Source organism: Lutjanus erythropterus, chromosome 16, assembly GCF_056507025.1.
Source record: "Lutjanus erythropterus isolate fLutEry1 chromosome 16, fLutEry1.hap2, whole genome shotgun sequence".
NCBI lineage: Eukaryota > Metazoa > Chordata > Actinopteri > Lutjaniformes > Lutjanidae > Lutjanus > Lutjanus erythropterus.
In genome coordinates this window covers 4,440,328-4,494,712 of record NC_139332.1, presented here as the reverse complement: position 1 = coordinate 4,494,712, position 54,385 = coordinate 4,440,328, and the positions used below count along the sequence as shown (strand labels likewise).

The 54,385-nt window shown below is 40.2% G+C and overlaps 1 protein-coding gene across 2 annotated transcripts; it reads left to right on the top strand.

Annotated features, from left to right (window-relative positions):
* The first annotated feature begins 11,359 nt into the window (after window positions 1-11,359).
* eepd1 (endonuclease/exonuclease/phosphatase family domain containing 1) lies at window positions 11,360-54,038 on the top strand. Of its 2 annotated transcripts, none has more exons than XM_084739081.1 (8): window positions 11,360-11,574; window positions 11,704-12,617; window positions 37,845-37,896; window positions 49,087-49,197; window positions 49,523-49,657; window positions 49,958-50,096; window positions 52,119-52,313; window positions 53,574-54,038. In XM_084739081.1, exons 2-8 carry the CDS (start codon window positions 11,770-11,772, stop codon window positions 53,762-53,764), a joined length of 1,671 nt encoding a protein of 556 aa, XP_084595207.1. In that variant the 5' UTR covers window positions 11,360-11,574; window positions 11,704-11,769; the 3' UTR covers window positions 53,765-54,038. The 2 variants fall into 2 exon arrangements, with proteins under 2 accessions (XP_084595207.1, XP_084595206.1); XM_084739080.1 differs by having other exon boundaries at window positions 11,676-12,617.
* The last annotated feature ends 347 nt before the right edge of the window (window positions 54,039-54,385 follow it).

The following is a 54,385-nucleotide window of genomic DNA, read 5'->3' as shown; positions in this document are numbered from 1 at the left end:
TAACTGTTTTAATTTGCCCATTTCATGTTAACTGCAGCTCAAGCTCATGCAGAGTGTTTGCAGAATAAGTAAGTGTCTGTTTATGAAGAAATTATTAATAATAATGTAGAGGGAGTAGATGTTAATAACGGTAAACTTAAGCAAAAAGTTAATGGAGTTTGGTCGGCAGTGAGACAGACAGGTAGGCATTTAACTCAAAGTCCAGAGTGCATTTTCAGAGTGGTTGGCTTTTGTTTTCCAAATAATGGGCATAACTTAACTTTGACAGACAACTGACAGTGGTAAACAGCCAATCAGCTTACAGAGGAGGACTTGTTCTCGCTTGTTATTGTCAGTTTATGTTGCACATGTCATGTGCTATGGTAGCATTCCTGCAGCCAGCCAGGACTATGGCAAGCAGGGGGCGGGAGGAAACAACCATAGATCATATATTAAATAGGATTTCAACCAATTTAACATGTGGCTCCCATTTTTATTTGAACTGCAGTACTCATTGTTGCATGCGCAGATGCGACATATTGCTCCTTTAAATATCGAATTTCTGAGAATGAATAGTGTTAATGTTAACTGATTCAGGAAATTAGTTGATTTTGTGGCACATTTTTTTAAATACCAGACATTTTAGTCAAATATTCAAGTCCAACTAAACCCACAAGACACTAATGCTAAAGTCCAAGTAGAGTTGCAAGTCCTCTTTGATTTTGTTGAGTCTAAAGTCATCAGATTAGTGACTCAACTCTGACTCCAGTACTAACATGAATGAATTTGTAATAGTTGTAACCATGTTACACACATGCACCCATGTGTTCATGTTCATGCATTCACACACAACCTTCATAAACACTTGACCTCTGTGCCAGATTTCATGGCAAAAACTGTCTGCCAAAGGATATTGACATTTTTGTGAACTGACTGGCAGAGTGAGCTGTAGAGTTCCTGGTCCTGATTGAGTGTGATGTGACAATGCAACACACAGAGTACTTGGAGGGGTTCCTCACAGCTGGAAAAAAAATCTTAACTGAATGTGAATGGTGGTGAAATATCCTCACCGCAAAAGCAAAAAATATTTATTAATTTTTTTGGGAAAAAAAACTTGTTGCTGTTAGTATATAACAGTAAAGCACTTGGCTTCTTGTGTACTAAGTGCAAAAATGTTATGTAAAGATAAGTACATGACACATTCTCTTTACAGTCCTTTGCAGTCTGACATTGGAGTGAATGCAGTATGAGAAAGTCATGCAGATTGGGATCAGGATGTCCATATATCTAGCCATATCATGTAAGATAGAAGCCATTGATTGTCAGAAACAACTTTGTTTCAACAAAGAGAAAACCATAAATATGATCCTATGTTACTACAGAACAACTTTGAAGTCGTCTCTATGTTCTGAGATTTGCAACGAGACCTTAACGTTCACTTCCAGCAGGTGGCAGCATGAGACAGCACAGTCGTTCCTCTGTCTGACAGACTGGGAGGCTTCCCAGGCATTTGATCAGCCTTATCAGTGTCTCAATGAACTTTCACCATGATGACCTTGCTGTTTTGGTCTTGATGTACTTAAAACCCTAATAGTGCTTAGTTAAGGATTCACGGCCGTTGTGTGTTGTTGTAGCCTTTCACCTACTGAAAAGATCTTCCTTTCTAACCTCCTGCGTGCTGCAATTATGTTGATATAAGTTAGATTACAGGCCTTATCAGGAACACAGTGCACCTCAGTCCGAGAGTCACTGAGCTGATAGCTGCCAACCTGGCACTGATGACACTGAAGGTTTTAGTTTAGAGTAAGCTTGTTTTTCTTTATTGTGACGGTTTTAATTCTTTAAGGTGAAATAAGTTGGAAGGGTTGGCTGTGGAATTCTAAGACCACTATGGGCTCTTGTGGGGTTTCCATCAGTCATTCAGGAAGTTCTAGGGATTGCTGGGGCACTGAGGGTCATCTAGAGGACCTTTGAGATATTTAGGGGTTTCATCATAGGGGCACATGTGTATCAGGAGATTCCTGGAGGAGTTCTCTGAGTTCTTGTGGGAGTTTCAGAACCTCTTAATGTGCATGGTGCATTGTATAACTTCTTGAGGAGTTTCTAGGGATTCTTGAGGTGGTATCTGGGATTGCTGAGGAGATTCTAGAGGTCATGAAGTTAGTCTAAGGTCTAATGGTTCTTTTGAGGGTCTCGGAACAACCTAAGAATGCTCTGTGGTCTCGTTAGAGGATTTGAAGTGCACATAATTGGATTGGGGTTCTCGGGGTGCTTCCTGGGTAAAAGGGTATTCTTGAAGTGGCTCTTTGAGTTACTGTGGGACTTCCAGAGCCTTTCAAGGGAAGACACTCTTGACAGACTATAAGACTTGGGATTCCAGTGACTCTAGAGCAGGTTTCAGGGCTCATAAAGAGGGTTCTAGGGAGCTTGAGCGTCCTTGAGGTGATTGTTCAGGTCTTCGAAGGATCACAGAGGTAATGGGGGGTTCTTTGTGGAACCCCTTGAACTCCTGTGGGATTTCTAAGAGCTTGTGTGGCTCAAGAGGTTTATTAGTTCTTGTGGATGTGTGAGGTTATTAAAAAGACCCCATTACGTTAGTCCACGGGGTTTTAAAGCGGTTCTCTGGATTTATTTGAGGGAGTCAGGCCTCCTGGATTTGATGGCAGGATTCCAGGTGCACTTAAATTTGATGCAGCAAAGGCAAATACTGATTCTTTGGTGTCCCATCACAACGAGGATTTACTAAAGCCAGAAAACAGAGCCAAGGGGAGGTGCAGAACTCTAGTTTTCTCTCAGTCCACCTGAATTACTTTACGCTGAAAGGCTGTTATGGAATTTTTGCCCAGTGTTGCCGAAAATAAACTGCCCACCCCAGCTTTAATAGGATCACCGGGATTCTTGACAGGAATCTGTGTGAATATTGAGGCGTACTTGACATGGTTTTTGGTGTCCTTAAGGGGTCTCTAAGGAGTCTTGAAGGGATTCTAGGTCTGGGATTGAGAGGTCTTAGGGATCCTTAAAGAGGGTTCTAGGGTTTTTGACGAGGATTCTTGCGAGGTTACCACATGGGTAATACAGTATTCATGGAAGAGCTTTTTGAGTTCTTGTAGAAGTTCTAGTGCTTCTTAAGTGGGTTCTTGCATTCTTGAGAATTTCCAGGAATTATTAAGGAGATCTCAGAGGTTATTGACAATATTACAGCAATCCATAAAGAGCCTTGGTTTCTTCAATGACCATAAAAGATAACAGGGGTTCCAGCGAACCCCTTTCCAAATATACATAAAATAAGCTTAATAATATTTTTTCTAGACTGACATGGCCATAGTTTGCATAATTTCCTACAGTCATCATTAACCTTCCCATGAAAATTTGGAATTATGCCTTCCAAGATAAAATAGTTGACGGATGGACAAACAAAAGCCCAAAACTTTCTTTCCTTCTCACGTAATTTTTTGCATCAGTTTTTAAGACTTGTGGCAGCCACTTCATTAGTACACCAGCAGTCTGTGGACACATGTTCAATAGATAGTAGAAGCTACCCATCTTTTAATAGCCAACTGAAAGACTACAGCATGAGAACTAAACCTCACATAATACTGCATAATATCCTAAATGTTGCCTTACAAAAAGTGACTTATATTGCTGATCTTCAGCATCTTTTGTTATAGTTGTAGGGACTGGAATTTGTAACTGTGGTCAAAGCGTTCTGGGACACTGCCTGCTGAAAACTGTGGCATAGATTTCAGCAGGAAGAGTCCCAGGAATTGTGTTGCTAGGAAACAGTTTGTGTCCAGGTTTGCTTCCTGTCAACTGTTGACTTAAGCAAGCACTGCAACAGGAGATGAGGTCTTCCCACAGCCAATATATTGATCACTTCCATAATACTCTATCTAATCAATCAGCCTGTATCATATGCATATTAGATGGAGTCAACAGAATTTCAATTTTGAAAAATCAATATTGGCTCTGTTTATTGACGTAACCTTATATTTCTCTTTCTCTGTGGCTTATTCAAACAAAACCTGGACCCTTTGGACTCCCAGCTTTTGATTGGAGTGCAAAACACACACACACATGCACACACTGCTGTACCGCAGCATCACGCCACAGCCTTCTCAGTCTGACAGCTAATCTGCTTCGCCCTCTCCCCTTGCTGATTGGCTGGCTGTTCTCTTGGGTCAGCCAGGTGAAGACACCCTCAGCCAGTTACAGAGGTGTACATAGAAACCCCATGTGTCGGCCCACATGACAAGACAGCAACTGTTCATACATCTAATTCTGCGCATGGCCCCAAAAAGACAGGGACCAGCCCTGATTCTCCACACACCATACCTCCCTGTAGGAACATTGTGCCTTGCCTCCACCATTGCTGCCAAATCCCCCTTCTTATCAAGTGGATCAGAGGGGAATCCTCATTGGTTAATTGCTGTTCTGACATTGACCTGGTTCCCTGAGAGCTGTAGTGTTTCTGGGTTAGCTCCAGCCTGGAGCAAAATCACAAGACTGTAGCAAATGTGTTACTGACGCCATCAACACTCTCATACACTCTTTCATTCACTCCAGACAAAGCATGTTATGCAGGTAGCAAGGCCACAGCAAGGGGCACAGGAGAATATCTTCAGCTCTGTTACTAGTTTTTTGAAAACCACTACTGATATTTAGAATTGAATGCAGATGTTTAATCCAGTTTTCCTTCTCTAGAATATAATAATCCTGCTGCATAAATATTACAGCATCTGCTAGTGACAGTAATTACCAGGCCAAACTAAAAAAAAAATACATACTAACTGATCCTACAAAGATTAACAAGACAAAAATGATGTTTTGTAAGTACTCTCAGGTGTTTTTGATGCTATTTGAGAGGAGAGTATTTTCCTGAAAAACAATTAAAAGCTGTTGCTGACTCATCCCGCACTGGGGTTGTATACTAAATTTGTGTCCACTGAAACACTTTTTCACTTATGATGCCGCCAGCGCATGAAAGGATAATGCATCCATTCACCAGAGCAGACCCTCAATGTACAAAAGCACACTTTTATAACTTTATTCACTGATTTGGATGAAACTGGATCATATTTTATAGAGAAAATATTTTCTGGTTTTCCCTCTGATTTCCACCAGCTGCTCAGCTTTAACTCTCTGTGATTTAATTACAGAGTTTCCTGATGGACAGATAGCTGTAGCTTCTTACTTGTTGCTAAGGTAGCTAACCCACCCCACTGGGGTGTAATGCACATCACCACCATTGGATACTGTAAGTATTTTTGTAGGAAACACATCAGCAATAAGAGCTCTGCGAGCCGTTTGATGGGTACTTTAGGAGTTTGATCTGATAAGTCAGGGGGTCACTGAAGTTAATACATTTCATTCAGGGGATAGTTGTGAAGACATTTCACCCACAGCCACAAATGTCAACCTCATGGTGATGTTAGAGGAAAAATCAGGGTGTCACCAACACCACAAGAATTCAACTTTTTGGAAACCATAAAAGTTTATACGAATTTCATGACAATCCATCCAGTATTTGAGATATTTCAGTCAGTCTGGACCAAAGTGTTGAAGTGACCTGCTGTTTACACCTGGCACTAACACGTCTTGGATTATCCAATCACAAGTAGCGTCTAAATACAATATGTTGTTTCACACCTGACATTAGAATGCATCTCTACGAGTGACCACTTGTGATGGAATCTCACTTCCCCACTCTATGTAAATAAACATGTACATCATTTCCATGTGCAAAGACCAGTTGTGGTGTTGTTTTAACTGGTGGGAGGTAGCAATTACTGCCAGAAATTAAAAGAAGTCTGCAAAAACCTTGGTGCTCACCCTTATACTGACTTTTCAGCCCAAATGTAAATCAGACATTGTGTGTTGGGTGTACTCCATCCATGAAAATCCTTTTTACCTGTTGTTGTGACTTCTTCTTCTTGTTTTGCACTTTAGTATGACGCCATTGTCGTGCGAATGAGTATATACTTCCACTAACGCAGAGGACATCAGTTGAATGTGGTCCAGGACACATTTGTGTACACACTGCTAAAAGAATGTGGCCATACGCGGGCCTCTGAATGTGGTTTGAAGGATCAGATCTCACCTGTACTTAGAAATGACCACTTGTGATTGGATCACCCAAGACGCATGTTAATGCCAGGTGTGTACTGGTGACAAAGGAAAAGGCCTATAGGTCCATCCTCTGGAGGACCATGAATATCCACAGCAATCAGCTTAGTTTTGGATATCTTGTACACAGTTTTGATGGTTTGGCACTATAAAGCTGAATTCCCAGCAGATTCAGCCAGCATGAACGTGCTTAGTAAATCTTGTGGCAAACTGTTCATTGGATTATAAAATGTCTTGTGTATAATGGTAGCATTAGAGGAAAAGTAGGGGGTCTATAGTCAAAGTAGTGGACACTCAAAAAGGCTTTTGGGAGGAACATTTTTTAGTTTTAGTAAAAGTAAAGTTTTGCTAAAAGTGAAAATGTGGATCATGCTCATTTGTTTTTATGATCTTAAACCTCACATCCATTTATGCCACACATTCACACACCACACCTTGTGTTCTTTGTCTACTCACAAAGCAACAACATAGACAGAGGACAAACGAGGACACACTAGTGGGGACAGTAATGGAGAATACGAACGGATTGCACAACATCTGATCCCCTCTGGCCTCGGTCCACGGACTAACACAAGTCTTCACTTACTGGGTCAATTGTCAAGAACTCTGACTGCCAAGAACCAGAGGATTAGTGCTATTAGACAACAGGCATGGGAAGATACCATCAGAGAACATGAAGCCTGAGCCACCATCATGTTTTTCAAATTCATATCACTGTGAAATCTAAATCCTCCTTACTGATTTGGATGTGGATCCGACTGCAGAATCATTCCTCTCTTCCATTTGCCCTTTTTAGGGATGTTAATGCCTTCGGTTTGGAGTCCTTTCTTGGATTATTTATTGGATCGTTATCTGTGCCTGAGATCTTCTGCTTTATCCGTGTTACATAAGAGCCAAGGTCAAGAAGAGGTGGCCATGTCCAGTATTCATGCCATGGGGCATCCTGGCTGTAAATAGAGCTGTGATGTGAACAGTGGCTTATCCCTTCACTACCAGACGATCCTGGCATACAGCTGAGCCGACTGTCTGCACCAGAGATCCATGTCACTGGTTACTCATTTAACATTTCACACATTTGATTAAGTAAGCATAGTGTCATGTGATGCAATTTGCATTTGTAAGATATTGTGTTTCTTACATAACTGTCTGTGGAGAGAAACTATGAAACCTTTGATCCAAACAATTCTTCTAGACTCTCTTTGTGTAAAACTATGTGATCAAACACTTGTCAACTTAAATTAGTCCTTCTTTTGGTTTGGACTCCTTGAATCCCTCTCAAAAATCCACATGTATGTATCATGCACTGCTGGAAACTTACCAAGGGCCCAAGAACCCTAAGGACCCCTAAAAACCTTTTAAGACCTCTCTGTAAAACCACTTGAGACCCCCAGAGAAGCCCCTCAAGGATCCTTGTAGCAACCCCTACAATCTTGGAATCTTCTCAAGACCTCATGGAACCCTCCATAAGGACCCATGAGACTCCCACAAGGATCTCTAGAACACCCTTTATTACTCTTTAAAAGCCCAGTGTGCAGGATTTTGCGGCATCTAGCAGTGAGCTTGCAGATTGCAACCAACTTGCCTCACCCTCCCCTTCAAAATGTATTGGAGAAACTATGTGACTGCAAAAAATGTAAAAGGCTGTATCTAGAGCCAGTGTTTGGTTTGTGTGCTCTGGGCTACTGTAGAAACATGGCGGTGTAACGTTGCAGACACCATGGATGAGGAAAAGGGGCTCATCGAAAATTAATCAAAAACACAACAGTTATTATGTTCAGGTGATTATACACTAATTAAAATATACTTATGAATATTATATTCAATTCGTGCCATTTCCTGCCAGTAGATCCCCCTAAATTTTAACCACCAGACCTTTAAGGCTTGAACATACATCCAAACGGATGTCTACATAGACAGTAGCGAACACTGTGGACATGTAGTAGGTCTACTTTCTGGAGTGTGCTTGGAGGATGCATTCTATACATGCACAGACGGTATTCTGTAGCTTTTTGTTGCATAGTGGCCTAGTCAACAAACTGAAGACAAGTCCGCATGATACTAGTCTGACTCACCGGATGCACACTGCAGGTATAAGCCTGCCATTGGTTGCTTGGTTTCATATGGCATCACGGCATCCACTATCTACCTTTTCAAAGTCCCAGAGAACAACAATAATATCCCAGCTGCAACCAAAATGCTGAAAATGATAAATTAGCACCTGGGACGCTCAGGATATGAACGCAAACAAGCTATGACCTGTTACCTTTTCTTTTGGGTTGACTTTGCCCTTTTAATGCCAGAGGTCGTCTCCTGACATGCGAGGCTTTAGAGCCGCCTGAAAAGCACTGTGAACTCCACAAGGATCTCCAAAAACAACCCCCACCAAACTACACAAACTCCATCAAGAACTTTCCTTCAAGAATTCCACCCTTAAGACCTCAACAAAAATGGTACCATAGAACCACTCTTCATATACCATTCCAGAGGATCATGATCTCATTTGTGGAAGAACCCGTGTAATTCTTTCAATCTTCATATGGCCATAAAATACTCTTAAAGATCCCTAAAACCCTCTAAAGAACCATTTGAACCCTCTCAAGAAGTCCTTATGGCCTTTGAATCCCTCTTGCTGGTGTGGCATATTATATAATGCACTCTTAGCACACATTTATTAGTATGTGCATATAAACAGTCCCTTTGTGACTGTGTTTCTTCTTTACATTTGGAAAGAATACATTTAAAGCTGTTGGATTTGTGACCAGAAACCAAATGGTCCATTTATGAATGAGGAGCTTTTCAACACCTCCACAGAGGAGAGAAAGCAATAAGATCAATGGATAATCACAGGCTTTGTTGATAAAGAATGAAACCAAAGCACATGTCTTATCTGAAATTATAATGCTATGATAATTCAATCAGGCAGGATCAGAGCAGAAGGAGTCACAGTGATAATTAGGTCCTTCCTTTGGTGGAGGCCACAGTCAGACACTGACAGCTTTGACCACTTGCTGCATACAAGTCCTACAATTCACACTGTATTCAGTTTATGGTTTGATTTTAAAACATCTGGAATGTTTATGAAACACTTCTGAAAGTTCCTCTAAAAGCTCGACACCGTATATCAGTGCGCATTCACTTCTGCCTCTGCCAACATCATGATTTGAAGGTACAGAATGGATGACTGAAACTGGATGCAGCTTCCTTCAAAACTGAAATCTTAATGAAGATTATAGTGTAGTTCAGAACACTTAAGATGAAGCCTGAATGGTCTTTACAAATAATAAGCAAAGTGAACATAATAGACATTTAATTAGATAGTCTTGTCATCCTGGTTTACTGTAGACAAGCTTTTTGTGACTACATCAAAACACCGGGAAATAATGAACGATCAGTCAGGAGCCAAAAGTCAAACCAAACATCAATTTGAATATATACAGTTTATACTGTATGTAATCAACTCCTCTTCCCTAGTGATAGATAACATTTGGTTGTCATGCCTGATGCCACGCCTCCAGCTGCTGCTGATGGAGGAAGAAGTTCACATGATAGAAGAGGAGAGTGTGTGGTTTCAAAATAAAAGCCCAATCGACACAATGTTTTTCAACTGTGAGCACGTAACAGCTCTAGGCTGTGGATGGATTATTGAACAAGGCCTGCCAGGCCCAGGGGCCCAAGGGGTCAGGGCCTCCCTTGGTCTTCACCTGCAAAATGTCACTCAAACAAATACAAAACAACAACAAAGAGACACATAAGGACCACGAGGACATGCAAAATGACCAAGACAAAACAACATGACAACAAAAGGCACAAAATCACAACAGAGATGTAAAGTGTCAACAAAAATGGGGACAACAAGTACAAAGTCTGCGTGTTTTGCTCCAAGGATAGATGATGGGGCCTTTACATGTCTGTGCCCGGGGGCCTGTTGTCTAACATGTCCACGCTCTAGTCACCTATAACAAAATAAAAATTCTACATTGGTTGTCCTTTATGGAGGTCCAAATGGTAAACAGGAAATGAATAAATACATTTTAATAATGTGTGAAGAAGAAGAAATGTAAAATGAATTCATTTAAATTAAGCCAAAAAGAATAGATACATAAAAGACCTAATTAAGTATGTTTTCCCATTTATTGTACGCAGTAGAAAGATTAAATCTATCATAAAAAGTATAAGTAGAAATCACTAAAGGTGGAAATTATTAACAGCCAAAGCGAAACAGAAATGTTATGAACACATGAACAGATGTTCACCCTAGTAAGAGAGTTTCACGCTTTGTTCTGCAACATAAAATGTGTCAACTAATACCTCACTAATTACTTCTGAGGCTTTTATGTCTTTCAAAAGGCTAACAAGTGGCTAAATGAGCCTGCAGCGGTCGTTGCAGACCCCCTCCAGTGAGAATCATCTTTTTAACCTTGTTAACACGTCAATGTGGTGTTTTTCAAACACCGTGTCTGAGCATGTCTTGCTTTGAAACTGCAGTGAGCATGGGAAGTCTCAAAAAAAACAGATTCAGTCAGACTGGGTATATGACATCATAAACTTAAGGAACCAATCCCGTCTTAAAATCAAAGTGGTGGTGTTACACATATAATTAGTTAATTGCTTTAAATACTAAATGAAGGCAAAGTGTAGAGACATTTTAACAAGATGTTTGAACTTACGTTGCGAAAAGAAAAAAATAACAGACATGATTTATTATTTCCTGTAGATCATTTTATATCGTTTGAAACATGACTGGTGGGAGTCACTGTCACTAGTCAGTATCTTGTAAGTATATTAAACCTTTGTTCTCCATATAGGTTTTTTGCACTTACTAAAATGCAATGAAAAAATATCATCAGCTTTCTGTGTAGAGAACCAGGATGTTCTATCTTCCAGGTTGGTCAACTAAAATGCCTCATCCCTGCAGCACTCTATACTATTGGCTCTATAGACTTGGTGGAACCAAACATCAGACATCTCACACAGAGATGAAACATTCATTTTGGACTCATCAAATGTTTTAAATGGTTGATTTACAAAAACAAAATTGTGGGGGAACTTGGAAGTTTTATTCCACACCTTTCAAAGAGCTCTGTGGATGTTTTTTTTTTTTTTTTAATTATTTGTCTACACTGGCACAACAAACTGGCACACATTCTTTTCCTTCCTCTGCTTTTATTTTGAAGACAAATATTCAGTGTTCCGGTATGTGTGTGTGACCCCGTTTGACTTGACTCACGCTGGGAGGATGGTTTGTATTGATGTGAGCTCCGCGTCTCTCTGTCAGATGAGTGTGTGGAGGTGGAGGCGACCTGTGGACAGTCACACCGCGGCACACAGTGTTGGAGGGCAAAGTTTACACAGGAGCCTGAATATCCAGATCTGATCTCCATACAGAGGACACGCATAGACACACAGAGACAGACAGGCTGCAGTGAGACGGATACCTGCAGCATGTAGGCAGGACTGAGGACAGCTGCTGTGGTGCGTATGTCTCATATTATTTTAAATGAAGCAGTGTGTGGATGTCTGTGTGTACGGGTGTGTAAATGTGTGTGAGTGTCAGCTCTCTGGTTGTGTTTCAGCCTCTCGTCTCTCTGCCGTGGCCCGCAGTCTGCTGTCTGATCCCCGCCGCCGCGCTGATCGTCGCCCCGGTGCCCCGGAGCCGGTGCCGGAGCCATGGGTGGGAGTCTGGGCTGCCACCGCTCCATCCCCCGGGACCCCACAGACTTCAGCTGCGGGAAGCGCAAATTCAGCGCCGCGTGTAACTTCGGCCACATCCTGGTGAACCAGGAGCGGCTCAACATCAACACCGCCACCGAGGAGGAGCTCATGACCCTGCCGGGAGTGAACCGCACCGTGGCGCAGAACATCGTGGAGTACCGGGACTGCATCGGAGGGTTCAAAAAGGTGGAGGATCTAGCTCTGGTGAGCGGGATTGGAGCCACCAAACTTGAGGTGATCAAACTGGAAATCTGTGTGTCCAGCAGGACCAGTTCGTCTCAGCACTCTCCGTCTTCCCTGCGCAAAGACCTGGAGCACCAGTCGTGCACCGGGATGAACATTAACACCGCCACCCCGGCGCAACTCATGAGCATCCGCGGCATCACGGAGAAGATCGCTAAGAACATCGTGGCGTACCGGGCCGAGCACGGCCCTTTCAAGAGCATCGAGGACCTGGTGCGGGTCCACCACATCAACAGCTCCCTGCTGGACAAGATCCGCTTCCAGGTATTCGTGGAGCGCTCCAGGGCGCCCTCCACCAACACCAACGGAGGCTTGACCTGCACCACCAAGTCCCATCCGAGCCCGACCTCGTTCAGCCTCATGAGCGACGACCTGGACCTCCCGCCCGGAGGACCGACCCAGATCATCTCCGTGCGCCCCAACGTGGAGCCTCCGCCTGGCCTGCGGGACGGGAAGCCCGTGGTGCGGCTGGCCACCTGGAGTCTGCAGGGCTGCTCCTGCGAGAAGGCCAACAACCCGGGGGTCAAAGAGGTGGTGTGCATGACCCTGCTGGAGAACGAGTGAGTACAACACCCAGGTCTCATTCATGACATGTGAGGTGCTTAAATATTAGAGATGGATCCGTCAGTGAGTTAGGGAGTCCAAACTTGTACTTTGTGTTTGGAGGTGATAGAGAGCAAAGCTCAGGCAGTATTCACAAACTCTCTCAAAGCCATTAATTCATACAAATGTCATTTAAATTCTTTAATACTTTTAGGTAATAGTTGAATAAAATATGAAACAACTGTATGCATATTCTGGTAGCATTACACACATGAAAACTACATTGTTCAAACGCATATTTGGAGGAATTACTGGCTGCATACATCATTTAAGGATCTGATAAGACTTTAAAGGGACAGTTAAACCCAAACTTAATAATACTCTTTTCTCCCCTGGCCCATAGTTCTAGTTATCGAGCTAGATTTTTTCTTTATTTCTTTATTTATTTATTTTTTTGGTGTGGGTTGCAGAGTTTTGGAGATATCGGCTGCAGAGATGTCTGCCTCCTCTCCAATATAATGAGACTAAATGACATTTGGCTTGTGGTGCTCAAAGCACAAATAAATAAAAAAAATGTCTCTGCTAAAATCATGACTCAGTTACTCCAGATAATCCACAGACCTTGTTGTGAGCAGTTTCATGTAGGAACTACCTTCTTTCTGCAGTAGAATCTACTGATACTACTTTAGAAAGTGAAACGGCTCACATCAAGGTCTGTGGATTATCTTGAGTAACGGGGTCATGATTTTTGAAAGAGACACTGGTTTTGAAATTTTCTTTTTTTTTTTTTCTTTTCGTGTTTTGAGCACAACAAGCTGAGTGCTGATATCTCCAAAACTCTTCAGCTCACACCAGAAAAATCTAAAAGTCCTATCTAAAAAATGTACAAAAAAAATGTGACCAACAGCTCTGATTTGATGTTGCTGTCAGAGCTATCATAGGTGTAGATTTCAGACAGAGTTTCAGGGGATATGTCCCCCTCAATATTTAAACCAGGTGCATTTGTGTCCTCAATAAAAAGATGAAAGTAGCAGAAGGCTTTTATTTTGAAGAACCTCTGCATGAGAGCCTTACTGCAGTATAGTCCATTATATTTTCCATTATAAAGCAGAAAATAGCACAAATTTGTGCATAAAAATAATATTAAAAGTGTTCGATGCTCAGAATTTCCTTGGATAGGATCCTCACTTGATATGATCCCCCAGCCCCCACCCACCAGAGTTGAAATGAAACCTACAGCCTTGTCAACACGTGTTGTGCTTGTCAACTTTAATGAAGTGCCATCAGGGTCATTCTCAGCCCTTTCTTGGCACAGATGTCTGTGTGACAGCAGCAGTGCTATTCAGAAGCCACATCTTTGTCAGATCAGTCTGCTGCTGCATGTGTAAATTAAACTACTATATAGTAGAGCATATTGTCAACTGATAGTGTGGTGACTTAACACTTACTAATCGCTCGCATCAAGCATCGAACCCCCGTGTCAAAATCTAGTATTACGACTATTTCTGATTCATATTGTGCTCACATGGCACCTGCCTCAAATTAACATGCACTTAGAAAACCTTTGTGTGTGCGTGTGTGTGTGTGTGTGTGTGTGTGTGTGTGTGTGTGTGTGTGTGTGTGTACTGTACTTGATGAGATCTTGGACACGACAGAGTACATACAGTACACATAGCACTGTGGGTGAGAGGGGGGTCAGTGGGGCCCCAGAGTCACATTTCCACACGGGACAGATTAAAAGTTTTATTCAGCAATAGCTCCACAGTTTTATAGAAAATAATTTTTAAAAGAATAAAAATTAGAGCTGAAACTTATGATTCAACTAGAATTGAAGTTAGACAAAGAAATAAAAGAAAATATTTTCAACTATGGGAAAGAAGTTGAAATATTATCAGAAAAGGTGCAAATGTTGAAAACCCCCACAAAAAAACAAACATCTGTGTACATATTACTAATAATTAATGTCAAAAATGAGCCGGAAAACCCAAAGAAGGCATTGATGTTAATATTTTTAAGCACTGGTTCCACTGGCGACCAGGCCTCTAAATTTGGTGGCCAAAGTACATTTTTGGTGGCCCAAATGTAAAAACTAGGGCCCAACTAATATTAGATTTTGGGGGCCAATACTGACATTAGGGCGCAAGAAAAAATCCTGATAGCAGTATATCTACAAAACAGAAGATAGAATATATACATAGACAGTTTTTGGTGGTTAAGATGTAATGGAGGCAGGATATTTTACAATTTAGCAGTGAAGTTTATTGTCCAAACTGACATTGAGGCAGAGAAAACCTTCACCAATATTTTTAATAATTATAAATAACTATCATTAAAAAAACACACATACACAAATAGGGCAAATATTTTAAACCTGAATTAAGAAGAAGGGTTAAATATACAGAAAATGCAGCCTATGAAGCCAACAAATAAACACATTCTGCACCATGTTCTGTTTAAAAAAAATGAATTGAACAACATATATGCTGATACTAATGCAGACCAATATTGTTGTGATTGGAAAATATCGGCCCGATATATCGGTCAACCAATATATCAGTCTATCTCAAGTAAAACCAATACAGAAAAGGCAACTTAACACAACTACACACAGCCTTCGTTGACTGTGACAGTTGAATAGTGTTGTGGTGTTTCTGGTGAAAAACAAGTTCGATTTCTCTGTTAGCTGAGGAAAGTGGTGGCACACACTGCAGTACTTTATGTCCTCAGATGTGACACTTTAACTCCTGCTTCCATTCACTTCTGCATTTTCACTGACACTTTGTTTTTTCATCATCCGACTTCTGTGTTTCTGGTTCTTCTGTTAGGATCATCTTAGCAGTTTGAGCAGGCTCAGTAAAGCCAGGCTTCACTGAATAATGAATACTGTTTCCTGTTTTCGTCGAATATCAAACTAAAATACGCAAAGGAATTGGGATGTTTGTGGAACTGCAATGTTGTGTTGGTGAAGGCTTGCAGTATGGAGATAAAACCTGTATGGAATATTTGGTGGCCACAGAGTAACGTGTTCCATTTAGCTTCGCTGGGGACTGAACCCACTGATTGTAACTGGGGCCCTGTGCTTCAGTGCTGGCTATGGGTTTAATGAACTGATCTTTTTATACATTTATTTCACTCAAACTTAACTGGCTCAGGTCAGGCTGTTTGATTAGTAGTTAAGTTAGTTATTAGTTATTAATTAGTAGTTCTAATGAGAAACAATCACAATCATTGTGACAATAGATTTTAAAATGTGCAGTCGGTGTGGAACTTCACTGGTCAAAAGTTCTCTTCAACTGATCCTTTTTGAACCCAGATCCGAAAAAAAAGACTATTTATATGGTTTTGCTTGCATCTAATCACCACAAACATTCTTCATAAAGAAGAACCTTCAGGAAAACGTATGAAATGAAGTCCTCCATTGGTATCGGTATCACTTTAAAGGTACTGATACTGGTATCATAATTTTTTAAATGATGTCCAGCCCTAATGTGCAGCATGCAGCAGTGTATAATTTTGTCAAATGCACACAAAAAGCAAGAAAAGCTGATGTGAATATTATAGAACAGCTCCACAAGGCAACAGTCCAACAATATCAAAGCAGCAGGTTTCTGGGCCAAACCTGTTTTTAAAGAAACGAGGACGAGCTTTCAGTCTGACGCAACATCTCTGATTCTTTGATGCACAGAAGGGTCGTGTGACGAGGTTTCTCTTGTGGAGAAAATGAATGAAGAGCAGGGAGAGCTGTGTCTGCGCTCCTTCGCCCCGAGTGCAACACTTGTGCAGATAGCAGGAAAAACAGGCCTCTGTGAATCCAGGTTAATCTGCCCAGATAAACTGTGAGAACAGTGTTTCACTGTCAGCCTCCACAGTCAATGAATAACGAGATTATTTCAATGGGATTCTGCGTGTATTTGCTGCTCAGCTCACCTCGTCTGAAAGCTCTATTAGCTCAGGCCTGAGATAGCTCAGCACGACATGACATACAAGATATTTACTCTGCTCTGCTCATGACTGCTCACATGGTCGCCATGTTATTCAGTTGTTATTTGTTCATAATACACACTTGTTCTTGAGCAGGGTGTGACTAGACTTTGTGAAGTATCTGTTGGCACAAGGTTACACAAGATGGGTTTTGCCACATGAGGTGCCTGGAGCTGTGCAGTATCCTGCTTGGGTGGTGAGCCCCGACCTGCTTGAGAGGGAGGGAGGGAGGGTGGGTGGTGGTGGGGTCATGGGAGGGCATTCCTGCTGCACATGTTACATCTGAAACTGTCACTGCCAGTAATCTTAGTGCCCCCTGCAATGCAGCATCATATGATCCATCCATAGCTCCTAAACATTCTGCTCTCTGTCATATGGAGAGAGCCCTACACCAAACTCTATTTAAAATATATATATATATATATATATGTATATATATATATATATATATATATATATATATATATATATATATATATATATATATATATATATATATGTATATATATATATATATATATATATATATATATATATATATATATATGCCATTTAAATCTTATTAAGCTCAAAAGAAAACATACAAAACCTCACTGAACACGACTTAAGTCTGTTGAATCGCCTGCATCAGTTCATCATGAATTAAAACGTCTAAGACACTAAGTATTTTAATTTCTAGAACTGTATTTTTAATCCTGACAAACATGGACTGAAGAAAACAGTGGTAAAAAAAAAGGTAAAACTTTGATATTATTAAAAGGTGGTGCCAGGTCTAAGATCTTAAAGGGATATTTCAGATTATTTGAAGTACTGTGTGTACTACTTACAGGAGATGGTGGTAGACATCTACCAGTTTGGAGAATCAGAGAGGAATACTGGTATGGGAGCTAATCAATATACTGGTGTGGACAGGGTCAGCAGCGAAATGTACTTTTGCCACCTAAAAATAAAATCTATATATTTAGAATATTTTCACTGCTTTACTTTTCCATCAGACCCCTGACACAGCTGTTTTATAAGCCAAATATGTCTCTCTTTCACTCCACCAGACTCCTTTGGCAGAAACAGTCATTTTTACCTTGCACTACACGGCAGTTGCTGCCCTACTGCTGCATCTTTGTTTGCGTTAATGTGTGACTTTGGTGAATACAAACTAACCATCTAAAACACCAAAGTCACACAATAACGTAAACACAGGAGCTGATTGAGGATGTGGTAGATCAGAGCTCAAATGTTCTGTGAGGTAAAATGACTGATTTTGCAAATGGAGTCTGGTAGCTTTGGATAAAGCATTGTTTAGCTTATATAACAGCGGTTACCTGTATAACATACACCTAAACTGGTAAAAAAAAAAAAAAAATAATAATAATAATAGGTGGCTAAAATACATTTTGCCACTGACCCTGTCCACAGCAGAACATTGTTTAGCTTCCATAATGGTTCTTCCCTCTGCTTCTCCAAATTGGGGGCGTGTCAACCACAATCTACTGTAGCAATTCATTTGTTTAGTGATTCATAGTCTTATTGGTCATGTTCTGCCAGGCCTACTCAGCAAAACTGGTTCTGCAGAATAGCTGAAACGTTTCTGCAGAAGCGGTCGGGTTTCTGTCAGTGCTCTTCAGGCTATTTTGTTATCACTCTTTGGAGGTACTGTGTATCACTCCAGTAAGACCTCTGTGCAAGAAAATGCTTTTTTTTTTGGTCTTTTTCATACTTGTTTGGGCGGGCTCCTGGTCGCTGCAGAACCCTGAGCTGCTTCTTAGTTTTTGGCCCTCTTCAGAGGCTGATTTAACATGCTGAAACAAAGGGAGAAAGAATGTCTGCGTTTCTGCACAGCGTGTGAAACAATGATTTACTATTTACTATGACTATTTAGTAGACTAATTTTGTCTTTTTTTTCCCACAAACACAAGACTATTGGCTTACAATGTCAATGCTGAGCAGAAAGCAGCATCTATAACACTGACAACATCTAGCAAGACTGTGCCTGCCAGGTGCAATTTTTTAATCAGGCATGTTCTCAATTTGCATTTCGAGCACATGACAGTGCTGTTCAGTTCCATTCACAGCAGAGTGAAACTGTTTGGCGTGCTGCTCTTCTCTCCACTATGTTCTCTGGAGTGAAAACAGACTAATTACCAGTTATTTCCCTTGATGCAGGGGCAGAATGTAGATGCAGGTTGACACCCAGTCAACTGCTGGTTGTAGTCTTGGTGGTGTGTTCACATGCAACTTTAACAGAAGACGTGAAGGAACAAGAAGTGATATGAGGCAATCTGAAGGATTTACTGTTGGTCTGTCTGTCTCTTTATAGTGTCTGGGTGTTAACTTCTCATTCTTTTTTTAATTTTTCACACAACTACTTTTGTCACTTTTCGTGTGAAGCCAACACCAGGAATGCTTTCAAGGAGAGACTGTCTGACAGTGTGCACTGTTGTCCCTGTTAGTATAATTCATTGTCTTGCCCCTCTCCATGACAGCAGGCTTTTCATCCAGCCTTGGAGAGTGTGTGGCCGTTAACAACAGCTACAACACTTTCGCCACACGACATGACACTTTGTACAAACAAGTTTGTTTGAAGCACACTGAGACCTTAAGATGATGCATTTGTCTAATGAACTTAAACGCCTGAATATACTCCCAAATGGACATGAAAATGGACAACTGTGGAGTCTGCTTGGAAGATGCGTTCCACACATGCACAGATGTCTTCTGTGGCTTGTTTTTGTGTAGTGGCCAATACAGACAAGTCCACACCACCACAAAAAAATTGTAGGTAAATGGATGTCCGCACAAAGCCTACGCCTACACTCTCTATTGATAAAATTGATGTCAAATGCATCCTCTTGCACTCCGTGGAAATGATCATTTCGGCAAAAGGGTTCAGTATGATTCAGTAGGCATCATCTGCTTCTCCAGCCTGCAACACATTGCATCCTTGATCTTTCTCCAAGAGCTGACAAACAATAAGAAAAACAATATCACAATCTATTAATTCCTTTCCTAACTTTAAATAGCCTATGAATTTCTCAGTTTGGACCATTATTTCATAATATTGCATTAAAGATAGTACACAGTAGGGGTGAAACGGACCACAAAATTCACAGATTGGATCATATCATGGTTTTTAGTCACGATCGGATTATTTTTAGGGTCAATAAAAAAGAAAAAAATGGTGGGAGTAGGGTTGAATTATTTTAAAAATGCACTTGGTTTTGATCTCTCTCTCTCTGTAGTTATCACCAGAGTAATGTCATGTAATAAAATAATAATAATAATAGTTATAATAATAATGTACTTTGAATATTATACTGTATTCTACAGTACTGTACTGTACTATGTATATTCTACTAAACATATGGATAGTTATACACTGCACAGCATAATACACTACTGCACTCTATAGTCTGGCTCAGTGTCCCGCCCATAGCACTATCAGATTGGTTAGAGGTCACAAGTAAGAGCCAATCAACACAGACACACTGTGTCACAGACAGACGGACACAGAGCTGCACTGGTGAGCAGAGAGGAGCTGTGACTAAGTTATATCGCTAAGTTATATAGTTTCAACAAATATCACAATCTTATGATCTGTTTCTTTGACAGTAGCATAGTCACATTAGTGAAAATGGTCGAAGTCGTGGTTGGGACAACTGCGATCCGTTGCACCTCTACTGCACAGGATTCAAACCTGAGTATGATTTGAAGTTGTAAACAGAAGAAAAAAGATAACATAATTATAAGGTAACTTTATAAGTACTCACAACTCAATGGGATTGTTTACAGTACATAACCCAAAGAAGAGCCATGTGAAATAATTCATCCAATCAGAATAGCCATCTAGTTGGCTGCATCACTCTATTGGTTTGTTCACGTAGCATGGATCAGCTAGTTAATGAGGTTATGCGAAATTTGGGAACACAGAACACAGTTCAAGAGGACAGTAAATACCTCTATGATTTGCCTCAAAAGTAGATTGTAGAGGCCTCAGATCATGACCTTGATCTAAAATCATCCCATCCCATCCCACTTGTAGCCTCCCACACCTTCGCATCTGATCGATCATTGTTTTAGGTGGATGTAACTGACACGTTGTCTGTTTCGGGGAGTTACAAAAATCGCTGCATGCTATTTGAAAACTGAACGAGCATTTTCCTTTTTAGCATACTGAGGCCTTTATGCCTCTGGCCAGCTACAGATTGCTGATAATGAAGGCCGCACAAAATGTTCAGTTTGCTGGAAAGAATTTGGTGTGTGACATTTTCTGACACAATTGCAATCATCTGTGTTTATTAAGCCATCCGTTAAGCTCCACCACACCCAGCGCAAACGGCCTAAGGTAGTCTGGAGCCTCGCATGACAGATCCATTTGATCAAGGAGCATCCGTCGTGTGTTTTGATTAGAGCCGTCTGATTACCTTCGGCGCCATCGCAGATCTGCCTCCCCTTCCATCTCCTACCAAACCCACCCACCCTCTTATAAATCTCCACCACTTCCCCTCACTCTTGCCTCCAGCTTCCTGTGTTCCCAAGCTGTGGCCAGCAGCCCTGATGGTGATATTGTAGGGATCATTGTTATGGAGAAGGAGGAGGCCGTGGAGGAGATATGGTGTGTTTGCACAGTATTTGGGCCTCGCTGTGTGAGCAATCACAAGATCCAGGCTGAGTTTACACACTTCCTGGCTTTCCTCCAGGCCCAAGCAGAGAGCTACTAGAGTTCAATGAACTCCGGCTTACCAAAGGTTACGCAGCACACTGCGCCCGGCCGCCGCAGCCTCCCGGGCCTGCTGATGTTAGTAATCAGACAGCCATTACTCAGCCGCACACGCGGGGCTGTAGGGAAGTGAAAGAGCCGCCACGAGCTGTTAACAGCAGGGTTAATACGGATCAAGGTGGTGATTCGAGCTGACAGGGACACACTTGATTCACAGCGAGTGTGGCTGCAGTGCACTCTGAGAAAGAAATGTGCTGACTAGAACCATTTGGCCTGTCCCCAGAGGAGAACCCTTTTTGGCTCCTGGTAAAAACCTTTTGTAAAAGTTCCATTCTATGCTTTCAGTGAGTTCTACCTAGATCCTGACATAAAGGGTTGTACCTAGAACCATCTGTGAAAGATTACACCCAGAAACCCCTCTGAGAGGTTCTATGGTTCTATGAAAATAAAGGAAAAGGAAACTTGTACATGTACACTTATACACTTACACTACATGTAGACTTTATTTACATGTTATGGTTAGGTTCTAACCCTTCTATGGTGTAATGGGTCCACTCAGAACCCTCTCTAGGGTTAAATGCAGAACTTTTACACCTGCTAAGGGTGCTAACAAGAACCTTTTTTATACTCCAAGGGTTTTATCAAAAACTCACTCAGGGTTTCTAGTGAGAACTTTTTTATATTCTAAAGGTTTTATGTAGAACACACCGGGGGGTCTACTGAGAACCTTTTCATAATCCAGGGGTTTTATCTAGACCACACTAAGGGGGTTCTACTGAGAACTTTTTTATATAATCCAAGGGTTTTATCTAGAACGTACCAAGGGGGTTCTACCAAGAACCCATTTATATTCTGATTGTTTTATCTAGTACACGCCCAGACGCTTCTACTGAGAACTTTTTTTATATTCCAGTGGTTAGAGTGGCTAGGAACTCTTTCATATTATGGTACAGAGAACCCTTGGTGAACAATTGATGAAAGAGTTTTCAACAAGAACTCTTTCCTTCCAAAAAAAAGGCTCTTTGGATGAAAAGGGTCTTTAATGGAACCTTTAGTTTTACAAAGAACCCTTGACAAACCATCTCTTTAATAAAGAACCCTTTCGAAACCTTTATTTCCAAGAGTTTAGTGAAAGTCTGTGTTGGTGTCAGATCTGCTGCAGGGTTCCTGTCGTTCTACATGACTTCTCATCAGTCTGATGTTCCTTTCGGTGTTGACACATTATGTGTCTTGCAGTACTGTACAACGTCCAGGCTGTTAAGCAAGAATTTTGTGCAGCAAACAACATCCATCCTGACTGTCCAAACTGCAGAGAGAGAACGTCCTCACAGTGTCAACCTAGATTCATCCAATTTACCATCCTCACTACCTGACACTTAAACACACACAGGACAGGAAGAATTCACACGTGACACTGAGGAAGTGATCTGTCCAATGAGCTCTGGCCTCGTCAATATCACAGCTTTTGTTATTTATTAATTCAATTTGGTATGAATCATTCTGGTGGAGCCAAGCTGGCAAACATGAGGACTAACTGTAACAATAAATCGGTTATTAATTAACTATTAAATTAATTTTCAACTATTTTGATAATTGATTTATTGTTGTGGGTCATTTTTTAATTAAAAATGTCCAAATACTTTAAGACTTTACAATAAGGATCCATAAATCAAAACGAGTTAACACTTCCTAATTAGAAAGTTAGTTATGTCATCAACAATCAATCAATAGTTGAATGAAGATACTCTTAATATTAGTTAAAACCATAATAAGTATTAACCAACAGTTAATTAATGCTATAATACACATTATATTCTGTTCAAAAAAACTCTCATGTTAACTTTCATTTAAGGTTTACATGAGTCAGTTCACTGCTCCTTTTCCACCAAATTAGCTGTGGTTCTTGAAACTGTGATATTATGATTATAGCAAAGTTTCATAATGTCACTGGCCAGAAACACTACACTTTGCATTACTTTTAACTACACAAAAATGTCTGTCACGTTTTTGAACTTCAACATTTTCAGTTTGCTCTCATTGCTGTCTAATGGACCGTGAGCAGAGCTGATCTCTCCTCACTGAAACATGAGTCAAGGACGAATTAGCTTTGTATTTAGATCATGTAGGTGGAAAGCCAGCGTCAGTTTCCAGAGCTGAACAAGCTGAAAAGGTTACTCAAGGTTGTTTTTATGTTTTTCATCACAATGTCAAGAAGTCCTGAGGGTTTGTTTTCAGCGGTGCCGTGTCTGTAGCCGACCCCCGGCCTCGCTGACAGGGCTGCTGATGATAGGGGCTGACATCAGACACAGAGTGGACGGTTCCTGCTAAAAGCTGGCTGTAGTTTCTCTGACCAGCCCAGGGAGAAAAAGACAACAGACAGCAGACACAGATCCACAGCCTCATCCAGTTAGCCAAAGCAGGTTGTGTTTTCTACGGATTTGTGTTGTGTTTTATTTGCTTACTGATAAGTCACTTGTGTAACTGACAGATCAGTTATCATTTTGGCAGAATACAAGCTTTCAAACCCTGTACCCAAACACAGCTATTATACCGACAGGCAGAGGTGGAAAGTAACCAAGTACAAATACATTGTTACTGTACATATGTAGATTTTCCCTACATTTGACCACAAATATCTGTACTTTCTACTCCTTACATTTTCAAAACAGACTTGTTACTTTAGCTTTTATGCCTTTGAGGGAAATTATCCATCATTTTTATTTTGCATCAGTGCTCGTCGCCTTCAAGACCAATGTCAACCGAAATAAAATGGGACAGTAACCTCATAGAAAAGACAATTTCAGATCATATCATGCACAACAGATGCAACAAAACAAAAAAGACCTAACAAGATGAAAAATGACATTAAAAACATTTGAGACAATCAAGACAAAAAAAACAATGTAAAAGATGTTGACCAAAAATAACATAAAAGAAATGAGACAAAAAAACAACATGAAAAACAGAAGACAAAAAAGACAAGATGAAAACAAGGTAAAAGACATAACTAGGCAAAGAAAAACTAACAAGACCAAAAAGCAATGTAACATGATGAAAAAGATGCAACAAGATGAAAAAATGGTAAAAGACATAGAAAGACAAAAATAAACAGACAAAATAGACTAAATGAGACAAAATAAACATAACAAGACAAAAAACGATATTAAAAATATTACAAGACCATCAAGACAAAAACAAGATCAAAGACTAACAAGATAAAAAAAATGACATAATAAACATAAGACAAAAACAACATAGAAATGAAAACAAGGTAAAAGACATAACAAGACATACAATGTAACAACACCAAAAATTATGTGAAAAACATGCGACAAAACAGTAGAAACGAAAACAAGTTAAAAGACGTAAGAAGACAGTGATGGAACGGGACCAAAAACAACGTAACATGACAAAAAACAAGGTAAAAGACATAACAAGACAAAGAAGACGTAATGATGACAAATGATGTAAAAGAAATAAGACATAAAACAATTTAAAAGTAACAAGATGAAAGACATAAAAAACACTAAATAACTACACAAAAGACAAGACAACATAAGATGAAAACAACGTATCAAGACGAAATAGATATAACCAGATGAAACAGACAGAGAGAGACTGGAGAAAAGATGAGGTTAGTTCAGTTAGTTTTGAACAGAAAGAATCAGTAGAAACGTCCTTCAGACTTTTTACTTTTATACTTTGAATACATTTCACAGCCTGTACTTTTTACTTTTGCTGCAGTAAAGAAGTGGAATCATTATTTCCACCTGTCTTTTTTGTTCCACAAGTACCTGTACTTCTTCTTGAGAACATAATGTGTGCACTTCTGCCACCTCTGCAGTGAGGTGAAGAAACCCTTTAAAATGCACTTACTCTGCTGCCTTTCACATTTCGTATCTCCACCGTTCCTTCATGTAGTTAGCAGAGGTGGCTAACAGATGATAGCCCCGCTGCTGTGTTTACACTGTAAAGCCAATTATATGATAATGAGTTGCTGGTGATATTCCTGCTCTTTGAGTGACAGGCGTACAAATGGCAGCTGCTGTCGTCGCTCTCCTGTTAATTATATTAGCGTCTAATCTGATCTGCCTCTTCCCCTCGTTCAGCTGATCATTACTCCACTGAGAAGCACGAGCTTACAGTATGAAACCACTAGAGAGAGGCTGTGATTGGCTGCATTTACGTACAGCATGTCTCAGAATCATGAACCCGTTTATTTATTGTGTAAACTTTCCCTCTGATCGCCGCCTGCTTTCACAATCTATTGACATTTCTCTTTTTGCACAGTTTTGCAATTTGATACTGCATGATGCATTAAGATTTGATTACAGTTGCAGTTTCTTTGTGCTGTACTCTAATCAGTTTGATCATTTCACTTGAAAAATTAATCATGATGATGTTTTTATGGTTGTCAGTCAGACAACACAATGCTGCGCTCTACGGCAAACATTGGTGGAGAAATAGAAGTGGGTTTCTTCCTGCTTGAAGATGATTGGCTTCTGACATATTGTACAATTTTCTGAGTTTTGAAATGTCCACTGAAGCAAAGTCCTGTTGGGAAAGAATGTCTGTCTCACGCCATAGGGCTTAGGAAGGCCACGGGAACTAGTCTTAATAGAACACGACAACATTTTGGAAAACATGCTTCTGTGCTTTTTTATGAGAGTGAGAAGAGAGGATTGATACCAGTCTCATGTCTGTTTAGTGGCCTGCAGAGCTGGACATAATCAGCCTGGCTTAGAGCACAGACTGGAGGCAGGGGGAGACTTTACACAAAGCTTTTATGGAACTTCTCATCTCACTCAGGGAAAGAAAGCAAATAAGTGCATTTCCCAAATAAACTACACATTTAACTATGACAAAAAGCCTGAGGTGTTGCGCTCGAAATGTGACTTTTCAAATCTGGACTGGTGATGATCCTCTATCAGCCATCGAATCAAACCGGCCCTATATTAAATGAGTGGTTGCAACTGGCCTGACAAGATGTAGGATGGGTGGAGATCTTGCTGAATAGGCAGGGCTTCAGTACTCAGTTTCTTAAAGGTATCAGCCACAGTAACGCAGTACCAAGAAGTATTGATACTTCTCAAGACAAACGATTCTTGCATTCGATCCTCCTGCACCAGATCTACAAAAAATTACTATTTGCATGGTTTTGTTTGCAGCCAGTTGATGCATGCATTCTTTAATTTAATGCACCACGTGCTTGGCGCACTGCTGCGGCATCTACAACCCATACAGACTGTGGTGTGGTGACGTCTTTTTGACAGAGTTGCAGTTCAGCGTGCCGAGATGCCTCTGGTGTCTGGTAAAAATAATAGGCTTACATATGGATGGATTATTTTAGGAATACTTTCATTCACATGATGGATATCAAATGACGTAGACAAAAAGGTATTAAATGAAGTACTCTATTGGTACCATATTACTTTAAAGCAGAGGTCAGCAAACTTTGCTATCCAAAGAGCCATTCTGGAGCCTAAACTATTAAATCAGGACTTAACAATAGGATTGCCTGCTTGCCTAGGGCAAATAAAATGCCATGTTGGGCTAGTAAATCTAGCAGCTCACTTGCCCTTGTAAGTCAAGTTGCCCATGACTTGTAATTTCTCATGCAAAAATGGCAGAAAATGCCTCTTAAATGTGGACATGTCCTGCTTTACTCTGTTTAATATCATATTAAACTGAATATGTTTGGTTATGGACTGACATAACTAGACATTTAAAGACATCACCTTGGACTGGAAAAACTGACAAACATTTCTCATGATTTTCTGACATTTTACAGAAATTGCAGTCCTAGATTAAACATCACTATTAACTTCAGCCTGTGTTTTTATTTGATAGCCACCAATAAATAAGACTGACAGGGGTAAGTTAAAAAAAAAAATTAATTTCTGACCCATTTGCCCAACCAGGCAAGTGAGAAAGAAAAAATCGCATTGCATTACACTGTATTTTTTATTTTTCTTGGGAACTTTTCTGTTTTTGAATTTTGCATCCATAACTAGTCTAGGAAGACCCATGACTAGCCACTGTCAGAATTCAGAGGAAAAGGCACCAAGGCACCATCATTTGGTGTATAGGCAACATATTTTTAAAATTAATGAATGCAAGAATCACTTTAGGCCTACAATAATAAGTGAAAATTATAATGTAAATGTAAAACAGAACTGTTGTTTCAATTTAGCTTTTCGTCAAAGCAACCGTGAGCCACTGGAGAGGGGCAGAAGAGCCACATCCAGTTCAGGAGTCACAGGTTGTAGACCCATGCTTGAAATGTACTGGTATTGCTGCTGGTATCATAATTTTTTAAACAATAATCAACCCCTAGTGGCCGGCTGTACCGGCCAAAGCAAATAAAAGGCCAGCTCTCAGATTTGTCTGGTTCTTTGGCTACCAAGAAAGCAGTTATCTTAAAACTAGTATTGAGCAAACAATCCTGCACGACACGCCCTCCGTTTTAAAACAGAAAATACATGTTCACCCACAGCAAAGATACTCAGGGTTTGTGAGCGACTGAGACTGTGTATCTATGTTTGCATGTGTGAGGCTGCAAATCTGTGTTGACTTCAACATACACAAGCCCTGTGCAGCTGTTGAGATGATTTACCCAACATCTGTGGTCTGCGCAGTAGGCCTGGATTATGAGACAGGCAGGCAGAGTTTGGCAGCAGCGTCACACACTCTTTTAATCCCTCCACAGACTGACACAACCATCAGAAACACACTCGCAAAACATGCTGGATGTTCACATTCTCAGTGGTGATGCAGCTCGCTGAGACGACCTGATTCACTGAAGGAATCCAGGGAGGTTGAGGCCAGCGTGGGTGCTGAGGTCATGAGGACGGGGTGCTGCAAAAAGGAGGTGTGTGCTGAGCTGACGCAGGGTGTTGGTTGCTCATGTGGAAATTTCCATTGGCGCAGCATTTTATTGTGGGTGGACAGTGAGTTAGGGGCATTACCCAGCGAGCCCTGCCAGCCAGGAGTCACTCGGGCCAACACAGCGCTCCCAACCCCGCTTCTTTTGCTAAACAAAGCTGATTTAGGTCTGTTTGTCTCCTGCAGCAGCAAATCAAACTGACGCACCGTGCTGCTCACCAGTAAGTCTAATGCAACTCCACTTTAATCAGTGAAATTGAAACAAAGGATACATTGCCTTAGAGGTACTGCAGAGGCCGAGGAGATTTATGACTCAGTGTAAGATACAGAGATTGCTAAACTGAATACCCCATCTGATTAGTAAAACAAACCACTTAAAACCAGTTTTTTTGAGTATCCAACACTCAACCTGTGTGGGCTTGAAAAGTAGCTCTAAAAAGTTTTGCAGCTTCCTTCTTTTGATTGGCATGGATTCCAAGGATGAGTTTCATGCTGAAAAGAAAAACGTTGACAGAAACTTTTTAAACCACTACAGCGGCATACAGCTACCTTTCAGCTGTCCGTTCACTGAGCATCAGTTTGAGTCGTTTTTTGTTTTTTTCTTTTTGAAGAGAAAAAGTCAAAATTCTCAGATTTCTGCTTCTTAAATGTGAATATTTCCTGCTTTCTTTACTCCTCTCTGACAGTAAACTTAATATCTTTGGGTTGTGGACAAAACAAGACATTTGAGGATAGTTTTTTTTTGCAGTTTTCTGACCACAAACAACTATTAATCAATTAAGCAAGAAAACAATCAACCAATTAATCAACTATGAAAATAGCCCTAGAAAACTTATCCTTCCAAAAATGTGAGATTTCCATCAACTTCCAATGGATTTTTACAATAACATGAGTTAATCAGGCATAAAAAGGGTTAGCTATACCCTCAGGACCCCTGTCTCACTTCCTGGTTGAAAACAGGCAGGTTACTGCTCAAACGCTGGTAAACTTTCTCAGGAATGAGAGTAGGCAGCAGTTGATACGACGGCTGATGGAAGATCCAAAACCAAAGTGACCATTTTTACAAGACAGCGGTGACATGAAATGAATCAGCCCAAAACAGACATGCATTTATCATCCCTGTCAGCGCCCCCCCTCTTCCCTCCATCAGACTGTGTGTTCTCTGAGTGTTCCTGCTGTGGTGAAGTGCAGCCTGGAGCTCTTTCCTCATTCAGGACTGAAAAATCATCAGAGGTGTTATTTATGTCCAAGGTCGTCTCTGCTGCTGCTGCTCATCACTTCCGATTACGCAACCTCGTGTCTGCTCTCAGATTTGCCTTAATCTGACACATGCTGAAGCGCGCACTCTGTTTTGCTCCGTCATGTTGTGTTTGTGTCGGCTCGGCAGCAGCACGTAATATGGAACCGAGAAATTCACTGCATCCGCTACACGCTCTGTTGTCACGGTGACACTGGAGAATTACTCTCCGTGTCACCGAGTCAGTCTGCAACCTTTGATTGTATTTTTACACGTCTGTGTGTCTGTGATTATTTTCATCTCCTCACTACAGAACACTCTCTTAGAAATAAAGGGTTCTTTGGCTTGTTCCCATAGGAGGACCTTTTTTGGTTCCTGGTGGAACCATTTATTAAGGTTGCACCTAGAGCTCTGTCAGGGGGTTTTGCCTTGAACCAACTGTAAAAGTTTCCACCCAGAATCCCTCACAGGAGGTTCTACAGAGAACCTCTCTATAGTGTTATGGTTCCACCCAGAACCCTCTCTGGGGGGGTTCATCCAAAAAACTTTCCACCTTCTAAGGGTGCCACCCAGGGGGATCTACCAAGAACCCCTATATTCCAAGGGTTTTGTTTAGAGCCAAGTGGGTTCTGTCAGGAACCATTTTATGTGCCAAGGGTTTAATCTAGAAGCCACCCATTGGGTTCTGTTGAGAACCCCTTCATATTCCAAGGGTTTCATCTACATCCCAGACAGGGGGTTCTAGTGAAAATGGTTTTATATGCCAAAGGTTTCGTCTAGAACACACTCAGGGAATCTAAAAATAGCCTTTTTTTATAAGGGTTCCACCTGTAATCCTCTGATCCTCTGAGGGTTCTCCAGAGAACCATTTTACATTCTACAGATGAGGCAAAAAACCATGAGAACATTTGAATATTTGAGGGTGAGGATCTTTGAACACACATGCCTTCAACAATCCTTAAAGAGCTCTTCTTTACAAAACGAGTTCTTTGGATGAAAGCATTCTAGTCTTATGAAGAACCCTTCCTTCAAAAAAAAAAAAAAGGCTTCTTCAGAAGCAAATGTTTCTGGGTAGAACATCAGCCCTTCAGGAAAAACCATTTTAGAACTATTACTTCTAAGAGTGTATTAGTGACATCACAGTGATCTCCTATAGACCCATCAAACTGTATTGACCTCCGAAGGCCTGAGAGTCCAATCAGAGCACCGGCTGCATCCCTGACTCAGCGTTCTCCTTCATGTCCTGATGACACGGCTGAACCCCAGGTCAACCCAGTGTTCTGCTGGGACTGAATCCCTGCCAGGAGAACCGGGAGGATCAGGATCTGAGCCAGCGGGGCCCCTGTGAGAGTTTCTTTCAGTGTGCACAGTGATCACACCTACAGCAGAGGAAGAGGGCATTGTCTCTGTGACTGCAGGCCTGTTTGTTCTGAAAACAGGATCTGTGGACTCGCTGATCGCCAAGGCGACAAAGTTTCTGCCTGTGATCTCACCGGCTCCCAGCGTTGCATAACGAGAGGCTGTTCAGTCGGGTGGAGCAGGACGGTCGAGCTGTAGAAATGGATGAGTTTGTAAGACAACTGAAATGCAGATTATTGATATCATCACTCATTTTGTAAATGAGTTTCTGTGGCTTTGTTGTGTAAAGAGCTGCTGGAAGTTTGATATGGATCTGGCTTTTTTGCTGTTATATTTTGGATACTAAAGATAATCTAGTCTGGATGTACCTTAGGCCAACAAAACTGAAACTATACACACATCTTGGCTTCATGAAGTTTTGCAGTTACACTGTTAAAAAGAAAAGATAGTTGAGACAACTCAAGATTTCAAGGCACCATACTGCAAAAGATTTTTGAATTTTGAGCCATACTCAAACTCTTAAAACAGTTTTGCAGACCTATGATCTTTAGCTGAGAAAATTTAGATAAACTTGAATCTCTGAGTTCTACAAACTTTGTATATTTTTGATACTAGATGTTTAAAATCTTTAGCTTTGTTTGCTTCTGCAAATATATTAATCAAATCAGTTTGAATATCCTCCGTCACCCGAGTTTGTGAGACACAGAGACATAGAGAGGGTCGTGTCTAGAGGAGAACCCCAGACCCACAAAAGATCATGAGAGTGCGAGAGTTTTGCAAATCAGACACGACCAAGAGAGGAGCACAGCTCTAAACATAAAAGATTAATTTATGGCAGAATGTGTTTTAATTGTGTTGAGTCACCATAGATAGATGAATGTATGGGAAAGATTGACATTCGTTTATATTTATGTTATTGAGTCTGCACACATTTACAGACAGAGTTGTCTTGGCTTTCAACTGCAGACAAGCTAGCAAGCTATCTTACTGAGGCGAGTCTGAGTCCGCATCGTCCACATGTCCCACGTCTCCTCTGCAAATGTTCGGTGCATTACCAACGTGCCCTCATGATAAGCAAGGTTCACCTTACAAATCTTGCAGGTGATCCTTTTCTTTGCACCTCTCAGCAGAAATGGGAAGGAATGGGAAGATGCTCACTTGCTAAAGTCATCAGCTCTTGAAAAAAAAAAGCTTAGTTCAGCTCTGCAGTGTTAAAAACATGTGCGATGATGTAACCAATGACTTGACAATTAAATTCATTGGCAACTAATTTTGTAAGCAGTTTTTGTCGACTTATCATTGCACCTTCATTGCAGTTACCTAGAAATTGTAACTTTTCTCATCCTTTTTGTTTTTACAGTACACACAACACTTTTAAACCAATCAAAATATAACTGTACTAACTGTACTCAGCCTGCTCAGCTTACAGAGGCTTTCCACACATTTTTTCACTTCACTTCACCTCCGAGCCTCTTTATCCTTCACCTACTGTACCCGCTGCGGCCTGCTGAATATGCATCAGCAGCTGCTTTAATTGATTCTAATTCCAGTCACAGTGAGTGGGGGAGTTTTACATAAGCTTTACATACCGAGAACTAGTTTGAAATGCTGCTGTAGTAAGCTCACGTCTAAGTCCTCGTTACACCATGCAGAGCTTACTGGTTTTGGCCAGCATGCATTAATAATACACCAGCTGAGTGAAGAGTGTCACATCAGCTGTTTGCATCACTGTGGTCACCTCAGGTGTCTGAAATGCCTCTTGATGGTACCTCAAAGACTCTCTCATCACCCTCTACTTTCATTTCTCTGGTCCAAACAGTGATCTGTTCAGGTGTAAAAGCTGTCAATCAATCTCTGATGTGGATCAAATCCAGAAATCCAAAAGAAACAGGGACCGGTGATGCACATCATAACGCCCACACCTACAGTCTCATCACAAGTCAACATGAGCTGATTCATGCTGACACATGAGGATACACTACTGTCCTCTTTCCAAGCCTCATGATTTGCTGTAGGCTTGATCTGGCTAAATATAGTTTGACTGTATCTTAAGCTGGAGTACACTGTGAAACTACACACACATAGGGGTGGGAGATGTGGCCTAAATCAGCCATATCTTACCTCTGCTTTCTGTAAAAACTGGAACAGTAGGTTAGGGTTGTTCTGATTCCAATACCAGTATCAGAAATTCCTCTGATACAGCCTAAAATGCTGGATCAGGTATTAGTGAGTACGAGGGTCTATGTGTCGATCCAATGTCACGTGATTTATGTGCCCTAAAAAGGACCCTGCTACCTCCCAGCAGCATCCCATATATGCACTTTTTTTTAGCTTGAGCCAGGCCATACAACAACAATAGTTATCATATCATGTCTATACAGGGTTACTAGTATACTGTGTAAAAAAAAGAGGAAACACCCTTGTCCCAGACAGGAATTCACAATTTGAAACAATTTAAAAATGTTTTAAACATCTCCAAAATCTAAAACTAGCAACATTTACTGATAACATAATCATCTTTGTTCTAAATTTTAATGAAAATTTGGCCCTTTAAAGTTGTATTCCAGATTTCCGTAAGATTTTTACAAAAACATGATTTAATCAGGCACATAAAGGGTTATCTATACCCTAAGGACCCCTGTCTCAATTCCTGGTTTTAAAAAAGGCGGGAATGCTGCTCAAGCACTGGTAAACTTTTCTATTATATTTCTATCAGATGTGTCTCAACCAAAACATGTCGACTCTGTAGTCCTTCTAAATCAAAGCTAAATTAGAATTATGGTTTAAAAATGTGTATTTTGATTAACATTACAAGAACTCTGAGACACTTTAAAAAAATTAAATATCTCCTCACCACAACTATGCTGTGAAATGAAAAAAAAAAAGAAAAAAGTCAACTCCATCAGATTTTCCATCTCAGGGAGCTGACATCTAGGAGGTTGGCCCATTACAAGGTTTAATAGCCAAGAGTTTGACCTTTTAAAATATATTTTCCAGCATAACTGAAGAGCAAAAATCAAACCTCCACAAAATACACTTTTGTCCCAATTCATGCAAGAATGAGTGATTTACTGTATATATATATTTTTTACGCACCGGTACCAGATCTGTACTCAGCATCAGACAATGATGACAACAAAAGATCAGGTATCAGAAATGGTAACAGGAAGGAAAACACATTCAGACCTGAGTGCTACACAACAGCATCAACATGGCAGTTGAGTCCACCAGCACAGGACGTGTCTGAATTTGCCCTTGACGGCTTCGCAGCATTTGCACCATGTGTGCGACCACGCAGAGGATTTGTGTTGTAACCGCTCTGCGCTCTCCTTCACAAGTGCTGACTGATTATATTACACACAGTGCTGGTGCTGGTCACTGAGCCCCGGCAGAACAGTCAGCTAAGAGAATGTGAGTCAGTGCGGAGCGGCAGTGGAGCTGCTGTGATGCCCAGCAGCAGCAGCAGCAGCACTTCACTAATAGAAAAGACTGTTATGCAATGTGATTTTCTGTGTGGCTGATTTGGGATTAGTAGGTTAGAGGTGGACGGGGTCAAAGCACTGCCACCACCTTCATTTCAGTGTGTTGCACCACACTGAATCAGTTCAGCATATGGTCCTGCAAACTGAGCTGGTGGTGTGTGTTAGTGTGTATTAGAATAAAGCCTTGTGTAACTCAATGAAGCAGCAGTTTTTCACTCCTGGCTCTAATGTAATAAGCAGCTCAGTCTGAGCTCTGGAAGATTGTGGGTGTCGACTAGCAGGATTTGGAGAACTTATTTGATTTACTTCTTATTATAAGACTTTCTTCATGTGCGGCGGAGGCCATTTTTAAAAGACGTTAATCCAAATGAAATACTGAGGAATGCTTCCTTCACTTCTGTCGCAAATTGCATCGCAAAGCAGTTCCTCTCCGGAGCCAAACAGAGGCAGGAGGGAAATGTATTGCTTTTTATTGTGCTGACTGTTGGTCTGGAAAATCATTTAAAAAGTAAACAGATAAATGTTTATTGGTCTGTAAAGGCCCCTCCTTCGCAGTGCAATAACATGTTGGCAGATGGAATTGAGGACAGCAGTCCAAAGTCCCTCAGTAAGAGTTAGTCAGTTTTTCTCAGCTCACTGCCAGTTTCAAAAAATAGTGAGTTTGCCCCGAGGAGCCGTGCTGTTTATTATGTTGAGGATCCAGTTTGGGCAGTGCCACTTGTATCTGTTGTGTCAACACTCTCTGTATCTCTGTTACACAACATATCACTACTATGTGAATACCCTGGTTTCAGCATTATCAAATGTTACTGTATATGTTAAACACTGTATAGATATCAAATATTTCCATTAGAGCTGCACAATGAATCAAAATTACTGTACAGACTTTTTTTTTTTTTTTAATCTTCATTTGGTACAGATTCCTGCAAAAAATTACATCATAGTCATTTTAACATGTTTTTCAATCAAAATTAGGATAATGATGTAAAAGTCATTACCTCTAATATTGAAACTCATATCACAATCAGTCAGAATAATCTCAATTAGATAATTTTTCAAAACTGTTCATCCTTAATTTCCAGGTTTAATAATCTTTATTTCATTTTTTTAATTTGAACTTCTAAAAAAAAGAAAAATGAATAAATAAATAGCCTGAATGTACATAAAATAAAATCATAATAAAACATTACTGAGTAGATAATCTGAAAAAAAAAAATGTAATGCACTTTAAATATGAAGTCACAGTAAATTACACAAAATTGTATAAAACAGTACATAAAAGAATCTTTACTGTAAAGAGATTAATTGTGAAAGGTATGACAAACTATCGGGTTGAATTAAAGGTGTTAGAATACTTGGCCTTAAAGGGATAGTTCAGAGGACTATTTGAAGTGTAATTGTATGAGGTACTTATTCATACTCTGGTGTATGGTTAAAATAAACCATTTCACAACATTTGAAAGGCTCTCTGACACCCAGCGGGACTTTATTTAAGTCTAATATCACTCTCTCCTAAGCAACCAGACTCAAGTAGCAAAAAGAGTCATTTTACCTCACAGAACATGGGAGTTGCTGGTCAACTGTTGCTTCAGTCAATTAGTTTGTTTGTGTTACTGTGTGACTTTGGTGTTGCAAACGTTCAGTTTGGATTCACCAAAGTCATACAACAGCACAAACAAACTAATCGATTGAGGTGGCAGTAGACAAACAGCCCCCATGCTCTGCGAGGTAAAGTGACTCTTTTTGCTAATGGAGTCTGGTTGGTTTGGAGAGTAATCTCTGGCTTAGGTAACAGCGGTTTCCTGTCAGAAAAGGCTGTCTGACAACAAAGTAAAGCTGTGAAAATATTCTAAATATACCATACTATTAAACTGATATTGATTTTATAAAAGTGTTTAAAATACATTTTGCTGCTGACCCTGTTCACAGCAGTACATTGCTTAGCTTCCTACACTAGTACTCCTGCTGCTTCTCCAAACTGGGGGCGTGTCGAAGTCCATCTACTGTTGGTAATTCACTGACTATGGATAAGTACCTCATACAACCACACTGCAAAGATCTGTCTGAACTACTCCTTTAAAAGTTCAGTTCTCAGATTCAAATTACAGCACACTGTTTCCTCAGTGGAAAGTAGTTCTTCTGAGAATTGTTTACAACAAGGCCAGTGGAATAATTCAGAGAAACAGTGGTCTGTTTCTGGAAAGATGAGTTCTTGTTGAATTTGTAGATCTAAATTTTCCTCACTGTGAGCACCAAAGACAAAACTCCATTTATTGGGTTGAAGGCAGAAATTTCAGTAACAGACAGCTTACAGTAAAATCAAATAACACCAATACTACCATATCTGCATCCAAGTGAGAAACTGTCTCCCTTTAAGGTGTTGATCCAAAATCACTGTGTGATCACTGTGTCTGGTCTCCATCATCGATGTTCAGCACTCATTTCTGTTGTGTCCTAGAAACCCTCAAACAGCGTGGGTAGTACTGACACATCCTCTCCTTGAATTTTATGAATTTTAATGATGTTTGAGTTTATTTGGGTAATGGGATTTTTTTCTTGTTCTTTGTCTTGGTTGAAACTAAAGGCTGAAGGGCAGGTTCTTCAGTTTTGCCAACTGTTGCAAAGTTGCAAAGTCTCAAGAGTCTCAAACTCAAATTGGCTTTTTTTCGCTTTCAATTCCTAATATATTGTCATCACACTAAACAAAATTACTACAATCAGCTGTTTCCATATATTTTTATGTACATCAGTTAGCTGTGATTGAACAAACTCAGCAACTTATCAAGTTATCACTTTGAATTGGTCATTAATACCCCTGATACAAATGTCTAGCTGTTGGTTTTGTCAGTGCTTTTGTCAGACTATACAATAAAAACTCTTTACGCTTTGTCACATAACTGATTATACTGAATGTCACTTGCTAACTTGCTACTGTCACTGTGTCTGCTGATAGAGAAATCTTGTTGAACAAGCTATTCTTCTCTGGACATACAATATCAGTGACTTGCAACATGCAATCCTTCAGAAATACATAAATTATGTACAATGCATTTTTATTTCAATTACATTCATGGAGGGATAGTTTAAATTGGTATGAAACAAGTAGAAAAAAATGTAATAAAATAATTTTGTGATCCATATTGTATTATATTTTTAACATCATGTCACCGGCTGAAGGGAGGGGGAGGGGGGCCAGAAATGGCCCCTGGGTCAGCAATTTGAGGCTTTGCTTTTAAGTCTGATTTCATAGTGACCGAGTGAAGATTTTAAAAATTTCTGTCTTTGGCATCTCGGTGTTTTTAGCCAGTAGTGCAAACCGCTATCCCACAACTTTATACTGACTTGGACCAATTTTCTAATTTTTCTGCAAACCAACACTCATTCCACCAGATGCTATAATTGCATAAAAAATTACAGAGTGGCTTTAAACAGTTTTGATCAGATTAAATGGTGGTCACAGCAGTCAAATAAGATTCAGTCACTGAAACAGTTTGTGGTTTGTGGGTTGCTTGGTGTGGATGTGTTGATCTACATGTATCAAATGTGTTAAAATGTAATCCTCATCCTCACCTCCTTCTGTTTGCAGCATCAAGTTACTGGCCGTGCAGGACCTGCTGGATCGGGAGGCTCTTGATAAGGTAAAGTGGAGCAGTGCAGCCCGCCGCTCTGTGCCTGCACGTGTCACCCTGGATGATTGTGAGGAGTGCTGCTCTACGTGTGGAAGGCTGCTCTGATTTGCAGCATTGTAAATGAGATGAGTCACCTCCCAGAGAAATGCACTCAGAAAGTCTCTCCCATTTATTTAATGTGTTGCTGTTATGCAAATGTTCCCCCCTTTCGTTCCACTGTGTGGGTGGCTTTGTTTCACTATATTCACGGGGTACAAAACCTGAGATCTCACTGTTCTTGTGGGGACCGAAAGCTTTGTGGGGACCGCCGTGCTTGGTTGTGATGGTGCTAGGGAATGTATTATGTAGATGATGGCTTCCCACAAATATAGTAAAACAAGGATGTAAGTGTGTGTGTGTGTGTGTGTGTGTGTGTGTGTGTGTGTGTGTGTGTGTGTGTGTGTGTGTGTGTGTGTGTGTGTGTGTGTGTGTGTGTGTGTGTGTGTGTGTGTGTGTGTCCCTGCCTCCTGAGTGTAAATGTCTTCTATTTCTAGGCTCACATTTGGGTTTGAACTATGTTAGTGCTCTCCTGTGCTTTCATTACTATAAATATGACAGTGGTTGCTATGGGTTGGAGGGTGCCCTCCTCAGCAGTGTCAGTAATCAGGATACACTATATTCATCTTTGATTCGGATTGTTTTTTAAAAAACGTAGGGAAAAGATGCTGGCACATTTTGGCTGCCAGCTGGGAGCTTTGACGGCCAGATTTCCCGGAAGACAAATTCCACAGAAACATAAATCTGTAACTTTCCACGTCATTCAGTGTTAGAGGATGTTTGTGCTCTTCTGCCATCATGTTAAACCTGATCACTCCTTGACTTATGTTGTTCTAATAAGAGCAAAATATTCAATATATAATAGTGAACAAACTTAAGATTCTTCTCCACATTTAGAGTAAGACTTGACTGGAAATATTCTGTTATTACATGATTACATTAATCTCTGCTTATCTGGTAGACTAGTGTGTAAAATTTCACTATAAATCATGTTAAATGATCTGATCCCTTCTTTAAAAACTGTGAATGCCAACACTCTAATTCATTTTTTTTGTGAAAATTTTTCCCTTGAGGATTTCTATACATATATAATATATATGTAAATCATTAAATGTTTTGGTTTGCTTTAATTTTGTTTGTTCTAATTTGCTCTGTGCCAGAAATCAGACAAGAATTCACAATTTTGATTTTTAACAATTCAAAAATGTTTTTAAAAGCCTTCAGAATCAGTTGTTTTGAAATTTAATTTCTATCAAATGTTTGCCCTTAAAAATTGTTTCCCAGATTTCTATCAGTCTTCATCAGATTTTATAAAAACATGATTTAATCAGACATGAAAAGGCTTAGCTGTACCATAAGGATCCCTGTATTACTTCCTGGTTTAAAAAAGGTGGGAATACTGGAAAACTTTCTATTTTTAGATACATTTCTGAAATAATATTGCTGTCAGATGTGTCTCAACCATAACATGTCAACTCTGTAGCCCTTCTAATTTAAAGCTAAATAAGAATTATGGTTTAATTATCGTATATTTTGATTAGCATTAAGAGAACTCTGAGACACTTAAAAACAAATGAAATGGCTGCTCACTATGCCTATGCTGTGAAATGAAATTTTCTCAACTCAGTTTTGGAAACTAATAACATTAAAGCAAACCAAAACATTTCATAAATTACACATATTTCATACATGTAAATCTTTAAAGACTAAATTTTCACCAAAAATATTAGTTATTACATATTAGGGTTAGGATTTTTTTTGGAGCAATGGGCTTTCCATCCACTGGGATGGGTGTGACACTTGATGACGTAGCGACTAGCTACTCATAGATCCCCATTGGTGATCTATTGTATCTTGTGAGCTAACTGCTAAACACGCTGGCAAACCAGGACCATGCTAGCGGTACTCAATTACAATAACACTCCAGGCTTCAGTGTGCCCTTTGCTGCCCCTGGCTTTTTGTTCACAGGGCTGCTCATCAATCACTCTCCCAGCCAGCTAACTAGCTTGCTAGCTAGTTACTAACTAACTAGTTGGAAGGCTTATTTTCTCAGTCATTAATGAGATAATAAATGCACATAATTTATTAATTTCATCGACTGTTGTCTGATAACTTTCTACAAACCATGTGTCTTTTGAGGATCTGTTTGTACTTCAACAGATGACATTCAGTAGAAGTTAATATCTTAATGCAGCAGCTTGTAGCATCCTCTGTTTTGGGCTCTCCATTCCCGTAAAGGTCGGCACTGCCAACATGATTACTGGGGCAAATAAACTCCCAAACAGAAGCACTAATGTATGAAGTATGCTGTACAGTAAGATCGCCCACTCTCCTACCGAGCAGAGATGTAGGGCAACTGCATTAATACGCAGATGTAAGTGTATCCAGAAAATGTCGTAGTTCAGCAGTGCACCCTGGGTGGTATGATGTGTTCCTGTCCAGCCTACACACTTGTTTGCATACGTGCAATGTCACTTTCTGTATCGGCTACCAAATGGATCCTTGGCAGAGAAATCAGAGCTCCGTGGAACGGGAAGTAGGTCAGCAGCAGAGTATTTTGGACAGAGAGAGGGTGGTGGTAGGAGGATGAGTTACCTCTGGACAAGTGCTAGTCCACATTGCAGTGTTTTCACTCCTGCCAGCCTCCCACACTGATCTTCTGCCTGTTTTCCCATCTCTTCTGTCTTGTCTTAGTCATTAGCACCGTCTCTTTTCACCTTCTATCCCTGCAGTCTCTTCTTGCAGAGTGAACGAGGAATGTTTCCATTCTCTCAGATCTTTTGCTTCACTCGGTGCAGAGCAGCTCGCCAAAATCTATTTTATGCCTTAGTTTTACACTTTGAGCAAAAGTCAGAAGACATCTTTTTTAGGACTTAAAAAAGCATATTTGAATAAAAGTTTTTGAACAAAAGCTTTGCATTACTTTGGATGACAGTAGGCACTCTATAGTAAAACATTCCAGTGGTTTGATTTTTGATCTTTCTTTGTTTTTTGTTTTGTATTTGGTTTCCCTCTCACATACACATCTATAGAAGAAAAAGCATGTGTTCATTTCATAGTGCAAATATATTCTTAACACATTGTATTTTACTAATTTTTGAGAATTGGGACAAAACCGTATTTTGATTTTTACTCTTCAGTTATGCTGAAAAATATATATAAAACTCTTGGCTATTAAACCTTGTAACAGGCCTAACTCCTAGTGATTAATTTCTTTATTAAATGTGGACATAAACTCTGTCAGTTGGAAAATCTGATGATGGAGTTGACATTTTACAGAGCTTCGTAACAAAAATATTACATTTTGTCATTTCACAGCAGAGTCATAGTGAACAGCCATTTTATTTTTTAAGGTGTCTCAGATTTCTCTTAATGTTAATCAAAGTACACATTTTAAAACAATAATTCTTATTTAGCTTTGATTTAGAAGAACTACAGAGTCGACATGTTATGGTTGAGACACATGCAGTAAGGAAGACAGGAAGTATGTTACTAATACAAATGGGCTGTATTACACGTTAAGGAGCACAGATTGTTGAATACCAGACTCAGGAGGAGCAATTCAGACTCCATCCTGGCCAGGGAACAGTGGACCAGCTCTTCACCCTGGCAGGCTCTCTGGAGCATCCGGTCTACATGTGTTCTGTGGAGAGCTTACAACTGTGTTCCCCAAGGAATCCTGTTGGTGGTTACTGTGGGAGTGTGGACTACCGGGGCTGAGCAATGCAGTCTTCAGAGTAAGAGCTGTGTCCATATTCTTGGCAAAAATCAACCATGTTTTCAGTGGGTGTTAGACTCTGCCGAGTTGTCTCCAGTCCTGTTTGTGATATTCATTGACAGGATCTCAAGACATAGCCAGGGAACTGTAGAATTATGTCTTTGCTTTTTCCGGATGACATGCTTCATCAGACTGTGACCTTCAGCACGCACTGGGGCGATTTTTAGCTGAGTGTGAAGTGACCAGCATTAGAGTCAGCACCTCCAAGTCTGAGGCTGTTGCTGTCCTCTGTTAAACAATGGATTTCTCCCTCTGGGTGCGGAGTAAGTTGTTGCCCCAAGTGAAGGAGTCTAAATTTCTTGGGATCTTGTTCATGCATGACAATAAAATGGTTCAACAGACAGGTTGGTGTGGCGTAAGCAGTAACATTGTCATTGTACCAGACAATCATTATGAAGAAGGAGCTGAGTCAGAAAGCAAAGCTTTCAATTTACCACTCAATCTATCCCTTACCAACAGTAATGACATTTGAATAGTGACAAAACAAACAAGATCATTGATACAACAGACTGAAATTTCCTTCTCAGGGTGGCTGCACTCAGTCTTAGAGATAGGATGAGGAGCTTGGAAATCCGGAAGGAGTTTGGACTAGAGCCGCTGCTGCTCCGCATTTATAGAACAAGCTGGGATAGTTCAGGCATCTGATCAGGATGCAACCCTGGGACCTTCCTTTGGCGGTTTGCCAGAAAATTGGGTTTAGACCCCGGTGTAGACCCAGAACTCGCTAGAGGGAATACTTTGCTCATCTGGCCTGGTGATGCCTCGGGATCCCCAGGTGGATCTGGAAAGTGGCAGTGGTGAGAGGGACGCCAGGAAAACCCTGCTTAACCTGCTGCCACTGCAACCCACCCCCAAATAAGCAGAGAAGAAAATGGATGGGCGGACGCAGGCTTAGGTTTGAGGCTTTAGTTGGAGACTGCACTCTGTAATAGTGCTGTATTGTGCTAACTCCTAAAGTCTTTGCAGTCCCATATAATTCCCTCATCTTAAATTGTATTAAAGGTATATGATGCATCATTTTCACCAAAACAATGTATAGAAACATAATCCCACCGCTTATGACCCACAAGAAGTGTGTGGTGGCAGCTGTATCTGAAGAGACTTTGCAATCTAAACATATTTATCATTATCTTGCTGTTTGTGGGCCAGTGTACCCACACAAAATATCAATGAGACTCAATCAGTTATCTTTCTGGTGTGTTAACAAATTGCTTGGACAATTCCTGTCAATCCTTCCTTTAAGAATTGTACTGTTGCAAAGTCTCTTCTTCAGTCTTTTGAAGGGATGCTTCAAACTTGTCAGTAACTGAAACCACAGAATCCACAACATTTGGGAAAGTGAGAGCAGAGCTGGGATAAGCAGCCTGCATCTACTATGGCTGAACAGAAAAAGATCCTATTCTAACAAACAAAACATTCTGTAAAAATGTATCATGATGATTTGTCATTCTATAAATATGGCAAAACCAATTTTCGATGGACATACCCTCCACTGTATCTCAGTGTTCAGTGTCCATTTAGTGCACAACAATTTCACCCATGAAACCATTTCACTGTAACTTTGGACATGATTGCTGGAAATGTGTTGTGATTATTAGTCACACAGAAAGTATGAGCCAGTTTTAGACTGTTGTCGTCTGTCTGTGTTGTCGCTAAGGAACCTTCTGTCTGTGGTTAGGTTTCAAACTCATGATTAATCAGAGGCCTACTGTAGAAAACCTTACTTGTTACTATCAAACAGTCTCTCTGCAAATACAATAACTGACAATAACTGCAATAAACGGTCAAAAGGCCTCACTTTCCGCCTCATAAAATAAAAACACACAAAAGTACACACACCTCTCTCCTGTTGTTTTGTGTTGTGTGGATATTGGCAACCTCAGGCAGTTATCTGGCACTCCTCTGAAGGTTCAGTGAGTTCACTGTTGTTTGCTCCTAAATGTCTTCATTAGTCCACCCGGCTTTGAGGATGCAGTTCAGTTTTTTTCTCTTTTTTTTGTGCATGTTTCAGTCAAAGTGGCCGTGAGTGGTTTTGTCCTGGGGAAGTGAAAGATGTTTTAGTCACACAACTTCATTGAATTGGTCTCATGAGAGCGAACTGACAACAAAACATATAACAATATAGACATACAAAACAGGATGTAACATACAGAGACATACAGGTCTGTCCTTTTTGACCCAGAGTCCTTAACTGCTTTTGGCTCCGAGTTCTGCCAGCAGCTAGAGGCTGCAGTGTTCATCTTGGAATTTTGAGGGTAGTCCTAATAACCAGTGGTTCAAATAACTACTTGTAATGTGGAAAATGTCACTTATAGTGATGAACTCTGTAGTCTCTCTCATTTCTACAGAGCGTTTCAGTTTCTTTCAGCTTCAGCGTGACCGCTCTCATTAGCCTCATTTCCATCAACAGCAGATTGCTCTATCCAGTCAAAAATCTCCAATAAGCCCAACATAAGCTGCCTGTCCAGCTCCAGAAAGCAGACAGGCAAATTTAACAACTATCTGGAAAACATAAAAAAGTGAAATATTGGTTTTTCACTAGCAGATTTGCATTGTAGATTGTCCCATTAAAGGCACAAGCCATTTAAAAACCAGTTAACTAGCTTGTCCAGCGCTATGGTCCTTACTGAATTTTAAAGATGCAGATGCAGGGAACAATGATTTTAAAAATGCACTCCGGTGATTTCAGGCTCTATCTTCCTCCTGGTTGACAGTCCATCTACATTTCTTTGGTGTAGAAAGATGCAGAGTATCAGCTGTAGAGATGTCTGCCTTCTTTCCAGTATAGTGGGGCTAAATGGCACTCAGCTTCTGGTGCTCCAAAGCACCAAAAAACCGGTGTCTCTTTCCAAATATCATGACCCAGTCACTCAAGATAATCTACAAACCTTGTTGTGAACAGTTTCATGTAGGATCTACTTTCTTTCTATTACAGAGATAATGATATAATATGATAATAAATAGCACTACAGGCCAGAGGAAAAATGTGTCTTTTTAATTTTGGGGTGAGCTATCCCTTTAAGCCCAGGGCAAGATAACCATGATGACAGGTTTATCATCTCACACTTTAGAGAGTTTTAAACTTTATGTCTTACATAAGAGAGCAATGGAGGTTTTACATCCTCTGCCTGCAGTGTTGATTAACACTGAGTCTAGTAATCAGATAATTAAATCCCTGGCAGTGAGAAATGAGCCTGTGCTTCAGTGTTTTCTCTCATACCTGGTCTAGACCAGGTGTCACAGCAGGACTCTCCCGCTCTGCCAGGCCATTCCTCCAGGTCTGGGCTCTGGGCCAGGGCCCTGACTGCATGCTGCGCCTGCACTTTGGTCCTCACAGGCTGAATTATGAGGGTGTTTTACTCGTGAGCAATTCATCCTTGTACGCTTTACAAGCTCAATGGCCCCTGGGGACTCCAACTGAAACTAAATCCTGTTGGGGCTTTCTAATCTTCTGGCAGTCTGAAATTGCTTTATTATTAATATTATTACTTCCTCAGCAATGGACCAGTGAAGACAGAATGCAGCTCACTGTGGGTGTAAATCTCTCTGCAGCCTGATAGAGTTGTGATAGAACCGAGATGACCTGATAGACGTTCTAACTGTTCTTCAGTGTTAATTAGTGTTATGTAGCTTTGTGCTCCTCTTGTTATTAAGCATTATGCTTTTTGTTTCAGTCCCTGTGAGAACAGAATATATTAACACAAACAGTGTAGCCAAAAACTCAACTTTCATGTCTGGGACTTTCTTGTCATACATTTAGTTCACTTGGCAAATTTCTTGTCTTACTGTCCAACAGAAATGTCTAAAAGTTTTTTCCAGAAGTCGTGGTTGCAATCAGGTGCAAAGTCCCCATGTGTCACTTAGTTGCTGTGAATTTGATTATGTGCAAATCTATTTTGGACTTTGCACTTTTAAAGCACAATAGAAACTAAAGCAGCTCCTGCATCATTAACTTATCTTGTGGCTGTGTCTTGGAGAAGTGGCCCGTCAAAATCTAGTTTTAAGTAATTACCTCTGTTTATAATGATATATAGCATTCAGTAACTAACTGTCCAAAACCCATCTGAAGTTCCCATGGTTACTGGACATTGACTTCAAAAGTGAATGTTTTATTACATAAAGCATCAAAGTTGGGCCAAGGACAAAATAATTTGATTCAAAGGGATAGTTTTACTTACAGCAGATGTTGGTCGACACTCCCTGTTTGGAGAAGCAGCAGGAGTGAAGCAGTGTTCTGCTGTGGACAGGGCAAAGATCAATATCAGTTTAACTGTATGCTATATTTAGAATATTTTCAGCACTTTACCATGCTGTCAGACAGACTTTTCCAATAGGAATCCAGTGCTGTATAAGACAAATATCGCTCTCTCCAAAGCAACCAGACTCCGTTAGCAAAAACAATCATTTTACCTTTGTCCACAGGGGCCTCCAAAATCAACACAATATGAAATCTCTGGCAGCAGCTTTAAAATTGTAATAGTATTGTTACATTCAGTTAGTTCTTGTGCACAAATTGGTAATTAAGGACCACAAAGTACATAATGAATGAAGTCATCTGAGAGCACAAATTAGTCATGTGCACATGCTAATTATTTATTCAAAACCTCAATTTATTGTTTGTCTGTGCTATTTCTTCTCTCTGTCTGGTTGATACATGCCAGACTCTGTAGGTTTGATTCTGAGTGTCTGGAAAAATAATAAAACTATGTTTAGTTCGCTCTGTGTGCTTGGTGGGAACTTGGAGGCAACAGGATATTTTTGTCCCGGGGCACCGTAACAGGTTAATCTGGACTTACACAACATACTGTGTGAAAACATCTGTGTTTGTGCTTTGTTTAAAGAATATAAATATGAATAACATAAATACAGATACACAAATGTATTTTCCACAATATGGATTTTTGTAAGACCTCTGATCAACTGTAGTAGACTTTTGTTATATCCATGATTTAATGGTTTCAGCCTGTCACTTTGAATATGACTGGGTGTTATGTCAGTGTGGGCCTCTCATGGAGAGTTCATGTATGTGTGTACGTGTTCTAGGTGGGGTTCCTCCTCTCCCAGTGTCCCACAGGGACCCTCTCAGGTTAAATATAGAGACGGTGGCAGGTCAGCCAGAGCAGCAACTTGAGCCTTCATGGGGGATATTCTTCGTCTTCTGCAGCTCCCGCTTCTGCTATTTCCTCACCATGTTACATTTCCCTGTTGTCCAGAACATTACTCCACTGGTTCAGCCCCCCCACTCTCAGTGATGTCGACATGAGAGGCTTCCTCTTTCTTGCCGTGTTTCCTCTGAAAGATGAGATGAGGCTATTTGAGTTCAATGAACTCTGTATTGTTTCTCAGTGATTGTGAAGCTCCACATGTTTCTGCTGACGAGCAGTTAATCTGCCCTCAAGTGTTAAAATGAAGTACAGCACTCCCTGAGAACTGAGCTTTATCATGAGTTTCAGACAGATTAGAGGATAATCAGAGGCACAGATAAAGTTAGTTAGCATTTAATTATCAGATAATCATCAGGAGATAAGCCTATTTTCCAAAGTAATACTTAGTTCCTTTATTTCTTCAAGCCCCTGTGTTTTTTTTGTGTGTTTTTGGTGTGCTTTCTATATCATGCTCTTATCATGATTATCAACTCACAGTGTTCTTGATACTGACAAGCTAATTGCGCAATAACACAACTTGTGTTATTTTTCATTTCACATAGATTAGAGTTGAAATTAATGCCGAATGTTTGCAGAATGAATTAGTGTGTGTCTATGAGTTGTAAGAAATCATTAATAATCTTGTTGAAAGAGTAGAAGTTTATAAGGGTCAAATTGAGCAAAATGTTAATGAAGTTTGGCAGACGGTCACTTAACTCCAACTAGAGTGTGTATTTTTAGAGCAGTGCACTTTTGTGTTGTTGTTGTTTTTTTTTTAGGAAATTAGGTTTAACTTTACATTGACAGACAACTGACGTGGTGGCAGAGGTGAAACAGCTCGCTTTAAATATGATTTCAACCAATTTAATATACAGTCTATGGCTCCAACTTGCTATTTGGACTGCTGTATTTATTTTTGGATGCACAATTGTTACATACAGCTCATTTAAGGTAATGTGTGTGTGTGTGTGTGTGTGTGTGTGTGTGTGTGTGTGTGTGTGTGTGTGTGTGTGTGTGTGTCCCCAATTTCTCAGATGTCTTTTGTCCAGCCAAGAGCACAAGACTCTTCATTTTCTGTCATAAATGACAAAGGAAAGCAACAAATCCTCATATTTAAGAAGCTGGAACCAGCAAATATTTTTGCAAACATGCTTAAAAAATGACTAAAAGGATTAATCAATTATCAAAATAAATACGATTTTTGTTTTTAAATTAAATATAACTCTCCTGATTGTGTCCTACTCTCTTATTGCAGAAATTAACCATCATAAGAACCAAGATTTCCTCAATGTTAAGACCTTACCTGGCCAATACTGACCTGCAGTCTTATGTAAAATTTTAATTATTTCATGGAACAGCTAAATATAAAATAAATAATATAAATAATACAGTAATGTATATATACATTCCTCTGTTCCAGTACGCATAGCCTCTGTGTATCTTTGTGTGTTTTTTTTGTTTTATTTTTCAACATTTTTCAAAACCATTCAGCTATAGCGATGATAACAAAATTGTTAGCAAAATCTGGCAAAATATTTGCAAATAAAATAAGTGCTTAAATTTTTGAATATGTGCAGTATTCATTCTGTTTAGCTAATAATCAGGTGAGAGTCAGGTGTAACATATGTTAGCATAGATAGCTTAATCTGTAGTTATTCTGAAGCTACTTTGATAACTTGACTTGACGTGACTATGCCAGTGACTGGTCTGTAATGGTGTCTTTTTCAGTTTGTAACTCTTCAGAATTTTAGTTACTAGCTACAATTTAGTCATTCAGTAAAATCTGAACTCAATCAATAAATACTCAAAGTAGCTGTTTCTTTTTCTTAAATAAAAGGTCCTTCATTCTTGAAAATGTTCTTGTTGTAGTTCATCATATTCAACACCATTACACATAGTCCAGGAAGGATTTTTAATATGACTTTACTGTATCCCACAGTCGCTGTGGACCCCTATCAAGGTGCCACAATGTGCTGGCAGCTCTTTAAATCCTTAAACTCTTCAACCAACTGCTCAAGCTAAAACAGGTTGGAGAAGCATCAAATGAAAAAACAACATTCAGTACAGACCTGACTTAGCCTGTTGTTGATACTTGGCCAAAAAACTGTGGATCCTCGAAGAGGTTTTGGCAGGACTAAAATTACAATCAACATTTACATGATTGTCAAATAAAAAGGTGAAACTAACAACAAATGATGTATATGTGCATCAGAATTGACAAAATGTTTCTTGTGTTGCAGTTCTGTGTGGAGTTAAACCAAGGAACTCTGGCCAGCGTACGCAAGTGGAAATGGCCTCGAGGGCTGTGGAAAAGCGTCGTGTCTGAAAAACCCACTGGACACACCAGCAAGGTACGGCAGCCATCTTTAATGCTGCATTCACAGGGATTCAGGGAGGGCGATAGATGGATAGGAGAGGTACGATATCTTTTAAATGTGGGGATAACAGTGCACAGTTTCAGACAGTCTCATTTTGCAGCAGGAGAGCTCAGCTTTTGTTGGTCAATATAGCAGCACTGAGGATTTATTTAATTTTTAATATATTTTTTTTTAATTTATTGCTTCAGTTGACTGCATTCACCACCAACACTGACTGGACATCTGCATGAAAAGTGTCAAATCTTCCCTTTGGAAAAAATATCTGACTCTGACATTTCCCATCATCCTCTTTTCCCAGGGAGTTAGCTACTCTGGCTTTCTGTGGGACAGTTCGTCTGGCATTGATCTGAGGGATGCTGCAGTCCTTGAGTCTGCTGTTGTCAACGGCAATGGGAATCACACCTACCCTCGTCTCTTCCTGGCTCACTTTTCTGTAAGTACTGATTCCCAAAACAGACTTTAACATTCTCGATGTGTGAAAAATATGCTACTGTCCTCTCAGTTTATTCTCATAGGGTTTTTTTATTTGCTTAAATTAAAATTTGTCAGCAGCACAGACAACATATTTGGGCTGAGGTATATTAAAAGTACACTACAAAATAAAAATAATCCCTCTCAAACATCATTTATGAAGAGGAAGACATGATGTAATTAAATGAGAGTCAGCTAAACCTTTGATAGTGGAATAAAAAGACCTTCTGACCAGAATCAAACAACTGATTTTTCCCCTTAGGTTGGTTCGTACGAGCTGACAATGGTGAACGTCCACATGCAGGCCACAGCTGTATCAGGAGAGTCCAACGGCAAGAACCATGGCACAGACGAAGCCAAGTGTCACCGTCTCTCGCCCAGCATTCAGGAAACACTCAAAGGTCAGTCTGTCTGTCAGACAGAATGCAGTCTGCGTTCATTAATTTACTTTTCAACATCTTGTAAAGTGTGGTGTACCTCAGGGCAGCTGTCTTGGTCCACTCCTGTATTTGATTTGCACAAATGACAAATACTGTTTTAGTCCAGATATACAGTATTTGCTGATGACACTACTGTGTATGCAGCTGGACATTCAGAGGCACAAATAGAGGAGGCCCTCCAACTGGACCTAGACAAATCCACTAAACATACATCACTCAGGCTGTAGCAACAAACTTGTCCTGATTGCAAGGAAGACCAAAATTATGGTACTTGGATTTAGGAAAAAGAACAGATGAACAGGTTTCAGCAATTAAACTTTTAGATATTCATTTAGATAGTTTAGATTGTTTATGATGGTCTCCCCACATCAGTCACTTGTATGAGTGGATGGATAGCTGCTTACTTTCCTGGTGAAGTATGGAAATAGTTCAGGTCAGCTATTGCTCAGCCATTCAGCACAATGTAGCTATCAGTGAGATAGAAAGACTCCAAAAGGCACAGAATAAGGCAGACAGAATTGTCTTGAGGTGACTGAATTTCATAGCACTCTGACTAGATGACTTGGACAAGTCCAGGTTAAATCTTGTTCAATTCTTGACTGATTGAAGGCACAGTCAGATAAAATAAGTTAAATGAAGTGTCAAGTTTTTTGAGACAAATCCAAGTCAAGTCTCCAGTCATTAAGACTACTACAAGACAAGTCTTGAGTTATTTGAGACAAGTCCAGGTGTTGAGTTATTCAAGACAAGTCAAAGTCAACTCTGAATCAGTCAATTAAAATAAGTCTTAATGAAGTCTTCAGTCATTCGAGGCGAATTCAAGTCAATTCTCAATTCATTCAAGACGAGTACATGTCAAGTCTTGAGTCATTTGAGATAAGTTCAAGTCCAGTGTTGAGTTATTCAAGTCTAGTCAAAGTCAACTCTGAAGTCAGAGTCAATTAAAACAAGTCTTAGTGAAGTCGTGAGTCATTTGGTCTATTCAGAGTCAAGTCAAAGTCAATCAAGATAAGTGAACAATGAGTCCCAAGTTATTTGAGAGAAGTAGAAGAAAGTCTAAAGCCTGTCAAAGCAAGTCTCAAGTCATGTCACAAGTCTATGAAAAGCAAATTCCTTGATATATAGTCAGTAAAATAGTAAAATTAAAATGACAGGGCATTTGAAAGCTAGCAGTTTCTTACATATCTAAGACAGAGTATATTCAGTGCATCAGCCTGCTAATTAAATATTCAAGGCCTGCTAGTTTTTGTCATCCATTTTTTATTGTCCTCAGATTTGATTTGAAACCTTCTATCTTTAGTCTTAAGTTAAGATTGGAAGAGTCCAAGGATATTTCTCCGCATGGTATTACAGAAGCATATCCGAACTAGCTTAAGGAATCCTATCACCTTATTTAAAGGGTCAGTTTACCCAGATTTGTGTATGAACAACACTGTAAAAAAGAAGCCTGAGTTTATGCTATGATGTGCATCATAAGAAGAAACCAAGAGTGATCTGTGATCACCTCTATTTGGTGAGAGACAGACAATCAATACAAGAGCTTGGTAAAAGAGCATTCTTTTATTAGGCTTGTTTAAAAAATATCTGATGTGAGACAATAGAAATACTGTATGTCATTAATGATGATTTCACTGTATATAAAGTGGGATTTTAATTATTGTACAATGTTGTTTAATGTTGTTTTGGGAGGGGTTAAGTGTTCTACTTGAAGAAATAATGTTTCTCTCTGTATGTATCTATTAAAATCAAGAACTTTTGGAATTTAAAAAAATTAATCAGGTTAAACTAATAAAGCCCTACACATCACACCACGTGTCAGACACTGTGAATGGATTCACACAATCTGCCTATAAAGGAAGTAATGGATCAAAACTTGCGATGGCAGATAGATCATCATGTCCAATGTGTCCTCCATCTCTGCTTTAAGGTGAATCATGAGACTCATCCTATTGTCATGTGTTTTCTCTTCATCTCTCTCTGTAGGTGAGAAGGAGTTGGTGGTGCTGGGAGACTTTGGCTCCCCTCCTCAGAGCTCAGAGCTGGACATACTGAGGAAGGAGAAGCTCTGTGCTCTGGTACCATCCACCCAGTTCACCAACATCAGCACCCGCTCACCTCAGGGCACCCGCTGTCTGGACAACATCTGGCTGAGCCGCTCCCTCAAGAAGATCTACTCTGGTAAGTAAACTGCATGACTATTTTTTGACAGGTGTAGATTTGACTTCAAAATTTGAAATCACTCATAACAACTTAGATCTCGAGTCAGTAAACTGAAACTTGAGTCCCAAGTTATTTGAGAAAATCCAAGTCAAGTCTTGTCATTTGACACAAGTTGAATTTGAGTTTTAAATTAGTCAGCTGAGACAAATCTAAGTCAGGTCTCAAGTTATAAGAGAACAAGTCATTTGAAACAAGTCCAATTCAAGTCAAAGTCATTAGAGACAGGCCAAGTAAATTATTAAGTTATCTGAGACAAGTCCAAGTGTTTATGGAAAGTGGTAGATTTAGAATCAGTAATCAGTTTAAGTCATTCATTTAAGACAAATCGAGTCTCAAGTTGTTTGAAAGAAGTCCAAGTTAAGTCTTCAGTCATTTGAGATAAGTTTAAGTCAAATCATAGTCAGCAGAGACAAGCAAAGTTTTTAAAATTTAAACTTAAAATTTTTTTAAGTTATTCGAGACAACTTAGAGCTAAATCTTGAGCAGTTCTTGAGTCATTCAAAGCAAAGCTAAGTAAAGTATCAAGAGAGAGTCAGTTAAAACAAGTCTTTGTAAAGTCTCAGGTTGTTCTAGATATCTCCAAGTCATCTCTCAAGTCATTTGAGACTAGTCAGTGTCAAGTCTGAGACACAACATGACAGCTAACTTGAACACCAACATAATGTTGAAATTTCTATGTGGGAACTCGAAATTCTGACTTTTTTAGTGCAAATTGAATGCCCCATAATACATGAGACCTGGAGGGAGATGAAGAGGAAGACGAGACAGAGGAGAAGAGCGAATATATAACAGATCTATCAGTCTGTTTCTCACTTTAACACCATCTCCAGCCTGCAGTGTAGTTCACACACTTCACGCTGCAGATCAACCAAAGTTTTTATATCACGCTGAAATTTCTCTCCATATTCCCACACTCTCTGTCTCTGCTGCGATCACACGTTTTCTTTAATCAGCTGACAATGTGAGCGCCGTTATCTCTCTCAGGGGTGAACAACACTTAAGTTCACATTCATTTATTGCAAACTTATCCATTCGGTTCACCAAAAATATGAGCACGTTTGTGCACAACACCTCTTTTGAGTGACATACAGCGTCTTGGGCACTGCTTGGTTTTGGCTCGTCGTTTATAGTAGTCATGGTGATGGTTACAGTACAGAATAGCTGGTATCCGCTTTTATCTATTGACATCCCATTTCCTTGTGTCTTTTCCTCTGACAGGCCACTGCATGGTAGTACGGGAAGGCTTGACCAACCCCTGGATCCCGGACAACTGGTCGTGGGGCGGTGTGGCGTCAGATCACTGCCCCGTGGTGGCTGAGTTATACGCAGATTTAGCCAACAAGGAGCTGAGCAGGCCCGGCATGGCAGTGGTGGACAGAGGAGACATAATGCCCAAACATGAGCGGTGACAACATCCACAGTCACAGTAAAGACAGCCGTGGATCGTATCAGACTTTGTCCTGCTTCGTCTTGGTTGGCCGGGGAGCAAAAAGTTTCCTGATGAATGTGAAGAAGTGCCAAGAATGCCTTTTGGGTTTCAATTTATCAATGTATAATACTAACTTGTAAGTCATAGAGCCATAAAAAATGTCCAGAGAAAATATATATAATGTACTTTCAAAAGAAATGTGCCAAACATTTTCTATATGTATATAAAATAAAGAGAAATTCATAGATGTTCCAGCTGTGTGTGAGCTCTCATTAATGCAAACAAGTGCAGTATCTAATCAGAATCATGTGACTGACCCAGCTCTTCTGTGTGAGGCTGTGCTGCTGTAACGCTCATCTGTTCTGTCAGTCGAGAGGATGATAAGATCTCAGCTGTGGAGCTCATGAAGGCTGCGCTCTTAAATTATGTAAGCCAGGCCTCTGTGTGCACGTGTGTGCCATCTTCCTCTGTGATGGAAAAGAGGTGCCAGGGCAGAGCGCCATCAGAGGACGTCGCTGCTGCTTCAGCTGCTCATTAACCGGCTCCACACTGACGCTTTTAAAGCGAGGAAAAACAGAACTTGTCACTCAGTCATTGTTTT

Coding starts and splice junctions, on each gene's coding strand:
- eepd1 (XM_084739081.1), top strand. CDS start 11,770: ATGGGTGGGAGTCTGGGCTGCCACCGCTCCATCCCCCGGGACCCCACA. Junction 37,897..49,086: donor ATCGGGAGGCTCTTGATAAG/GTAAAGTGGAGC, acceptor CTTGTGTTGCAG/TTCTGTGTGGAGTTAAACCA. Junction 52,314..53,573: donor CCTCAAGAAGATCTACTCTG/GTAAGTAAACTG, acceptor TTCCTCTGACAG/GCCACTGCATGGTAGTACGG.